Source organism: Astatotilapia calliptera, chromosome 19 (genome assembly GCF_900246225.1).
Source record: "Astatotilapia calliptera chromosome 19, fAstCal1.2, whole genome shotgun sequence".
NCBI classification, from domain to species: Eukaryota; Metazoa; Chordata; class Actinopteri; order Cichliformes; family Cichlidae; genus Astatotilapia; species Astatotilapia calliptera.
Window position 1 is genome coordinate 19,292,613 of NC_039320.1, and position 52,020 is coordinate 19,344,632.

The window sequence follows — 52,020 nt, forward strand, 5'->3', positions numbered from 1 at the left end:
TAGAAAAAAAAGGCTTACCACACATACAGAAATATTTCTCTCTCTCTCCCACCCTTCTCTCTCTCTCTCTCTCTAACTCTCACGCACACAGAAATTCGTGCGCCTGCCTCCGCGCATACACACTGCGCCGTGCGCGCAGGCGTGCACGCCCGCAGACAGTCAGCTGTGTCCTTCCCACAGCTAGTAGCACGAAAACAGAACACACTGCCTGTCCCTGCCTTACACACATATACACACACAGACCCATGTGCACACACAAACTCTGAAACAGCCCTCTACACACTCTTAAAGGGACATGACACAAACTAACGCATTATATATCAAGCGCCAGCCCCGTACCTGGATAATCAATTATTTTTTATTAGTATTAATATTATATTAAATTGAAACGAAGCTTGTGTGTCTACAAGCATAAAACAAATATAACTTGGAGCTAGTGAACAGTGATAATTCCTTAATGCTCTCATCCCTGTGTCTTCATAAGATGGTCACTTTTTAATTATTTTATTTTTACTGTATAAACTATAAGCATGTTGATACAAGATCACAGAGATGATCACATTTTACAGTGTGTAAAAAATGTTGCATTAGTGAAATAGTAAGAGTCCTTTGAAATTGAGACAACACGTGTTGCCCCAAATATTCTTTGAATATATAAGAAACTTTTTTGGCCTTATGATAAGGTTTGTGAATAAAGAGAGATAAAACTGGAAAAAGACTAAACAGATTAGGATAATTTTATCATCTGTATATACAGTGGGTGTATTTGTCTGCTAGTGACGCTAAAACTACTTCTTTATCTTCCAGAACGCATAAAATTGATAATATTTTATACCTCGGGACACTTTAGACACACAATGAGTGAATTATGTGCTTTAAGCAGCTGACCGTACTGATTGCACAACAAAACAAAATTAAAAAGATTAAATTATAGCAGAATAAGAGTTTTCTTCAATTACTTGTGTTCCTACTCCTCCTCCTTTAAGGGCCGTTGAGGTCAGAGAACACTAGTTTGGGAGGCAATAGAGAAGTATTGCATGGAAAATAAAATACAATAAAATAAAAACACTAAAGGCTTCTGATTTGCACTTATATGTCAGCATGATAGCATCTATGAGTGGTGTACGCCGACTGTCCGAAGGCTCAGCAGTCAAAGGTAATAACAGACATCTTTTTCTGTGCGCACAGGACTGGGGTGTCTGGTTGCCCTATACGGTGTCACTGCATGACTGGTGCTATGACTGGCCACAGGGGTAATTTAGAGGTACACAGGTCAACAAGGGTGGGTATTTGGGACTATCAAGCCCCCATCTGCTGTGGCAAAATGAAGCCCTGAATCTTTAGCAGGATACATATTGACATATAATTGCTTAGAAAATGTTTCAAAACACCAAAAGCATTCAATCTGAATAATCTTGTGCTGTATATGAACTCACATGTAATGTAAGGCCTGAATTTGAAGGCCATCAAAAAGAACTTGAACTTCAGCGAAGTCGACAAAAACTGAGTCACTGCGCCTTTAAGAAGCCCCCACCGTCTCGCAACAGGGGGGGCGTGAGCTGAATCCAGGAACAGCGATTGAAAAAAAAAAAAAAACGCTCCACCAGCGGACTGTTTCAAGTTCCCCCCGGCTGAAACCCTGCCTGATTTGTGGGCAATGTTGGGGATGTAGAAAAAAAGGAAACCGGAGCAAAGAGAGCGCAAGGGAGAGATAGGGAGACAACACTAACTAGGTAGCTATGGAGATAGTAGGTTTTCCTGGTAGCTTTCTTTGACAGGTGTCGAGTGGGATAAAATAAAGTATCAGAACAGCCTCCAAGATGTACGGCAAAGGAAAAGGAGCTGTTGTCCCCTCCGATAGCCAAGCAAGAGAAAAGTAAGTACAATATTGCACTGTCACAACTGAAATCCAGCAAAGAAGTGTGCTAAGGTGGCTCAACTTGCTAACTGATGTGGAGCAGTTCAGTCACTCCAGCGGAGTCACGCATGTTACTGGAGCTCTTTTCTAAAATTTACCGGCTACTTCAAGTGAAAGCTGTGCTACTTTATTCTTCGTGTTTGCCACTTTGTTTGTACTCGTGCCTCTACCTTTCTTCTTATGCATCCTCCCAACTACAGGCATGGCTGCTAAGTTAGCCCAAGTGGCTAGCTGCACTGCCAATTTCACTCTTGTCTTTCTTGTTTTCTCTCAAGTACAAAAAAAGGAAAAAGAGAGAGAAGCGGCAGTTTGAGCAACTAAAGTTGCTCCACTTTTACCTGCAGGGAGTGTTTTCTGCGCGTGCTTCCAGCGATAATGTCTGAACGTGCACTCGGGAGCATTGATGGGGATCCCACGTCCATCTCTTTGCCCCTCGCCCCACAGTGTGAGGAACAATGCATTTGGAGCGACGCCGTGCATTGTAGCTAGCATGCTTTGTGTCGCCTCGCTGAAGCAGCAGGTATAAATAGAATACAGCTGTTTGGGGCTTTGTTAAAAACTAGCAGCGGAACGTGCTCGAGAATTGTTCCAGAAACCCAGACTGGTTACATTGTAGCGATGCCCGTGTTCGGCCAGCGAACAGCCGCTTGCGGTCTCCGCGTAAAGGGGAGCTGCGCCTCCTCTTTAACTTTTGTGGCCCGTGGAGATTTTCTGCAGTCATCCCGAGTTGTGCGAAGCGCCGGCGGGGACAAAGTGCTCACAAAAATGCCGCCGCTTTTTTTTTTTTTTTTTTTAAACCGTAGGAGTTCCACATGGGCCTTTTATAGTGGTTGGTTTTTGTTTTGTTGGGAAACTTAGATGGCGTTAGCTGTAGCCCTCCAATCCCTTTGTCTGTGTGCCTCTGTCTCGGTGCCTTGTTGTTCGCTCTGAAGATACGTGCCGCACGTTTAGCAACACTCCTGTGAGTTTCGGAGCTTTCACGTTAGTCTCAAAAAGATTTGTAAAAACCCCATGTGCACTGGTTCCGAAATAGAAGACACGCTTCTCTGCAGTGTACTTCCTTTCCTAAAAGTCACAGCTAGCAAAGCGCATTGGGACATTTATTAAGATTCGTTAAACTTTGGTTAGATTTAACAGTTTGGGAGTGTTGTGCTTTGCAAATGGTCCACAGTGGGGTCGGATTCTCTACGGTTAAATATCCTGCTGAAGAAAAAGGAAGAGGGAAGAGCTTTCACACAGGTCAATGCTTATCGATTCGTCCTCAGAGCGGATGAGTTGGACACATCAGCTCTGACTTGCCGGACCGGTCTGAGCTGAAGTGGGACCAAATTGTGAGACTCGTGTGCATGTTTGCATGAAGATCAGCAGGCGCCACGTTACCCCACACCTTCTATTCTGTCATTTGTGAAGCCATCTGCTTTATTCTTTTCCTCTGTGCGTGGCTTTTACACCTCTTTTCTCCATCTGCCTCCCAACTCTCACTTCCCCATCCACTGCTGCTCCTCAGTCTCTTCATCCCTCACTTCAGTGTTGAATTATTGAGACAGACTGAAGCAGCTGCTCTCAGCTTTGCGTCAGAGTTGAGAGAGACAGAAGAGAAAGAAGGAGACAGAAGAGAGGGAGATATGGTGGGCAGGCTCATCCATGTTTAAAGAGGGGGTTTTGTCGGGAGCCTCAGGCAGGATGTCAGGTGTGCCGACCGTGTACATCAGGGAGATTTCTCTCTCTGTGGAAGTGAGTTTATGCACGCGCAGATGTCCCATCTTTAAATGTATAAGAGCGTAGTGGGCAGGGAGGTCAAAGGGCACCTCACATGAAGTGGAAGAAGGAAGAAAATTTTTCTTAAAGCAGGAGAGAGAATACCAACCAAGTAGCGTACGAGTCAAGCTATGTGGAGGCCACACAACCTTAACAATTGGCAGAAAAAGGGTTGCTTCAGTTTTTTAACCTCCCCTGATGAATATAATATCACACACTGCTACTTGACTGCTTCTCTAATCTCCTGTACCACCTGCTGTTCCCTCCACTGTAATACTGGGCATGTTCCCGTTTTTGTTCCAGTCAAAGCCATTTTTTCGTCTCTCCCTTCACTCCACCAACCGCTAGTGGCTCCTCACCTTAAACTTCTCTTTCTTTTTCTATGTCCAAGCTTCTGAGCTTTAATAATGCAGTAGGCCAGGTGCACACACAAGCTGCCCCTTCTTGCAGCCCACATACAAAAAACCCCACACACATACACACCACACATAAAAAATTCATTGAAGGCCTCTTGGGGGGCATCTGCATCGTGAACCTCCCATCCCCAGATGTAACACCAAGTCCTTACCCGTTTCCTTCCAGTCAAAACTCCTGTGTAAGGATGCACATGTATTGAGGAAGCCTGTAAGCCTGCAGTGTGCAGGGACATGCAGACAGTATCAATATTTGAAGCACTTGCTGTATCCTAAAGCTTCCTGTGAGCTTTTGCCAGGCATTTCAAAAATATTTAAAACTGGTTTTAAATCCAAGGAATCTGCGGGTGTTGAGGTGCAGAGGTAGAAAGCTCTATGATGCATAGCATGTGTGTGTGCGTTGTAGGTCCTTGTGTGTGGCTCAATGCTAGACTGACCTGCAAGTGGCAGTGACTTACACTCTACACCAGCGGTCACAGAGAGCTCTGTGACCTACAAATTGCTAGGAGCCTCAGAAAGTGGTCAGATTCCCCTGGCTAAAGTGGTCAAGTGTTCGCGTGTGTTTGTTTCAGCAGAAGTGCAGCCTTTAGCCTCATAAGAGCATTGGTTATTTGTACAACAACTAATCTGCCACGCTGTCTGTTTTGAATTAAGTGGTTGCACTCGGGATGGTTTCTTCCTTTTGAAATATCAGTGCACTATGAGAGATTTATTTATCATGGAATATAATAAAAAATATGAATTCTTCTGCGAAGAAGTCAAGGCCAGTTGTGCTTTGTTTGTTTGTTCATCGATATGTCTGCCTGTTCATTTATGTGCTCTTATCTCTGTGACTATCTGCAACAGGGAAACACCCTCGGTTATTTATTACCTTCCAAGCAGGTCAGCCCACTGTACATACGCAGAGAAAGCAGCACTTTGAAACTGTTATCTCTTTCCGCATGAAGTGCAGGACTACTAATGATACATGTTCAACCTGGACTGACCCATTGATAGTTTAGCCTTATGTAACACATGTGTCATTATTGTTGACTGAAAACCGTGTCTGCAGCTGGGATGTGTGTTTACAAAGAAACTTTCAGTTTCTGTTCTCTCTTGGTCTCGCACTCTTAACTTTTAAGACAAGTTGGGTAGTTGCAAAATGTTTCTTTTATTGAAATTCCCGCCTAGACAGATCACTTAAATCTATTCAAAGTAGCAACCAATAGGAATGTACCAGTTTATTGTCGGCTAATGTTACTGCCATTGGTTAGACTCCATTTATAGTTTTCTGTATCTGGGATCCAGGTTTATTAGTTACAAACACAATTTGAGCTCATTCAAAATCGGTTGACAACTTTATGATTAATACGCAGATCTTTGCTTACCTGACACAAAGGGTACAGTGGAAAATTACAAAAACAAATCGGTTTCCACTACTGTCTAAATTATTTCAATCATTAGTTCTGGCCCAGAATTTCCAACTTGTTGCAGCGCTAGTATACAGTGCATATTATATTATTAAGCTCAGGTCAAGAGGACAGAAGGTTGTGCACCTCATGTCGACCCACTTGAATGCCAACGACGCATAGCGGCATGCAGGACTCTAAGGTGGCTTACAGTCTCTATAGGCTTATACATACATTGTGTGAGCAGTCTTGGAAGTTTGCAGGTTTTGAGTCCAACAATGTTGGTGAACGGGTGTATTGATGGTTATATACATGTGTATATATGTATGAAATATATGAATGACACTCAGAGCTGGTCATGGATGATGATGAATTTGCCACCTTCAGTTTGATATCTTGTGTTAAATCATACACATAATGTGTTCTGCTTAACTTTTAAGAAACATGCATTAAAATCCGCTCACTAGCCCCGTAAATGTCTTCTGCCTGTTTTCTCTCGTGAAGGACAAGGTTTGAACATGTAGGGACTAACATCACTGCTGTTACTGTCTATTTGCCTATTCATATCTTTCACAGACTACATTTGCATACTAACAATGCATATTTTAAACATTTGCATACCATTTGTAGTAAGTACAGGTCAGTCACAGATCATATCTCTTAACGTAACCCATGGCAGTTTTTTTTTTTCCATTTCTGTTATTAAGCCTTGAACCTCACAGAGAATTTGTTCATTGCTTTACTATCTGGATGTTTATTTTAAGCGCATTTATTTAATTTTTTTTCCTTCAGTACAGGTTATTAGTTTAAAGAACAATGCTCTACATGATTGTGTTTATAGCCTGGGATGATTTGCAAAACATACTCCTAAAAGAGACAAGAATAAGGAAACAAGTGCAGTTTAACATCCCCATAGCTAACACTGGATAATTCTGAATACTAGCACAATGGCAGTTGAACCAACTTCATACTTTTATTGAGCTTCTAAACATTTTTTTGAAATCAAGTTGGATGATTTTGATATTTAGAATGGAAAAACTAAATGTAAACAGGGTTGTAAAAACCTACAGTTTTCCGAGGGATGTCCACGAGGGCAGTCGCATGCCCTGGAACGGGACTGGGGTGAGGCCCTCTGTCATCTCCAGACACAAGCAGCTGGAGGCAACTGCTAGTGATCCTTCCACAGGTTCACCTAAGGAAGTCTTGTTACAGCAAGTAATTCTTTTACTTTTAAGTAAGAACAGTAATCTGGGGGTTTGACAAAACATGTACTGGAGCTCAAGCTAGTTGCTTCAAGCTATTTCTAGAAGTCCTTGCTTAAACCTTTTTTGCATGTCTGTCTGCAGCGTCAGAAAGCAGGTGAGACACTTGCACACATTTAGACATGAAGTACAGGCAGCTGTGCTACATGTAAATGTATAGTAAATAGTTGGACAGGATCAGTTAGCAAATATTTGTTACTTCACTTAAAACAGGTGAGCTGTCACATAAAATTGACCTTTATCCCAATGACAGAAATTTGGAGTTAATTGTTATACTTGTTTTGACTGTTAATCTAAAGATTTCAGATTGACTTCAATTAAAAAAACAAACACATTTCATAAAAATAATATTATGTTGATGGAGTGAAGTTTAAAACAAGCCAGCACTTGACTAATGTACAGCATGCACTCATCAGCTTTATTGATTGGTTAATAGAAAATCAGAAAACTGTGATATAAACCCACCATAACTATCCCCAAATCACAGGGTCGCGCCATCAGGCGTCCTGATTAGTCAGAATAAATTTTACATTTACCAAATTGTGACCAAGAGATGACGCGTCAAGCCTAAACATTTGAGAACATTTGACAAATGATTTCTGAGCCTCCAGTCGATGGTCCTAATAATAGTGGTGGATTAATTTTCTTTTTATAGACACACCCCAAGGTTTAATCTTAGTCCATATGCACTTCAGGACCACAGCTATGCACAAACCTAAGGGTAATTTGAGTATTTGCAACCTCGGCGGTTATTAAACTGTCTTTATCCATTTTATTTTCATTGAATGCTGATAGAACTTCCTCTTTAGCATCTTCTTAAGAGACTTAAATGCATTAAATATGTTTTAATAGATATTTCATCTTATGAAGAAGTAACTTTGGAAACGAAGACAGAATTGGGGGGGAAAAAAAGCTGTCAGTGGTTGAAAACAAACTGAACAACATCCTAATTATCTCAAAATCATGTGTCATTGATCAGTTCATCGACTAATGATAGGGACTATGACACTAAGCTACTGTCCTTCTCATTAGGACCTTATTGGGCTGTCAGAGGACTGTCTGCTCTGGGCATACGGGGCACTGTCATATCCACACTGCTGGTCGATTGATGGTCCATTAACAGCCTATTAAACATGACTAAGTGAAGGAGTTAGGAGTACAATGTTGGGCCAATGGGGGTTTCCCACTCCACAGCATGGATGTCTGTCTGTTAATAGACCCTGGTGGATTGCCATTTTCAAATGTTGCTGGCCTGTTATAATAGCAGCGATTTTGAAAAGTTTGACAAGAGCTTTTAAAATATGGTTGGAACGATTGGGAATGCCTGTCATGTGCAGCTATTTCTGCTGGTATGTGGTGCTTTGAATAGAAGCGTATTCTTCAAAGAGTCTGACTGTCTTTAGGTTTTGTTGTGATTAAAGGAGTTTGGATAATTAGGCTTAATAAAATGCACAGAAGCAGTAAAGTATAGCAAACTATACAGACCACCTGGAGTCCCAGAATGTTTAAGTGAGATTTATGGTCTAGGAGAACAGAGGCGCTGTAGAGCTTCAGTCACAGGAGCTTTTGTTTTTCTTCAGTGACTTTACAGCCATCCCGAAATAAAGTGAAGATAACAATACGGAGGAGCTCCAAGTCTCCGGAACTTTGAGCTCAAGGAACTAATGTCCAGGAAGTGTTTAAGGAACTGAAGGTTCATTTTGCCCCTTTTGTTTTTACTGTAGTGTAAAGACCCATAAAGACGAATCAAATTAATCACCAAGTGAGGAGGTGATGAGGTTATGACAAAATGTCCAGATGCTTTAGCAAGGCCATATGCATTACTTTAAAAAAATCACTACTATAAGTTTTTATTATTTATTTAATAATTAAAAAAAATCCAAATAGAAGAGTCAAATCCACCTAAGTTAAATTGTAAATGTACAGCAGTGTTATGAGTATGCATGTATGCATAGTATGGAGTGTAATACTGGGATATTTACTTGTATTAATAGAACTATTCACTGTAATGAAAAGAACTATAATAACACAAGCAAAATCTTAGGTTGGTCATTGTAAGTCCAGTCTTCTGTTGCTGCATGATGTTATAGGTTAGCCTGATGGCTGAACGTTTGAACCTTTGTCTGAACTTTCAGAAAGTACTTCCTGTTTAACCCTAACAATATCTGACTGACATTTAGTTAACCCAACTTCTCTGTTGATTGAGGAAAGTTCTAAATGACTTCACCCTCCCTGACTTTTTTTATTTTTCCCACTCTTGCCACTTCCTGATAATAGTTTGTTCCTTCTTCACAGTTGAACAGTCGTTGATCTGTTGATACATAATCTTCATTCTTTTTGTCTAATTTGTTAAAAATGCAAGACAAAGACAGAGGAGTTTGACATTAATGTTGAAAAATATCACTAATTTTTCTTTTTCTTTTACATTTCAGGTTGGCGTTATATGTGTACGAATACCTGCTACATGTGGGAGCACAGAAATCAGCACAGACCTTCCTGTCTGAGGTAAGACGGCAGCCATGACATCGACTTTTTTATGCTGTACCGAGCCCGGTCGGTTTAGAAATGCCTTCGTTCTTTGCATCTTTCCTGAAAATCACCCTTATAGTTTAACCTTACCAACTCCTGTTCAAGTACATGTTACCAGAAACATTGGCCTTGGTTACTAATGAATGGAAAACGGCTTCCTGCATTACCAAGCTTTACACGATAGATCCCTCCTGTAGCTCGTGTTATAGCAGCTTGTACCCTCTCAGGCATACATCGTCAGTGCAAACATGCTAAACATGATTACAGGGTGCAAGGTGTTGCATAAATTTTTCATAAGGAAATCCTATAACGTTACACCGGATCATGCTCACTGTCCAACCAGGGGATCTTAGTGAACCGGTGAAGTAATGTTATTTCTAGCCGTTTATAGGCAGTGTATTGTAAACTGCATTGTCTCAAGTCTGCTGACAGCCCATTTGGGTGTAAGGAAGTAAATTAATAAGCTATACTCTAGATGATGATTGTACTTTACATTAAAAAGAGGAACAGTAGAGGGCTAATAGAAGAAAGATAGTCGGGAAGAGGGTGATGCACAGAGCCAGAAGGATGCCGATCTTCACATTCGATACCAGTGACAGTTTGAGACTAACTGATTATGTGTTCTTAACCTCGGACCTGCAGACATAATCCTCCCTCTCTAGTGGCCATAAGTGACCTCTTTTCTTCTGGCTTCCTTTTCCTTTCCCTTTTTCTTTTCCTTCTCTCAGATTCGATGGGAGAAGAATATTACATTAGGCGAGCCCCCCGGATTCCTCCATTCATGGTGGTGGTAAGCGATCTATTCAGTTGTTCTACTATTAGCAGAGCCTTTTTGCTTTTTATTCTTGTTTATTTCGAGTGAGTATGTGGATTTTTACTTGCGTAAACACATTTTACAGTGTGCATCTTAAACTGTGTATCCCCCCTCCAATAAATCACTACTGTTATGTGAACAAACAGCTGTAATCCAGGTTTGAGAATAATAAACTCAACACATAAATCAGTACATGCAACCATTCAAAAGTTAAGGTGCTTGGGAAATGCCACTTTTTAATTTAATTAAGGGTACTTGCCCATATTCATGATTTAAAGTGACTCTCAGAGGTGGGAGGTCTGACAGAGTCTCACCCTTGGGGTTGACCAGACTCACCGAGGGCGTGACCCCCTCCCTTCCTGTCTTCTCGCCTCTCCCCTCCTCCAGCTCTCCAACCTTCACCCCCGATTCTGAAACAATAGATCCAGATGGTTAGGGAATGGACCCCCCCCCCCCCCCCTCCCTTCCCCCTCCTCACCCTCTCGTCAACCTTTGTAGCCCCCCCACCTCCCACTTTTTTCCCCTTTGTTCACATGGGAGAGGGATTCTTGGTAGATTAACCCTTTGCATTCCAGCTTCCTTTGTGTACAGCCTCCCCCAACCCCTACCTCCCCCCCCCAATCATTTCTCCCCAGGGCTAAGATTTAACCTTTAGGGTCAATACCTTACGAACTGATCAGCAGTTTCACTTGTTTTGAGGGATTGCCCTCATCCTGTGGTTCACATTTACGGGTAGAACCATGTTTGTTTTACTGTAAAACCCACATTTAACAGCATTTTTTTTTCTTTCTTTCTACCACATATTTAAACTTGGATGGAAATATTTAAGCCTGTTATTGGTATGTGGGTTTCCTGTGGATGCAGAGTCCCCTCCATTGTGTCCGTTTGTAGTTAAGACTACTGAGAATTGAGGCTACACTTAAACAGATCTTAAGCTTATGTAGCTAAAAAGAAACTGAGCAAAAGCTAAATCGTTGAAAATCTAAACTAAAAATTAAGCTGCTGAATTGTCTTAATACACTGAAACAGTAGCAGACAAGGAGTATTTTATTTTTCTAAAAGTCAGCACACCTAATGACCAAAACCACAGAAGAATACAATTTATTTTCATTTTTTTCATACTTCTTCACATTCTTGGCATATGAAACCATTTAGCTTTCACTTAAGACTTTGAAATCTGTTCAGTATAAGCTTTTAAATGATTCCTGGAAATGACTGGAGAATAGTTAAAATCATGCGTTTTAATGGGGATTTAAAATATGAGAGGAGTTGGCAGGTGTTTGGAGGAGTACTGACTAGTACCTGAATCACGTCTTTTAACGGGAAGATGTTATTTTCTTACCTCCTCTTACCGGTAATAAAAGTTTAACATAGAGAGTGAACAACAGTGTTATAAGAGTGAGTTATTGAGCACTGATGCTATTGAACCAGCTGTAAAAACAGCACACACACAGCTGAGTAGCTGATGCTTGGTTTGGACAGAACCACACCAAGAAGTTGATAAAAATGATGAGCAGTACCTGGTGATGTCACCACTGAGGAAGCTCTTGTATTGAGTTCACAGGTGGCCAAAAGTTTATTTGGATGAATGGGAAGTTTTATCGTCTCCTTGTGTTTAACAAGGAGAATTCATAGTAGAGATGGACCGATCCGATATTACGTATCGGTATCGGTCCGATACTGACCTAAATTACTGGATCGGATATCGGAGAAAAATAAAAAATGTAATCCGATCCATTAAATATCACGAAAGCACCTCACAAAACTTGCAACACGCCGTAACTCACCTCAGAACGTTAGCACGTCGGAGCAGTATGCATCACGTGATAGAGCGGCTGTGGCATGCGGGACCTGTAGGTGGTCTGGATAGCATTTGGAGCTTCGCTAGCAACCCGGCATTTCATCTCCGACAAAGTTATCCCGAGAGAAGTAAAGCAAGTGTGTAAGTCCATCTCTGAATGTTTGTAAAGCATTCCTGCGTTAAGCTTAACAAACGATATATGGAGCGACTGCCTCTTCTTGCTGCTACTTCAATCATGAAACTGCTTAATGATCAGCTGATCGGCTTTTCTGTCGCGAGTCCGTGTCTCTTGTTTGCTTTTGGCCCACTTTGCACCAGAAAGAGGAAACCAGCGGCTGAACAACAGCAGCACGTTTAAGCTTGATCAGCTGTTGTTCGAATGTATTTAATATTACTTTCTACTCGAGGATCTTTTTCTACGTAGCTGACGCTGGTAACTGTGCAGGGGCGGATCTAGCAAAGTTTAGCCAGGGGGGCCGATAGGGCATTAACAGGGAAAAGGGGGCACAAAGACATACTTTTCTTTCTTATTCTCATTTAAAATGTCGAGCTTTTAATAAATAATTATCTGACACCGAAAGTTTTAATTTGATGTAAAATGAATAGAAGTCAATTACTGTATATAGTGACTATTAAGTCTAATATACCCTAGTAAGCTATAGTACCTTTTCCTTTGGGAAGGTACCATCTGTGCAGTCTGCAATTTTGTTGAAGAAAGATGTTGAATCTATTTAATATTTCTTGAAAAATAATTGATTTCTGTGCATTTCTTTTCACACTGCATCAAATTAAGGTTGATTACGTCGATTAAGCATCATGAGGTGGAGCGTGAGGGGTGGTTCCCTATTTTTTATTTATTTATTTTTGTTGTTGCTGGGAGTTGGAACCCTATTAGTTAGGTTGCTTAATATTTACGCTAAGTACTCTTTAAAATACCAGAATAGGGAGGATGGTGTAGGTTTAAGTCTATTAGATTGATCAGTATTGCTGAACTATGAAATATTTTTTTTTGCATACAGGTATAACAGAATAGCTTTAGTGTAGTTGTTGTTTTAAACTTGAGTATGAACTTATACAAAATGCAGCAAGATATTTAAAAAAAAAACAGTTTTGTTGATTAAAAATCACTATATCGGATTCATATCGGTATCGGCAGATATCCAAATTTATGATATCGGTATCGGACATAAAAAAAGTGGTATCGTGCCATCTCTAATTCATAGCTGTGGACAGTTCATCCTCATCAAAGGAGGAATTTCAACAATTGATCACGGTCACCAGAACAGCTAGCAGTGTCATCCGACATCATGACGACTGTTTACACTCAGTGGTTGTTGTGAGATACAACAAAAATAAATCAGAATATGTGTTCAAAGTGACAAACCCCCTATACCCCCCAGGGTGTAGTTTACATATGAAAATGTTGACAATTGTGAACATCCCGAACATTTAAAAAGAAAAACAATATTCAGTGCAGGGCCACACAAAGAACAAAGCAACATATTAAAAAAATTCTGAAAATGTCAAAGTACAGCATTTGCCAACCTTTCATACAAAGGCGACTCTGCTCCGTGAATCTTTGTAGAGCCTATGATGTAACCTACGTGGCCAACGCCATTGCCAGCATTCATGCTTTTGCGCAGTGTTAATTGTGTTGTGTCCCAGCATTTTATGTGGTGCCAGCCACGATACAAACAAATAAAATCCTGAGGCTTTTCCCCTCCTGCCTACCCGGGCTTTGGTGTGGTCAGTTTTTGTTGTCGTTGGTTTTGTTTGGGTTTTTTCAGAAGCAAACATATTTGCCCCTCAGATTTTTCCACTTCTTTGTACATTCCCTCATGTTCGTTCCGATAGATTCAGCAAGCTCCCTGCCGCAATTTGCTGACTTCTGTGAGTCCTCAAATTGAGGCTATGGTTATGATTCCCCATATTTAGGTGATAATTGTTATTCTCTCACTGATGCATTCAAAAACTGGTACTGATCAGGCCAATCACAATAGCTGCAGACTGCATTTATGTGCCATGTAGTTACATTTCCAGGTGCACATCAGGTTACAGGAGACGTTTGTGGCGCCGTCAACAATAAGAGTCCAAGGACATGTTGTAATAAAAAGCAAATGAAAGTAGAGAATAATAATTTGAAAGCATGCAAGGCAGTATGAATCTAAAAAAAAGTTAGATTTGTTATTTAGTTAAAAACTTTGTTTCAGAAGGTTCTGAAAGGTGTAATAAAATAAGCATGATGCTGTGTTATGTAAACATTCAAGAAGTGCATCTTCTTGAGATCAATTTTTTTTTTTTTTTTTAAGTTTTATTGCACACTTGAGCTTTCAACTTTGGTCATTAGTGCTGTTAGGTGCATTTTTTCCCCAACTTTTACCGGCACTTGCTTCTTCCAGAGTTTGCTGATACAGGTATTGCAATGCCCACAAAAACCCGCCTCCTCTCAGTCAGACTCATGCACTGCAGCTGAATAATACAGGCTTATTTTTATTTTTTAATACAAATCAGACATCTTATGCCCTCAGTGTTGCGGCGACTTGTCCGCCCCTGGTATTGAAAATAATGTGGAATTATATTTTCTAAGGCATTCAAAGTTATGAATTCCAGTGTAATGGAAGGAATTTCCCCACTTTTGGGATTATTAGAGTATATCTTAAACAAATCAGGGGTTGTTTTTTATATATATATATATATATATATATATATATAAGAAGAATGTCTCTCTCCTCTGAGTTCATCTTGTCATTGTTTAAGCTGTTAGTAAAATAATCAGAGCAAATGAAAAAACATATGTGCTGCTTTGTAGCTTATGTGATCATTCTGACCTTCTAAAGATAGGCCACTAAGTTAGGATAAGCCAGCTTTTGGGATCAACATAATCTACTCCATTCTACTCATTTTGCTCAAATACAGGAGCTCATTATTGAACTATCCGAAACCTTCATAAATGTCTCATATGAAGGCAAGACTGTATGAAACGCACAAAAAAAATCCGCTTGGAAGTCTTAGTTTAGTCTTAGATGGGTAGCACACAGGCTGTTTGCATTCCCTGTTCTACTTATCATGCCAAACACACTGACAAAGAAACTTTATGAATAGTTGGGTCCACTCTTGGTACGAGTCAGTGGAACAGTTACAGTGTAGGGACAGGAAATGGATGGAGGTAAAGAGGTCTGCACAAGTATGGTAATGCAAGTGTGTGCGTATGTGTGTATTCTGAGTGAGTGAGAGGTTGATTGAGGAGGCGACACTGGCATTGTGTCCCTCTTCCAATGATGCTCAAGTGTGTAAGAGGTGGTTTAAGAGCGCCAGGGAGATAGTGAGAGTGTGTGAATGGGTTATGAATAGCTGTTACACATTGGCTTGTATTGCTGTGTTTGCTAACCTTTGAACTGCACCCCCCCCCCCCCCCCCTCCCTCTTTCATTTCAGCGTATTCTGGGATTTGTATTGTGCAGCTCCAGACCGAAGAGAGACGTGTGAACACTCCAGTGAGGCAAAGGCCTTCCACGACTATGTAAGTGACAGACTGGCTTTTCTAACACTTAAAAGGAAACAATTAACAATTACTGTTAATCCTTTTTTTTTTTTTTTTTTTTTGCCTGTTCTTTTATGTATGTCTGCCAAGACAAACACTATATTTCAGTCACAAGTTCAAGTGTGTGTGTGTGTATATATGTGTATATATATGTGTGTGTGTGTGTGTGTGTGTGTGTATGTATGTGTATATATATATATATATATATATATATATATATATATATATATATATATATATATATATATATATATATATATATATAAAAATAAATAAAAATGTCTTTTTTAAGATTAATTGGACTGAAAATATAATTAAGTATAATGAAAATGTTTCTCGAACAACAGCAAATACTGGCTGACTGGATTAAAAAGAAGAAAAAAACGTGGTCCATATGAGACACTTCTGCTAACCAGAAGTAAAGTTCTAACTAACGGTCGTTTAACAATTCATTGATACATTCTTTTCTTGATTAGTTGATGTTTGGCCTATAAAGTACAAGGACATGGGGAATGTCTGTCCTTATGTTTAAGGTGGAAATCCTCAAATTCCTTTTGTCTGATCTAACACACAAACATTCTGATCATTTCAAAGGCTGAAACTTTTCGATATTTGTCCTTTGGCTTCAAGAACAACTTAAAGATCCACTCACACAAATTGTAAAAAAGTTTAATTGAAAATGCTTTTCCCCCCTATGTTCTGTCTTGTGTCTGTGTATGTATACCGTTACAGTGCTAGATACTCATTTAAAGTATTTCAGAGACTTCTTCAAACTTCAAAATTGTTCTTGACTAGTTTCATATGTCGGTTACAGTTGATGTTCTTAAAATGGTCATGTCAACAACCCCAACCATGTGCTGTGTAGACCTGTTTACAAGAGGCAGGCATTTTAGACTAAAGTTAGCTGAAAGCAAGAAGGAAAGGTAGCTGCAAAAAGGCACCAGTGTAAGACAAAGGTTATTTTAAACTGAATCATACAAACCAATTTCAGTAGAGCTCAAGAATAAAACCGTGGAGCCAGAAATAAGTTTATAGGTCTCCTTTTAACTGCTTAAAGCCATGTAATTAAAATAAAACGAATAAAAAAAATGCAGTGTTCAACTCAGAAGTCGTCAAGAAGATCAATTTATGTGCACCAGGCTTCTTGAGTTTTGCTGTCACACATGCTGAATGGCATGCATGGACATGTGTTAGACCCAAGTATGATTGAGCAGGGAACATTTCCATACCAAAACCTATGGTTCCTCATTTCTTAAGGTGCATCAATAATTGACAGAAAAGGAAGAAACTTCAGAGGAGCAGAAAAATAAAAACAATTTGAGAAACAGCAAGAGGAAAAAACTGAGGGAATATTATGGAAATCCAAAGGGTCTCATTCTGTGGTGTTGCTGATTGAACGATGAAACTGAAAATGACATTATGTAGGTAGATTGCAAGTCGGTGTTTCTCTTTGTTACAATGTATAATGTTGTTACAATGCACCACTTGAAACGACACCACACAGTGTAATATCCTTGCAGTGCCATGAAAACCCTGCTTCTAAAAGTGTGTTCTTGTTACCAACTTATATTAATCATGTCTTTAGCTTTACTTAACATAGAATCGCAATTCAGCAACACACTTTTTTTTTTTTTTAATTGTTTTTCTGAACTTCATAGGTGAGAATGGCTTAAATTCTTTTCAAAGGTCGGGGTCAGCTGTGGTTTCCATAGTTTGTAAGGATTCAGTGTCTCATTTGAAATCAGTTCATTTGGATGGCCTCCTAATTGTTATTCCTGATTTTCCATCTTGCTGAGGAATTCCTCAAACAACAACTCCAGATTTCTGCAGCAATAATGCAAAGTGTTGTTTTTATTCCAGCATGAGGAGAAACTGTAACTCTGTTGTCATGTCTGTAAAAGTCATCTGCTCTGATTGACACTGTGTCTGTCTTCGGCGTGTCCGCTTTGGCCAAGACAGTGTGGCATTGTGTGTGCGTGTTTTTGTGTGTGTGTGTGTGTGTGTGTGTGTGCATGCGCTGTATAGTGTGAGGAGATAATGGAATAGAGTTCTAATCCGGTAATCCCAGCACTGGGCCGAGGCTAAGCCAGGGATTTGTGTGTGTGTATATGTGTGAGTGTGTATGTGTGTGTTTGGATGGGTGGGGGGCATCTTTGGCAGCCAGCCCATAATAGGAGGGTGGATGGGCTCATACCCTCCTTCCAGTTAACCCTGTGTATAAATGTAGATGGGTGAACTGCATGTCTGCTCCTAGCAGCGATAAAGCAAAGGAGATGGGACTGGTTTAATTTTGGCTCTTGTCCCCCGAGGCTGGTCTCTGAGCACAGGTCCTTTTCTACTGGTTTCAAAAGAACGAGCCAGTTAGAGGCACTGAAGAAAAAGGCATTTCACCTTACGTTAAAACAGTTTCTTACTCTTTTGAGGATTGCAGGAGTGCACGCCAGCGTTTAAGGAACATTATTACAGTTCTGTCCGCTGGGTGCAGAGACACAAATGAGGTCTGGCTAGTTTTTGGATGCGGGTTATAAAAGTACTACAGGGGTTATAATATAGTTGATTTGTTTGTGTATTTTTTTTTTCAATAGAAAATTACCTGTAATATTCATAGATCTCTTTGTATAGGTTTTTAATTCATGCTTAAATAGCTTTATAAATTTCAAACACATCTTTAAAGTGATGTGTTTAATGTGGCAATATTTAGCTGAAGTGCAGTAAACATGAGAAAAACAGAAGCCAAGGCAAACACCATGTATATGTATGTATAATTTAATCAGGGCTTGTCAATAAGACCAAGACCAGGGATTCTTGTCATGGGCTGTGTTGTATTACTTGGTAATCTTCTATTAAGTGAATTTTTGTCATTCAGCTTTCAGCAACATCTTTTTGCAAGTATTTGCTTACTGGGTAATTTAGCACTGCTAGCTTGATCACTTATGTTAATGAGTGATAGTATAAAGTGTTTCATAAATGAGTATTTCTGCTAAATTATTGTGTGTTGTTTTTTTATTTTTTAATTTTTATTTTTTTAATGGATTTATTTGAATTTATGTTTTGAATGAGCTTGGGGATGTATTCATCTGGGACGAGGGGTCACGAGTGCTCATTGCTCGGCTATAGAGGCCCTTGAGTTTTATTTATTTAATTTTTCTGCTTTTAAAGCTTCTTCAGGAAGCTCTTCTGCCATTTTCTGTTACCTTCTCAAACTCCTTCCCCGTCTTCTTCTCATACACTCTGCAGCTCTGTCCTATTCACGTCATATTTTTGCAGCGTTGAGTACCTCTGTAACACCCCCACATCCGCATCTGTCTTCTGTCCCCATTCATTCCAAAAACTTTTTTTAACCTCTCTTCCTTGTTAACTCTACCTCTTACTCTTTCTTAGATCTAACAAACCAGCCCACCCCCTCTCCTCTCACTTCGCTTATCACTCGCTCTGTCTGAGTCTCCTTCTCTTGTTGCACCCACCACCCCCACCCCTACAACCCCTTTTCTCAAGACAAGATTGATTGGCTAATCTAGCTGTTTACCCACAATGCCTACTAGCACTGAAGAGAAGAGGGCAGTGTTGATAGTATAAAGACACAACCAAGAGACAATTGAGGTATTTGAAAATGGAGTTCAGTGAACATACCAAATGGATAGAGAAGGAAATTATAGATAGCTGCTTTTGTTATTATTTTAAATAGAGCAACTGTAATTTCCAACTATGTGTAAATCAATAACACTATTAAAAAAAAAACTACAGGAAATTTGAAAACAGCATGTATTTAAAGTTATAGTATATCTGTACTGGTGTGTGTTTTGGTGCTTTTCAGCACTTTCTGATGCCTTGGAGGACAGTAGCAGCGTAATAATATTTGTACCATTTCCTTTAATGCCATAAAGTGTTTAAACCTAATGAAGCATTAGTGACAGAAAGCAGCTCTTTGTTATACAGCAATTTCTCCTGAAAAAAATCCATTAAAACCAGCTGACATTATGCAGCATATTAAACAACCTGCAATATGTTTTCACTGTGAATAGTTTAAGGAGAAAGCCTCTTAGATGCAATTGAATAAAAAACCCAAACTATTCTGCCAAATTGCTGCCTGCTGTGTAACTGCTGCTTTCTTCCTCTTTTGACCACATTAAACAGAAATCTCTCTAAATTCCTGAAATTTCATATAAGTCGCATTACCACAGTGATTTTTTAAAAAAAAATGTCTATAATCCTGTTAAAACAGTATTTGTATGTATGTACAAATTCCTCTATTAAAAGCAAAGAGACATAAAACACAAGCATGTTTTATTTCAATCTATATTTTTGTCACTGGCTGACTCCAGATCAGCTAAATGGAGAACTTTATGCTTTTTGCATTGCAGAATAAAGTATGTAAGAGGGAAAGAAGTGTGTTTTTATATATATATATTAGTTATTTATTACTGTATTACTTAGAATACTAGTAATAATACTAAAACATCCATAATAATTTCAGTTCTTCCTTCTCCTTGATTTGAATCTATACTGTTATTCACTGCTGTTCTCATTCCACCCATAGTCTTGTCTTTTGGACGCTCTGCCATCTCTCTGGAGCGTTGGCTAAGTGGATGTTGTGTCTGCAGCATGTATTAGTGCTGTCATCCGGTGTGTGCGCACAAGTCCGCCTGTCTGGTTCAGTACTGCTACCTTGGCAGCAGCGTTTGGGGAAGTGCGTGTGTGTTTAGCGTGCACGTTGTGCCAGTTTTGAGGACCAGCTGGGTTTTCAGAGACTGTGTGTGTGCACGCGTGTTTGTCAGACGTGACGGTGAGAGGAGCAGCCATATCCTGTTGCTCCAGAGTGAAACATACTGTTTGGTCTGGGCAAATTAGCCAGATCACCACAGTCAGCTATTTTTTTCCCCCCCTCCCATCTCCATATACTCTGTCTCGCATCCTCACTCCTTTGCCTTTCTACCCCCCCCCCCCCCCCCCTTCTCTCCCTTACTCTGTTCGCTAAGGACAGCAGGTCAAGGAGACAGTGATGAGGTACATATCAGTGTGAACCAGAATGTAGATTAGTACCTCTCCAGGCAGGGACACACATAAATACAGACACAAGCACACACATACAGGTGCATCTGCTGTCTCTTCCTACCTCACGCCCTTCTTTCCATCCAGTGTTTATATCTCTGTCTTTATCCCTGTGAAAGGTATCAGGCGGAGGTCAATAATGTGTTGAGCACTATTGATCTGTCCGGTAGGTCCTATGGGTGAGAGTGGGGAGAGGGAAATGGAGAGGGAAGGATCAATGCTATTTTGTATAGGCTATCTACATACTGTACTATACGAGCCAATCAGAATCATTAGTGTCTTGTTCTTTGATAGATTATTCATCAACACTATGAGTTTGTGCTGAAAAGGAAAAGCAGTCTCAACTCTGGATTAAGGTGTCAGAGCTTGAAATATTTTGCCACCCTGGTAGCGAGGCAGAGGGTGGAATACGTCTGAGTTCATCCTGATTTCCACAGGCTAAACTACTTAAACTCATCTCACTCCAACCAGGAGGAAACTGCTTCAATAAAGTGAGGTCATTGAAGAGTTTGGTACAGTCAGCTTACTGAAAGCTGCCTCAAGTGTAAAATTATTTTCATGGAACGAACAAATGCACGTCAAAGGTTTTACAGAGCCCAAGAGACCGTCTTCACTCTTTGCTTGGTAACTAATGACTTCATATGTTAGAAAATTGAATCAATAGGATTGAATGAATATTATTATTGTTGCTGGTATGTGAGTGGGAGGTATTTTTGCCTCACTGGATAGTGTATAATCCAGAAATAACAGGAAAAGATGAAGGGTGACTTGTCACAGAAATCATCATCCAGGCTCAAATCAGAAAAGGTGTGATAAGAGTACAAACATCAGTCTATTAAGAAGACTTTTTTTGGCCTTTTGTCCAAGTGTGCAATAGAGAGAAACAGGAAGCATGGGAAGACAGTCGGATGATATGAACCAAGGCTCTCTGACTGTCAGTGTACCCAATTAATGCTTCGTTTGAGGTGTCTGTCAGAGTCTTAATAAACTGTGGATGTACTCATCAGAGAGTGGGCTACAGGCGGGCCCACTCTCTGAATGATTCAAATTTATCTTCAGTATATTTTGCTAGCTGTAAATATATTTAGTGCGAATAATGGAGATTTGAATTTCTGAGTAGAATATCATGAATAGAATGGAAACACCTGTGTGGCAATCATAGCCTGTACAGGTTAGGGTGATAAATGTTACTGAAGCCTTTCTTGTTTAATAGTTAAAGAAAGATCAACACTATGTAACTATGTAAGTCCAGAGGTCGCTACGCTCTCCTGCCAAGTTGTGAACGAGTATGGAGTGGCTGAGAAATGAAAACCCTAAAAAGGTAAAGATGTTGGTGGAAGGAAAGAATACATAATGTAAGTTTAACGCTAATAATTGAATACTTTTCATTAGGAAAGTGTAAATCCATTATTTTTCAATGTTGATACTTGTGCTGTTGTTTCAGCTGCGACCCTTTGTCAGCTCAGTATGTTGTAAACATAAAACCCAATTGAATTGAATGGATGAGCTCCATAAGCCATAGTCCACCTGTTGTCACCAAAATCGTACACACAAAATCATAATTCATGAAGGTGCACCCAGTTGAATTTGAGTTTTTAAAAGATAATGTTGTGTTTTGTTTTTTTTCTTTATATAGCTCAGGTACAGATCAGGTCTCTGGCCCAGATTCCGTGTTGTTGATAGCCAGGTAACATAAAAAAACTCACCTGATATTGTTTTTGAGCAGATGCTGCACCAGGATGCTTTGACACAGTGTTTGTGCAGCGCTGCCGCGGAAGGCCATTAAAATATAGTTTACAGTTTAAACAGTGTAAATATTCCCAGGCATTTGAAAATGCGTCCCGTGGGTTTTGTTGAACTTTTCTGCCGGCTTCTATAAAAGAGACACATTCTTCTTTCTGCTGCATGTCAGACATTAAAGAGTTTGTGTTGCCACCAGGTGCTTCTTTCATGCACTCCTTATTTTGTAGACTTTTCCATGCTTCTGCCTGGAAATGAATAATTCAACTCAACTCCACGTTGCTATTATATCAGCTAATTAGTGCAGTACTAATATCTGCTGTGGATTATTATGTCTTCTTGAACTTGCTTCTTTTCATAAGTTTACACACTTGTCGCCCCTGTACACACATGTTCTTTGTGAATTAGCATTTAACGTTTACCTTCACAAATGTCAACCCATTCCTGGAGATCTGATTTGTTGTAAATCACGTTATTGTGATAAAATGCAATGGGGGCAGGATTTTCTGACTGTCTTCCACTTCAGAGGTAGAAATGGAGAGGTGGATATAAACACTACTGTACGTGCCACTACAAACACACAGGAAAAAAGGCACTGCTGGATTCTTTTGTATTTCCCCAGGCCAGTTGATTTTAATAAAGTCCAACTGCATATTAAATCTACCTTCATTTTTGCTCGTGGCAACCGCGCTCAGTCTACACGCTTTCAGTCTGCATTCATTTTCAATCAGCAAATTAGGGAATGTGTGAGGAGATAACTGGCCATTAATAGTCCATAAAAATAATGTGACTGAGTGATTGATTGTGAGCAGAAACCATTTTTGGTGCATGTTCTTTGTTTTTCTCCCTTCGTGTTTTGTTTTTTTTCTTTCTTCTTTTTATCTCCTTCTGTCTCACTCTTGTATCTTCTAACTCACTCTCCAATCTCACTCTCCTGCATCTTCTTATTCTCTCTCTCTCTCTCTCTCTCTCTGTCTCCGTGCTCCTGGAGCGGGGGATGCCAGGGGGACAGAGTGCAGATAGGACCTGTCTCCATAGCAACAGCTTCTGCAAGCTGCTGACACCCTACTGGGGGGACTGAGGGGAGGAGAGGTTGTGGATGGGGAGGGATAGTACAAGGGTTGGGGCACAGGGATATGTGTGTGCCGTATGTGTGTTTGTGCATGTGTGTGCACCAGTGCCAAGACAAATGAGTGTGGGGGTCACGAATAGGAGGAAAGATAGCGAGAAAAGTGTTCGGAAGAAAAAGAGGAAGGATGGAGAAGGAGAGAAAGAGGCAGCCTACCCTGCTTCTTCCCCAGGGACTCGGTGGCCTGCTCATGTTCACTAGCAGAATTAGCATAAAGATGGGGGGAGGTGTGTGTGCGTGCGTTTGTGATATTTCAGTTTGTGTGCTTTGGTTTCAGATGGGAGAAGGAGGACGGCAAGCGTGTTTGTGTACATCTGTGTAACTGGTGGTATGTGTTGTCCATGCATGCAGCGTGTGTCATATGGATATAGTGTGTTTGTCAGTTGTGCGTGCTGGAGGATCTGTAGATGTGCAAAAGTGTGTGTCTGTGTATTTGTTAGAGCAACTCCCTCCCCTGGGTCTTAAACCCCCTCTCTGTTCTGTCCTGTAGCCTGCGGTTCTCCCCTGTCTGCTTTTCTGTACTGAAGGGCTGCACTTTATGAGGCTGTGATGCAAGCCTTTGTGTGTCTGTGCGATTCCGCGTTCATGTGGTTGCGTGCACATGTGTTTGTTCCGGCTTGCTTATGTAAGCACTCTGAACATGCGTCTCCTTCTATGTGTGTTGACAAGAATACAGTTATATCATATTTAACTCCCGGGCTGAATCATTCTGCCCCCCTTTTCCTATTCTAGATTCTAATTTTATTCTCCCATATTGTTTGACTGACGTAAAGGGGACTGGAGACAGTACTGGTGTTACATCTGATTTGTTTTAGTTGAGTGGTATGCTTTCTGTGTTTGTCCTTAAGATAACAATAACATAATTGCTCACTGATTTTATAAATTTCTATTAAGCGAGAAATGTAGCATTTGTAATTAAACATCCTTAGATTTGTAGAGTAAATGGAGTACTATTAAAGACACTGTGTTTGTCCTATAGGGAATGTTAGCCCAAAAATCTAATGGACAATTGCTTTGGAGTTAAATGTTATTCAGAAAAACTGAAGAAGAGAAAAAAAAAAGATTCAGTGGCCTTCTAACAAAACAGTCTTTAAGTGTCTCAAATATCTTGATTGCTTCATTTTCTAAAAATTAGCAAGAACTCTGTAAGATCAACCTATTTGCAGAAGACTTGTTACTATATTTAACCTCTGTCAGTACTCATTAGGTACTTATGAAAGCTTGTAATGAAGATAAGTTTTGAGTAATTTAATTGTTTACAATAAATTAATGTAAGTTGGTTTGGTGCTGAACTGTATTTCATAACCATTTTTTTTTTATATGTAGCTCATGAAACATGAGATGACACTTGTCTCTGTTGTGATCTGACCAGGAAGTAATCACTATACTTCAAATCGATCAAAATGTTTCTTAAGACATGAAATATGAAGATTTTTCCTGAATTCATTAAAATTAGTTGAATTTTGAAATAAATTAAATGTAACAAATTGTGTCGTTTGTGTCAGATTCTTAAACTGGATCCAAATATGCCATTGCTGACACTTGGCTTCTTTGTAATGAGAAAGGACCTGTGGAATAGTCGTTGAGAACTTCAAAAAACAAATTGGCAAAATTTTTCAACTTTACTAGCTGACCTATGGAGCATCTGTTAGGATGTTGAAATGCAGTTTCAGGGTGATTAGTTCCATATGAGTACATTCAAGCTACAAACTCCTACATATGCGGTGTTCCTAGATCGCTTTGCAAATCAGCTGCACGTTATTATAGAGTCAGTGTTGTTTTCATTTATCTCCAAGAAATGAAAAGGAAGGAGTTTACTAATATTAGCCGTTATATTTCTGTTGTTTGTGACAGAGAAAAGCTTTTTAATGAAAGAAGCATAAAAGTATGTACTCATTATCACCGGTGCAAATAAATAACTGCTGTGTTGGTCAGGACATTATTCCTGGGTGTATGATAGAATAGATCAGAGTACAGGCACAGGTCTCTTTACAGCTTTGTGTCACTGACATTTTATGATTGTTCCTCTTCTGAAGTGTTTGAATATTTTTGCAATGTTTCTCCCTGAAGTCTTTCTTTTCATTGCTGGCCTTGCCTAAAGAAAGAGATGGGGGGGTTAATACATCTCTCTTCTATCTAACATTTAAACTTTAAATTGAGGTTGTTTTTTTTTGGGGGGGGGGGCAAATGCAGGTGCAGCCACTGCTCCCTGTTGTCGTTTGTTGGCCAATGCGGCATCATGCACATATACATTAGGGTAGAGCAGTGAAGGATGCATGTACACGTTGAACACCATATCGAATTCATCTGTTTGTGTTTTCCAGAGCGCAGCGGCAGCGCCGAGCCCAGTGATGGGCAACATGCCACCCAATGATGCCATGCCAGGTGGTCCCATGCCCCCAGGCTTCTTCCAGGTATGACCCCACTCTTGTGTCATCACCAAACCCACTTCTCATTTTACCCCATCTGCCATTCATTCATTTCTGACTTCCCCAAAACAAATAATCTATATTTAGTCTACTCTTTGACTTCCTTGTCCGATGTTCACTTATTTCTGTAGAGCAATAAACTAGCAATTTCTTATTTTATTGTTAGCACATTTTATAGTAGTTGCACTAAACATGGACATTTCCCAGTTGAGAAATTATTCAGGTTTCTTTTTAAATTTTCATTCATGTTATTATTCTGACAGTAATTACAGTCTTCTCTGTACAGAAGCTGACTTTTATTTTATGAAAACTTTTTTTAAGTAGCAAATAAAAGCAGCCTTGTTTGCACCTTAATTACTGAGCAATATTTGATTAGCCCAGTTGGTGGTTTATTTACACAAGAAGACAGGAACATTTTCTTAACCTAAAGTTTATCTAAAGAAAAAGGCATGGCTTTGCTGCTAATTGAAAATATCTGTTATATTTATAGACGGTAAAAGGAGGGTTTTCCTCAGTTATTAGACTTCTTAAGATACTGATCAGATACCCGTTTTTTTGTTTTGTTTTTTAAGCCTTTAATTTGACTTCCGATATCAGTCAGGTTCTACTAATTAAGACTTTCACAGTAAAATCTATATGGAGTTTAATCAGATGACAGCATAGTTGCAGTTTGGGTAGCAGGGTTTTTTTTTTTGGTGTTTTTTTTTTTCCCTCCACATTTTTCCAAATACTGTTTATTCCACTCTAGATATTTACACCCACCAGAGCCTCTGAAGCTCATACTGTTCATTCATCTGTGGCTCTGCGCTCGCTGGGCTGCTGTTCAGCCGATTTGTGATTCAGCCATCCCGTATTCATCCTCTCTCCACTCCTCCATCTCCATCTCGTCTGTCTCTGACCTGTCCCGGGTCTGTGAAGGGAAAGGTTTTAGTGTGGGAGATGGCTGTCTGAAGAGTGACGAGAACGAGACATGCAAACGCGCACACAGTATACAAACACGTGCAAGCATGCGAGCACACATTCACAAACAAAAACACTGTGAGGCAGTGGTGTGATGGACAGCACTGGCATTTGGCAGGAGGCACGATAAGGTGATGGCGAAGAGTAGGAGCGAAAAAGCGAGTGACACATTAAGGGAGAGGGAAGGATGGAGAGGAAGAGGGGTGAGTGGAGGAGTAAGAAGAGAGGGAAATGTGAAAGATCAGTGCCACCAGGATTGTGGCCCACTGTTTGTTTCTGTGGCTACGTCCCACCCTATTGTTTGCTGGCTGAGAGTGAGGGTGGTGGTGCTGATGGTGGTGGGGGGGGCTAGTGAGAGTATGACTGTGAATAAGCAAGGGAAAGGGTAGGGGGGAGAGGGGGTGACGAGACATGCATGGAAGTGCTATTTATAACATTGGTGGAGGAGTAAGATTGGACGATGGCTTGTGTGTCTGTGTTTGTGTGCACATTGTGTTCAAGCGACCTTACTGTAACAGAAAGCTTCGGTTGTTCACTGCAAATGTGGCTCACGCAGGCAGAGTGTTGTTTGAAATCCTGTTAAGAACGTCAGGCTCGACACCTAAACAATACCTCCTCTGATATTTGACTTTTAAAAAATGCTAAACTCTTGCTTTCACCATATCTTTTTTTTTTTTTTTTCCAGCTAAAGCAGTCACAAATTTAAATGCTCTTAACATACAACACAAGCAGCTATGCAGAAATCTGTCAAGGACATACGAGATCCAAGCAGCGGCTGCTGATGACTTTCATAACCAGTCGATATGTTTTTCTTGTTTTTGAGTTGTTATTTTGTCTACAGTATGTCAGATAAGACATGACAGCTTCAAGATATGACTTAAGTTTACGAGCAAGAGTTCAAAATAAAAGCAAACAGTTCAATTTTCCATCATTCTGCAAAAAGACAGCAAATCTTCGCAGCTGAGACGTTTGACATTTTTGTGTTTAAAAATAATTCGCTAATAGATTATAATAGTTGTTGGTTGTTCAAATTTTCTTCTGAGATGCTGACCTCATATTAATTGGGTCAAGTGGTTTCTTTTCTTTTTTTATTACAAAGTTTCAAGGTTTTTTTCTCTCTCCATGAATTGCATTCATTAAGAGCTTTTTATCAAGGCCGCCCTTCTGACAGATCTGCTGCCCCAGACAGATATTGGTCCGTACAATAAAGTAGACCCCATCTAATCTTGTTGTTGTTTGTTGTTAATTAGTACACCTATTTCTTACTCAAGCAAGCAGTTGGTCTGTTGTCTGTCCAGCAAACACAAGCAGTTGTATGGAATTGATGTCTGTCTCTATGCATTTGAAGAAAAAAAGAAGCGACTTTTGGTAGTCAGTTGTACAAAGCGATTGGCTCAGATTCTGTTGGTCAGCTGATTTCTTCATTTCATCTGAAAAATTATAATATTGAACTGACTGTTTAGCACTTATGGACATTTTTTAAATTTAACCGTTACATTTTAAAGCACTAGAAGTAGTTAGGACGCACGCAGGTGCGCCCCCCCCCCCCCCCCCCCCCCCCCCGCTTGATTAAGTAAGGTCTGGAGTTGAATGTGCATTTGGTAGCTGCTCACTGGGACTTTCAGCATGAGGTCCAAAGAGATTTCGATGCAAAAAAACATAACAAAGATGGTGGAAACTTTAGGAGTGGTCTAATCAACAATATGGTGCATTCTTAAAAAGAAGGAATGCGCTGGAGAGCTTAGCAACATCAAAAGGCCTGTAAGCCCACACCACATCTAACTTCTGCTAAAATGATGGGAAGCATATGGAGAAGAAAAGGAAACTCTTACGATCTTAAGCATGCCACATCATCCGTCAAACATGGTCGAGGCAATGGTATGGACATATATGGCTGCCAGTGGAACGAGGTCACTTGTGTTTATTGCTGATGTGATTGCTGATAGCAGTAGCAGGATGAGTTGTGAAGTGTACATGGCTATAGCCCCTGCACCGAGGCAGCCTGCTGCTAAACTGGCCAGATGGCTCTTCACAGTGGGACTCTAAAATGACCCAAAATGTACAACGGAAGTAACACAAGAGCTTCCTAATCAAAGAAATGTAATGTTGCTAAATGGTTGGGTCAGTCACCGGACATCAACCCAACCCAGCATGTTTCTCATTTAGTGACGACAACTGAAGGCAGACTGACCCACAAACAAGCAGCGACTTAATGAGGCTGCAGTAAAAGGCTGGCAAAGCATTTCATGGGTGGAAACCCAACCTTTGGTCATGTCAATGCATTTGAGACTTTCGGCAGTCATTGACTGCAAGAGTTTTGTGTATCAGGTATTTAAAATCGTGCCGTTTGGTATGAATTTTTTTTTGTTTTGTTTTGTTTTTTTTTTTTTTTGAGAGTTTGTGTAGTTACTTTTGAGCTTAACTACTGTTTGGGGTTTTTTTTTTGGTTTTTTTTTTTTAAACAATTGCAACAATTTATTTCGACCGTAGTATTTTTGCTGAACTCCCTAGGATTATGCCAAAAGTCTACACTGAATTGCTTTGTTTTAGATCTATTATTGGGTGTGTGCAGAGATAAATTCACAAAAAATGTTGTCACTGTCCAAATACTACCAGACTCACTGAGGTAATCGGTGTGCTGTCTTTGTGTGTGTCCGGATGCCTAGGAGGGATACATGGAAAATTCCATTTACCATTAAATCAGCCAGCTTTTGTTTTCTTCGGACAACTGGAAAAGGAAAAAAACCAAAGCACTGAAAGCACTAACAGTGATGGAGCAGAAACAAGACTGTTGCATAATGACTTCTTTATTAGAGGCCGTTAACCGCGTGTCTCTGGGTGAGAAGTGGGCAATAACAATGCAGTGTTTTAGACCAGCAGAGGGGTCCCTCACAGGATCACGCGTTTTACTTTGAAGTAGGCTGACGATAAGCAGGGAAAAACTTCCAACCTGTTCTTGTTTTTGCCAGTATCATCTTTCTGGTTTGAAGTTACCTCTTGTGCCTGTCCTGCTGCTGCCTGTCCTGTTGCAGTGAGCCTTGGGCAATACTGCCCCCATGTGGATTTAGCGAATACATTTAATCCTCCAACAAGAAGGACCAAAGTATCAGAGAGATGGTTATGCTTTAAGATTTCTGTCAGCTTGTTTGAACTCAAACTCACATTGAAACTATTCCTCTATGACTTTTCATTTTATGGGTTTTTAAGGAGTAACTCTTAACTCCACGTTAAGATGCAGCTTTTCCCACTTTTGTGCTTCCTTCTACCTCAAATTAAAGACTCCCCACTGACCCCCCCCCCCCCCCTCCCAACCCTCCCCATCATCTTCCTCTCATAACTTTGATTGGGTAATTCCTCCAGGTGTAAACCCACATTTTGCCCCTCCCCTTTCTGATATCGCTCTTCTTTCTTAAAGGGACCACCCGGCTCTCAGCAGTCCCCCCATGCACAGCCCCCCCCACACAACCCCAGCAACCCCATGATGGGACCCCATGGCCAGGTAAGAAGCAAATGCTTTCTCTCAAGCACCCCTCTTTTTTTCCATTCCCTCTAAATCTCCCCTCTACCCCTCACCCACACACTACCTCTTTCTTCCCATTCACTGCTCACACACCTTCTTCTTCTTCTCCCACCCTTGAGCCCTGTGAGCTCCAGTTTTGTTCAGGGTAACTCCCCGTAGATGTCGGGCCCCCTTTTTATGAAAGCCGAGCTTCCAGAGGCAGCAACGCAAGCTCCTCTTCAAGGCCCAGAATCAGCTGTCCCCGTGTGGGATGAATAATTCACTCCTTGCCCCTCCCCTGGAGCAGCTTGTGGGGGGTTGCACACTTATCTTCTCCGTCACTCTTAGCACACACACATGCTCATACCTCTCCCCTCCCCCCTGCTTACTTGTTTTAACACCTTATAAATAAAACAGGGGACAGGCATTATAAACGTCACATATACGTACAAAACACATGGGTATGCTGATGCACGTAGAACAACCAGAGGCTTGGGTTGCTACAGCCTGCCAGTTGACAAACACATATCCAGTCTTTAAAAACTTCAATCCTCAGTCATTCAGCAGTTATCCAGAACAGTAGCTACAGATGCCACTCTGGAGGTAAAGCTAGCCTTTGCCCATTAACTGCGGCAGCTCAGCTCTTCATTCTTGTGGTTTCTGGTTTCCGTCTTATGTGCGAGAGAGTGTGGACACGCTTCCGCTAAGGTTTTGAACGGTGTTGTTGGCCTGAGGTGTCTCTAACTACGCCAGGCAGACCACAGGCCGAATCAGCTTACACCACAGTGAGAGCACGCGGGCTGTGCAGGGAGCTGTGTAAGCGCTGCCGTTAAGCACACACAAATGTGCATGCTGTTAGTATAAGCGGGAGATTTGAAAAATCAGAAAATAGGCTCTTATTCCAGTGTATTTTGTTGGTTTCCAAGTTATTAAGTTGATGAATCTGCACTTTTTTCACTGCCATCTCTCATTCTCCAACACCACTGCGTTCATCTGTGTCCTCACCATCACCCCTGTTTGAGTGCGTTTGAATCTATCAATAATAGAAACTGTGTTTTCTCTGTGTCCTCCTTTGCCCTATAATTTCCACCCTCCTTTCCCTCTGTTTTTCTTTCTTCCCCTGTTCCTTACTGCAGCCTTTCATGTCACCGCGGTATCCAGGTGGACCGCGCCCCTCACTCCGAATGCCAAATCAGGTACTGAGCAGCATTTTGAATTGTGTTTATCTATTTTTTTATTTTTTTTATTTTTTAAACACCACTGAGAATCTGTGATGCCAACATATGCCAGTGTGTTGATCAATTTTCTCTTTTCTCAGCCTCCTGGTGGTATCCCAGGATCTCAGCCTCTCCTGCCAAACAGTTTGGACCCAACAAGACCGCAAGGTAAGGCCGGTCGTAGTTACAGGTCAGAGCAGATGATGGGTCTGTAACTGAAGTTTTAGTTTGGATTTTCTTGAATCTACTTTAAAAGTGGTGATATTTTAAAATACCTTAAAAGATTTGGTCGGTAATCAAGAAGTTAAAAAAACAAACAAAACTCTGCATTGTCTTCATACTAGGGCTTTGGGGGATTTTGTATACATTCAGATTGTGTGACTATTTCTTCCTGAATAGATTGAATATGTGGGGGTGTGTCTGGCTCAGGAACGGGTCTGTGCTGATTTTAACTGCAGATTATAGCTTCAGAGGCCCGAGTGTTGCTACCAGAGGGCTTAGAAGGAACCATTCTAAGTGGCTATGGCATTTCTTAATTCCTGTGTTGCTTTCAGTGTGTGACTCTGGGGGTCTTTTCTTGCAGGTCATCCTAACATGGGTGGACCAATGAGAATGAACCCTCCCAGAGGAATGGCCATGGGCCCACAGGTATGACAAATCGGCTGCGCAGAGGGCACGAAACTCTGATGGGAGTTAGTTTCTACATCTAGTAATTGCAATAGTGAATGAGACAGCTGTGCACTTAGGCTTGCTTTTAATGGTTATATAACTGTATGGAAGCGCCTCTTACAGGGTGAAATGTAACTTTTCTTGAATTTGTTGCTATAATTGTCATTACTCACTTATGGTGAAGACTTTTGTCTTTTGTTATCTGCCTTTGACAGTCCAGTCATGTTTTGTGTATGATGTGTGAATATAAAACAAAACACTGAAACCTGTGCACTCAACAAAATCAAATCTTTTTAAAGTTCTTGTAACTTTGCTTCGAAGCTCTAACTGTGTGTTGGATTTTTTTTTTTAAACATCTTGTCTCTTAGAATTATGGAGGTATGAGGCCTCCTCCCAACTCAATGGGTGGTCCAATGCCAGGAATGAACATGTAAGTCCCATTTGCTTCATCTTCAACATACTGCTGTTCATTTGCAAGTAGTTTTAGTAGCAAGCAGAATCCAAAAAAAGGACATCAGTTAAATGTTCTTCATTAATTCCGAGGAGCTGTTGGAAAAAGGTGTCCAGAGTTTATCCTTGGATCTAGTAAACTTATATAACTCTCATATTTCCTTTATATTCCCAGTTCCCTTTATTGTTGGTTTGCTTTCTAAACTTTTCTTTTTTTTCCCCCTCAGGGGTCCCGGAGGAAGAGGGCCTTGGCCAGGTCCTAATGCTAACTCTGTGAGTTTGAAGCCCTCTGCACATACACAATAGGTGGCAGGCAGACTTATAGCAACAAGAATAACAATAACTTGGCAATATTCAAACTCAATGCATTGTATAATAACTTGATAATGAACTCGTCTAGTTTTCCTAAACAGATTTTAATTGTTTAACATGTTTAAACAATGTTGGAGATCATTTTGAACACGGCTAATGTGGTGCATCAGTCAGTGCTGGCAAGTTTGTCCCCTAAAACCAGGTTCATCAAGTACATTTGGAGATGACTAAAGTTTAAGCAACACCAATTAAACCTCTGAGAAGAATGTGCTTTCTCATTGTTGTTCTGTGATGCTAAACCAAAGTCATGCATCTCCTTTGTTAAATACCCAAAGATAATAAACGGGTAGCTCTTGCACAAAAATCGAGGAAATTTCTGACAAAGCATTTTCACCAGCTGAAGAAAATCTCCCTGACAGACTTGCCGTTTACTGCAGGATTGTTGTATTAGTTTTAATTTTCTTGTCTAGATGAACATCTCTATCTTTCAACCTTCAGATCTGACTCTTTATTTCTTCCTCCCCCTTGCAGATAGCCTACTCCTCCTCATCTCCAGGAAACTATGTGGTGAGTTCTTATATAAAAGCATGTCTGCTGACTAGGATGCAGTGTAGGCTTTTTTTTTTTTCTTTTTTTTTTTTGTATTAAAGAATGCTTCATTTATGCTCCAATGAGTATAATTTCACAGTTGTCTTTTTTCCTTCCTCAGGGTCCTCCAGGCGGAGGAGGTCCACCTGGAACTCCCATCATGCCAAGCCCAGGTGGTGCGTCACCTAACTATGTCCCCAGCACTAACACTTGTGCATTAGAAATAGAAGTGTCTCCCATTTTCCCCTTCATCTAAAAAAAAAAAAAAAAAAAAAAAAAAAAGCATGAGTGTGTCCACTCACAGAGTGCTGTCAGTCTGAGTGCTCTCATTATTTCATGTCCGCTTTCCTGTTTTCATATTTGATTCAGAGATTTTATATCAACCTCCTGATATCCCAAAACTGAACATTTTGTTCTCTTTTTTTCTTAGATTCAACTAATTCCAGTGAAAACATCTATACGATGATGAATCCCATTGGACCTGGAGGCAACAGACCCAATGTGAGTCTCCTATAACTTTTCTTTTTTAACAGTAATACTATACTGTTCTCTTAGAAGTTTAACTTTGCAGCCTTGCTTAATTTTTCAGATATTGCACATTGATTCTTGGCTAAAATAATGGATGCTATTGTAATGATTAAAATTACAGCCTTAACCTCAAAATATAATCCAGTTCTAATAGGGCTTATAACCACATCACTGGGCACCAGTACAATCCAGCTTTAGAAAAACCAAATGCTGCCACAGTGAGCTCAATAAGAATTGACTGGGAATGAAGTGGGGAGAATAAATTAAACAATCTCAACTTCACCTCGGGCTGAAAACATCACAATTATATCAGAGAGGTCACGGATGGAGAATCGTGTTAGTGGTTACTCATTAGATTTGTTCCACACCTTTTCACCAGTTCCCTATGGGACCTGGGCCTGATGGGCCAATGGGAGCTATGGGAGCCATGGAGCCACACCACATGAATGGATCACTAGGTGGGTTTGAACACTGATGGTTTGGTATGTATACAAACAGAAACTGCTTACAAAAACAATTGACCTGTTTATCTCCTTTTACTTCCTCAGGGTCTGGGGATATGGATGGGTTGCCAAAGGTATGTCGACATGAGATTTTCTATAAACGCTTCTTATTTGGGTATTTTTGTGAACTAAAGCACTTTTTTAGAATCTCTGCCTTCTGCACTTCAACTGTGTTGCCAATAAGAAACAATTTTTCAGTTTAACATTGATTTTTACCCCCCGTTTCTGCCTCTAGAGTTCTCCCAATAACATGGGGGGCATGAACAACCCTCCAGGGACGCCGAGAGATGACGGCGAAATGGGCGGCAACTTTTTGAACCCATTCCAAAGCGAAAGTGTGAGTAGAGCGAATGAATGACATCTCATGACCCCTTAACAGTTCTCCTTGACATCTTGACATGAACCAGTGGAAGAATGCAAGCAGAGGGTGCACCTGGTTTTTTAGAATTAATCTCAGACTGTTGAAAATGTTTTGGTAATATTTATGAAATTTGGTCCCACTTCAGTTTATTAATTCACTTTAGCTGATAGGGGTGCAACGATACACAAAATTCACGGTTCGGTTCGATACTTTGGTGTCACGGTTCGATATTTTTTCGATACAAAAAAAATGTTCATGCCTTTTTAATTTGTCATTTATTAAAATTATAAATATATATTTTAACTCAAAAGTACAGTTTTTAAATTTAACCCTAACCCTTGTGCGTGTTTTTTATTTTGACAGCGAATGCGCACCTGCGGACCACTTATGTGCAGCCCTGGTTATTTAGCTCGTCATATTGCAGCCACAGAAATTCTTTTGTCCATGAAACCATAAAGCTGCACTTTCTTTTTGCCTTATAGTCTGATTTGTCATAACTTCTCCGTTTTGTGGTAAGCTTTTCTTTGGCTGTCACTTCTTCACCCTGACCTGTCTTATTTGGCTCAGCAGAACTAAAATATATATCTGTCTGTGAAGGTTCTCAGTCATCCAGGTCATCGTAGTCAAATATAAATCCTGCTGCTTTTACACACGCACTCACATAAGCTCAGCGATTCTCTGCGCGATCAACCTCTCACATGTTTAAGCTGCGGGAGATTTCACTTGTCATGTTTGCATAGTAAGCTAACAATTAATAAGACGATGTCAGAGGAATTGGTGCACAAATTATCATCACTCACAGATCAGTGCTGTCGCTCTCTATACACAGTTCGCACGATTGCAAAGTGAAAGCAAAGAACAAGCGCAAATTCAAACGCGATTTCAATATGTCACATATTGACAGTGGCTCACCGATGCCAATGACATAATTACCCAGCTACATTTCTGAAAGAATGCAAAAGCATTGACATATATTTTTCCTTTCTACAAAAGCCCGACGGGCAGGGCAGAGATAGATTTTGGTAGCCCGACTGAAAAAATCGCTAGCTCCGGGACGTCGGGCTAGCGATATTGCGAGCCCTGTATCTGATTGAGGACTCACTCATCTTTGGAAAAGAGAGTTTATTACAGAGAAATGTCTCTTTCCAAAATAAAAGCTATACTATCTGCTTCTTCTGGGCTATATTCTCAGCAGCATATTAAACAGCTGTCTAAATGACTCGGCTAAAGTTAGTAGCATGCTTGCTTGTTTTTTTTCTGCTTCCACTTGTCTTTGCACTAGGATGATGTCGGCGTAAATGTGCAGTCATATTCGTTGTGTTCCCACTAGTGCTTTCAGGTTAATCTCGTTGAAATGACCTTAACGCCACAACATGGCAAATCTCCGTTAACGAGCTACCGCCGATCGCCCCGTGCATGGGGCTAGACGGCCAACACGTTAACGAGCTAACTGCGCTAACACACTAGTTCCCACCCATGTAATTGAGCATTGCATGGCACATCCAACATACTGTTTTACTTTAGTCCATGACTCGCTTACCTTCAGGGTCATACATCACATGAAAACCAAAATAATTCCAAACGCCAGATCTGAATGAGGGTGGGGGAGGTGCCCTGCGCTCTTCCTTCTGACGATGCTGTCTGTGTTGAGCGCTCAGTGGATCTGCGCTCGACAGTGCAGCCTAGGCGGAGTAGTTGAACGCAGATTCACTGAGCGCTCAACACAGACAGCATTGTCAGAAGGAAAGTTGATAAAATAAATTACAAATGTTGTATTGTTCGATACATATGCGTACCGAACCGAAAGCACTGTATCGAACGGTTCAATATCGATACGAATATCGTTGCACCCCTAATATATATATATATATATATATTTTAGTGGATTAATAACTTGTGTTCTGCTTGCATTGTAGCCGCTTACTAATCACATACAGTTCCCTCTGTATCAGTGATGTGATTGCAGTTGATTGACATAAATGTTTGCTGCGCTTGAGTATATGATAAATACCTGCATTTTATTTCATTTTAAAAATGTACTATATGACTAGAAGTGGCAGTATCTGTAAGCCTTGTGTTGCATAAACAACTGTAATGCTCTCTTACCTTTGGCCTGAAGAGCCACCGGGTGCACAGACTAGAACTCGAGCCAAGCCTTAATCACTCGATTCAGCTAATCAGTAGCGGGGCTGGGTATCATCTGAGTTAAACAGCTGCTGGATAAATGATCATTAAAACTCCTAAATATCTGTTTGAAAGCTAGGATTCATTTCAGTCCATACAAATCATATATGTACTATTCCCAGCCCTTATTAGACATACAGCAGAAAGTTCTGATTGCCTGAGTTAAAGCTTGGCTTCAACCATAGTCTGAGCTTCCTCTAGCTTTGCAGGGCGGGGTTTGAGCGCCCTCTGGTGTTTAAATGTTGTCAGTGACATATCCACTCATCTGTGCCCTCCTCCCCCTTCCCTCTCTCTCTTTTCAGTATTCACCCAACATGACGATGAGTGTGTGATTTTATTTTCCTTTTTTTTGTATTTTCATTTATTTCTTTCCCCCTCTTTATTTTTTGTAACCTACACCTGATTTTTTTTTTTTTTCTTCTTCAACTGAATCCTTACTTCACCTTGGACTGGATCACTTCCCTTCCTCCGCCCACACACACCCTCTGTCCCCTCCTCAAACGGGGACCCACTACTACCCAACCCACCACCCCGTTTTTGTTTTTTTAATTTTCCCCTCTTCTCACTCGGGAACTCTACGGCCACAGCCTTCTGGGACAGCCCTTGAGCATGCTGGGACTCTAATTAAGACGGGCCCTCCCGGCGCATGTAAGCTGGCTGCGGGTGTGAATAGGAAGCAGTCACAGAGCAACAGGAAGAGCCTCCTCTCTGACTCCGGCCCCAGCCTCCCTGGCTTCCTGTCAGGGTCTAGACAATGAGCGAGGGAAGGAGGACAAATGGAGAGAAAGGGGGAGAAAGGAGACTTGAAACACAGCCCTCCCCCTAATGACACAGTGTCAGGTCTCTCAGCAGCTGCCTGGAAGCGTCTCAACCACGACTTTGGATTTTTTCGTTTTGTTTTTTTAATCATCGTCTTTTGATTTGTTGCTGTTCCTGATGGGGTTATCGGTGGGTCGGGAAGAACCGACCTTCGTGCCCCCCACATTGTTCTCCTTGTGTGTACATTTGTAACAGAGGTGTTGTGATGATCAGTGAACAGGATTTTCCTTTTTTGTGTATGTATTGTATCATTGCTATTTTTATTATTGTTATTAATGATTATTGGTATGATCATTTTAAGATTAGGTTCTAATTTTCTGTTGTTTGTAAGGGCACATTTATTATGATGAAGACAGTATACGTGCACACAAATCGGTAATTATTTGCTGTGTAACATGAGGCTCCGTGTGAGCACACTGCCCCCTGCAGGTAAGATTTTATTCCTCACGGTACTAATTGGTTCTTTGTTTTTGTTTTGTTTTTTGGAAGGTTGGCAACTTCCTTTTATAAGATCTAAAATTTTAACTTGTTGCTCAGTAACTCACACCCGAAGAAGAGTCTCCTAGGTTCCCTGCAGTAAAATGCACAGCTCTATTTATTTATGTACTTTTAATTTGTCTTATGAATCATTGTTCCTTTTTTTTAAGTGTTATCCCTGTTTTTTTTATTATTATTATTTCTTTCTCAACTGCAGAACTAGTAGCAACTGTGTAAATATGCAGATCCACTCAGCAGCATCTTCTTATCTCCATCATTAGACCCCCCCCTCCATCCATCCCGAAAGGTGCTGACGTTATCACGAGTCCAGTTTGACCACACTCACACCGCTCCCACTAATGCTTCCCACTGTTCACTCTGTCATGTACATACGTAACATGTTAGTCTGTCTGCTGACCTGTAGTGAACACTTGGATCGTTTTCATTTGCCGATGAGGTCCCCCACACACTGTGATGTCCGTCTGCACTTTGCGGGCGCTTGCTTTCACACACCGCTCATTTTAGCTTGCAGGTGTTTTCGTTCGAATATGTGCTGTCCTTCCTCTTTTTTTACAGTTGCTTGTGGTGAAATGGCTTCTGGCCATCTGCTGATCGGATCAACGGTGTTTTTTCTTTATTTTGGAGAATGGCAGGTTAGGAAGCAGCAATGGCATTGTTCTGTTGACTGTAGCGAGTGGCCTCCCTTCCATTTGCTTCCCTATTCTCACCTCTCTAATAGGCCAGCATTGATACACAAGACACTCAGTCACACACCACCCCTCTGATTTTTTTTTTTTTTTTTTTTTGGTACAACTCCATGTTTTAATTTTAATTTTTTTTGTAAATACTGTAAAATGCATTTTGATATCATTGACATGTTTTGATATTTCAAATCACGACTTTAACAGTTGATCAGAAACGAGCTGATTTGGGCAACTGTGTATTTGTTCAGAGAAGGCCTGTCTTTTACTCAGAAATAATATGAATGACGAGAGAAACGGAAACTGGAGCTGCTAAAGACTATTATGCTATTTCACCTCATCACAGACAAACGTGGGGCTTTTACTGTGCATCGACGCTGTTGTGTCAAGCGGTCCAGCGGGACAAGGGAGGAAAAACCTTTTGTAGTCGAGCTAATTCACTGTCACACACATGTACCTGAAAAATTCAGCTTCAGATGAGATATGTCTTCTTCCTCTGCCTCTTTTATTGGAAATTTATTGGGGGCGAACAACCTACCTCTGTTTTTGCAAATTCATGGTCAAAAACAGAGGTAGGTTGTTTCCCCCCCCCAATAAATTGGGACATTTTTATAATTAAACTTGTGGTCTCTTGACACAACTGAATCGCAAAGGAGGGGTACAAAGGACACTGGCTCTCAATCCAAAGCACCAGGGACCAGAGTTCGTGCTTTACTATGAAGGAATTTTTTTAATCTATTTAAAAATGAGGCAAGAGAAATGTTTGAGAAAAGTAAAAATGGGGAAAAACAATAACACGTGGGACAGATTTGTTGCTAAGAAGCGGTGCAGGAAGAGGCGTTTTCCTCCCCTGTACTTTGAAATGCTGTTGTATAAAATGCAGTCCGACTTCTTTCTGTCCTGTAAGTAAAGCCGTCACAACGTTGATCATTTCTGTATTTCTATTGTGCTGATGTATAATACTGTAACATTCAGGGGTGGGGAGGGTTAAGAGAGGACTTTTGGGGGGGGGGGTGGGGAGTAAAGATTTTTTTGTTTGTTTGTTTTTTGTTTTTGTTTTTTCCTGTTCAGTTCCTCATTTTTCCTCTTGATGACAAAGCAGTATTGAATATGAGGCAGTCTGTCCTTGGGGAGTTGCTTTGTATCTCATGTTAGGGTAGTTTCAGATCCTAAATGTCTTGTGTAGTAAAATAAGAGGTTCCTTCGTATGTTTCTTTATATTGTAAAGTTTCTTTAGACGAAAAAAAATATTACTTATTGGAAAAAAGGTGGGAATCTGCATTGATAATGTATTTTTTTTTTTGTTTGTTTTGTTTAATTTTCATCAAGTTGTCAGTCGTTTTTTGCCTGTGTCCCCCTTGTTGTAGATACATATTAAAAATAAATAAAATGACTTCACTCCTTTTGCCATGAATATAAATTTTTGCCTCCAACATAAATGCAAAAGTTGATTAACAGTAGTCAGTTTTCAAAAGGTTTGTGAGTTTTTTTCTTTCTAAATATTTGTTTCATACAATTTATATCTCCATTGTGTTCAATACAGAATCAACAAGAGAGCTGCAGCCAGGGATTAATTTATAATTCATTATTTACAGTTTTGCAGAAATTAAAAGCAGAAACCTTAAGTAACTTAATTCTAAGAATAATCCACTTTCCCATTGTTAGTGTGTTTGAGTTATTTGTTGACTGACTATTCTTATATCTTTTTCATTGCATTTCTTTATGTTCTGCTGGTTCACGTTGTACTTCTCTGACAAAACACTAGTGTTTGAACCCAGATATTTGTGAATGGTTTCCACAGCAAGCTTTGAGTTGATTGCTTGCTCATGTTGAATGAGAATTTAAGCAGGTATCCTCTAAAGTTAAATTAGTTAATAAACCGTACTCCATCTCAGAATCACAAGTCTGAGTATACAGTAAGGGTCTAACAAAAGTGTTTCATTAATTGTTTAGGGATTTTTCAGAGGCTGTGTCTGTATCTAACTGAAAGTTTTGAGGGGAGGTGGAGCCTGTCCCAGCTGTCATACACCCTGGACAGTTTGTTAAAGGCTTAACACAGAGACCAAACCACTATTCATGCTAACATTCACACCTACAACATACATTTAGAGTCACCACTAGACAACATGCATATCTGGATTGTGGGGTGGAAGCTGGAGTATCTGAAGAAAATTAAAGCACTTAAAACATGTTTTATTGGGTTACGATCAGGTAACTGAGTTGGCGATTGAAGAATATCCCATTTACTTTCATTATCCAAGTGTTGTAGCCCTGCACACTTCAGAATTTATCCTGTGACTTCTATCAAAAGTCACACCATCAATAAAAACTCCTTGTTCCACTGGCAGACATATGTGTCTATACCATTGCCTTGACCATGTTTGATGGATGATGTGCGGTGCTTAAGATAGATCGTAAGTATTTCCTTTTCTTATCATCATGCAGTATGCTTCAAATCCTCTGTTCTGTTTATTTATTTATTTATTTATTTAGGACAGTGCATGTTAATGAACATAAATGTAAAAAAAAAAATTACATGAATGTAAACATACCAGATTATAGCCAAGGGCTAATTTCCATCTGTTGTCCTTAAGCATAAAAATAGACATAATAATTCATAAAAATTCATCATTCATTCATAATAAAAACTCCATCACCAAACTTACACATACACACCATTCTGTTCCCAAATAAAACATTAAAACTATACAACTTATACATGATCACACACTTGATTTGTCCATAACCAGTTTTTAACCTTTGCCTTAAACAAACTGAGTGTAGAGCATTCTCTAATGGGTTGAGGAAGACTGTTCCACAGATGGCCACCCTGGACAGAAAGGACGTTCTGCCCAAATGCTGTCCGTCTGTGGGGTATAAACAAGTCTCCTCGGATTGTAGCTCGAGTGGTCCTGTCTGAGCTTTCTTTATGCCTAATGAACTGCTTTAGTGGTGGTGGAGCAAGGGAGTGTAAGACTTTATATATTAAACTCACTCTTTTAAGTTTCACTAAGTTATTGAAGTTCAGTAATTTATGTTTTTTTAACACATGACAGTGGTGGTGGGAAGTCGGTTTTTTGTCAAGTAGTTTTAAACTTCTTTTATAAATGTTTTCAATAGTTTTAAGTGTTGTTGGACAAGCAAGTGACCAGGACGTCAAACAATAGTCCATATGAGAGATGATCATTGAGTAAAAATAAGTTTTTACAACATTCATATTTAAATTATTACGTATATGATTAAAATTTCGATTATTAAATTTAAGTACCTGGGACACTTTATTTATGTGACTCTTGAAGGATAATGTTGGGTCTAGAATGACCCCAAGCTATTTAAATTCTGGAGCTAATTCAAGCTCTACTCCATCCAGGAATATGTTTGACTGCTTCAAGTTTAAGGGGCGTTTTGAAAAATACATACCGACAGTTTTTGAGGTGTTCAACATTAGGCATGAGTCCTCCAGCCAGCTATGTATTAATGCTAAAGCAGCTGTAAGATCTTTTTCCACCTGCTGGACACTATTTGCTTGCGTATATATAACTGCATCATCTGCATACATTTGAGTAAATATATTTGGACAGACTTCAGGTAAGTTATTGATAAAAAGAGAGAACAATAAGGGCCCAAGAACAGATCCTTGAGGAACCCCTGTATCACAGTCTAAATATGGAGATTTAACCCCATCCAACACCACACACTGTTTCCTGTGTGAGAGATATGAGGCAAACCACTGAAGAGCCTGACTGGAGATATTAAACCGAGTCAATCTGGATAACAATATCTGATGGTTTACAGAGTCGAAAGCCTTCCTCAGATCTAAAAATACAGCTCCAACACAGGGACTCTTGTCCAGCAAGCTCTTCAAGTTCTCCACTAACATACACAGGGCAGTATCTGTGGAGTGGTGTGCCCGAAAGCCAAACTGCAATGGATGTAATGAGGGTTGGGTGTTTTCTAGGTGAGCAGTGAGGAGTTTAACCACCCACTTCTCAGCTATTTTAGATACGACCGGGAGTATGCTTATGGGGCGATAATTAGCCATGCCAGTCTTCACACCTGCTTTGAAAATTGGTGTAACTGCAGCAATTTTCCAATCTGTTGGGACAATGGAGTGTTTGAAAGACATATTCAAAACATGAGTTGTTGGACGTACAAGAAAATCCATATGTTCCTTTAGGAAGTTTGTGTTAATACCATATACATCAAGTGCTTTTGATTGTTTTAAACCTGTAATTAGTTTAGCAACTTCAGTGTCTGAAATATGAGTGATGGTGAACAAATTTTGACCAACATCATTCACATTATCAGAGCATATGACTGAGTCAAAGCTCTGACTGATCTCCTTAACAGATGAAATAAAGAAAGTGTTTAAGTTACTGGCAATAGATAGAGGCTCTCTAACAATAGAGTTATTTACATAAAGTTCAATTGTGTTTTTACTTTTGTTTGAATGACGGCCAAGTAATTTATTTAAGTGTTGCCAGATAATTTTACCATTACCTTTGGCTCTTTCAATTATATTTATAGCATTTTTTGCTTTGGCCTGTCTCAAACTTCTTGTTTGAGACAGTTCCTTCTCCAAACTTTTCTCTTCCCATGATTATACAGTAGAGGCTAAAACTAGTCCAAGTACTGGTGAACCTAACTTGTAAAAATGACGCTGGGACCATTATCCTTCAAATATAATATGGTCTCACATGTCTAAATAGTTCATCCGTGTTCCTCCTTTTAGCTGTTCAAGCTGCACCGAGTGACGACGCAGTGACCTCCTGTTTCTCTCGTTGTAGCAGGAGGCAGAAGGAGGAACCAGTGAGGTGACGGAGGAAGCTGAGGGCAGTGGAGGGAGTAGAGCTGGCCTCACTGATGCTCTAGAGGGAGGAGAGGAGCTGGGTGGGTGAGGCAGAAACACCATGGTTCTGCTTTTGGCTGGTGAAACCTGGGTTGGAACCTGGAGGTGAGATGTGGATTGGCTTCCCAAAGGAGGGAGGTCAAGTAGAGGAGGGTCGACTGTGACAGAGGGGAGGGTATTCCTGCGGAGCTGGGAGTGAGGGGGCAGGCCGGTGGGGAGCTTTTTGTCTGAGAGTGACCCTGCAGGAGTGACACATCGTTTGAGGACCACGCTGCCGGGCGTTGCATGAGTCGAGCTCATCTCAGTGAGCGGGACGACAAAATGAGAAGTCTTCAAAGAGAAATCCTCATGGCTGCGGCTGTAATCCTCTCCTCCATATCCGTTATCTCTCCTTTGAACCTTGCCTCTTCTCCTCTCTTCCACTCTGGACTGATCAAAATGGGACTCCTTTTCTTCTTCCTCCTTTTCCTCACCCTTACTCCTTCCTCTCTCCCCTCTCAAATCCTCTCTGTCTCTCTCCTCCTGTGGGCTCCTCTCCCTCCTGCCCTCCTCATAAGCTCTGTTCAGACAGGCCAGGTTGTGAATCGCTAGCCAGGGTTCAGATGATATTCTCTGTCTGAGAGGGGGAGAGCTGCACCGGCTCAGTGGTTCACAGGAGGGACGTCTGCTGCTAATGCTGCTGCTACTTCCTCGTTGGCCTGGAGGAAGAAAAGAAGTCAGTTTTAGGGGTTAAAATCATAGATGTAGAAGCTGTTGAGAAGAGGCATCCTTTCTCTGTTGCTGTAATGTTTCTTCATATTTGTCATAAAGCTGGCTCCCTGTTGGATACATATAAGGCTTTTAATCTACCAATATAGTGTCTTAAAAAAGGTGAACATCTATGATAAAAGTCACTGATAATGTCTTGTTTAGAAGATATAAGCTGCAGCAGTCGTCACATTGTGATATCTCTGTCCCTGTGATTTACATCTGCCCACTTTGAACACCTCTCACAGTGCCACGCAGGAAGCCATGGCAATCCATCCTATTTCAGTCCAGAATAAAGCGAGGCAAAGCTACACATTCATATAAATATGTTGTGCATAGCGTGTGCTATAAATTCTAAAAATATTCAGCCAGGTTTTCCCCAGTTCATCACTTACCCTCACATGACACATCTTTCCCATAACAACCATCTGTCTTTATTCACTCTGCTTCTATGGCACAAATCGAGTTCATAGACGGGACCTGTAGCTTCCTTCATTACAAGCTTCACTCACCCTGGCAACACATGTTCATTTTCTCTCCTCGGGAATGAGCGTGCAGCTAATGATTTCAACCACAAGGCATTTATTCTCATCTGTCTAGACTTGTTTTTGTTCAGTGCTGATCTGCTATTATCCAGGAGAGGCAAGTGTCTGCATATAGAGATTGCAGTATTGATCTGTTTTAAGGCGGTATAGCCAGACAACTCTGATAATATTATTCAGAGCCGGTTAGGGAATCCGTTATGCTGTGGGGGGAGTGTTTTGTTGACATGGATCGGGTCCTCTAATCCTTTAAAGAGAAGCGTCTCTGAAAATCAGAACTCGTCCTGTGATGAAATGTTTCTGTTCAGATGGAAAATGCCGTGAGGGCTGCAGTAGCAGTTCTGACTGGTTTGGTGTGGTCAGAAGTGCAGCTTTGTTGGAACTTTAACTAAAACCAACAGTCGTGTCAGTGCCTTTAAATACAGTTGTGGTCAGAAGTTTACATGGAGTCATCACGGGCATGGCTGTCAAGATCATTTTCGGCTTTTAATGATTTCCTTTGAATTCTGCTTTTTCCAGGGTGGAATGATTATACAGCAGACATCTTTATTGACTTTAAAAAACAAGAATTGGATGCACAAGTTTTTTTCAAGTATACAAGGAACTCACTGAAGATCTAAGAAATAGAACTGAAGATTCAAACAAACTGGTAATGTCTCTCTGAGCCATTTCTAAACAACTGCATATTCCAATATCATCAGTTCAAACGGTTGTATGTAAGTACAAGTTATTCAGATATGTCTTAATAACTTGGGGATTAGAGAAATTCCAAAATAAATTCAAATGTATGCACCCAGTTCTTTTTATTTAAGACATTGAAGGTGTACAGCCATTTCAGTGTACAGCCTGCTGGTGTGGGATACACCATAATTCAATTAAACCAAGGCATTTTCCTGTAAACAAAGCTCATTACTCACTTGTTGCTCTGAAGTTGAAGATGTTTTCGCCCTCGGGTGAGTTTGGCGAGCCTGTCTTCAGGACTATGTCAGATGGGGACATGCAGGACACCGGTGAGGTGTTTGGGGATGGGAGAACATTCAGATAGCGTCTGGTCACAGGGCCTCCATGCACACCCACCTCCGTGGCAATGATGATGATGTCACGACCTCTGACCTGACATGCATCCATCAATACCTGAAGTACAAGAATGCTGGTAAAGTAACTTTACAGGTCTTGTGGAGGTGTTGAAATCTCCTTCTTTTGGAGTTCTATTACATCCTGGTAGTTTTAATGATAATCATTTAAAATGAACTAAATTATATCAATTAATTGAAATGAACTCCATCTTAGGATGGTATAGGGTTAAAACCCTAACTTATAAACAATGCAAAACCTCATAATATCCTCTTCCATCCTTTAAATGTATTGATTCACACTTCATTTCATTTTTTCTTTGCTCCTTACTAACCTTCAGAGTAGGCTGATGCTGCGCGTTGATGGCGTAGACCAAAGCTGAGGCTCCAGAGTAATCCTCCATGCTTGGGTCGGCTCCTGCAGCAAGGAGTGTGGCTGCGACCTGAGCTCCCGCACGCTCCATACAGGCGTACATCAGCGCAGTACGCCCCGCCCAGTCTTGTGCATTAGGATCTGCCTGATCAGTGCAAAAGATCCAATTGAGTGATTAATTCAGTGATAAATGGTTATCCCAGAAGGGACATGGTCCGGTGTTAGGAGTCACTCGGAAAGCTCAAGTGTATATTTTATAGAAACCAAATTTAGCAGAACTCTGTGCAATTTGGCTAATGCTCTCTTAATTAGAACTGATCTGGCACTGTTGCTTTTGTGTTGTGGCTCTCAACTGTGACTCACAGTGTGTTATATTCTGTTCTCCGGTGCCAGCATGTTCAGGAACACCCTTTTAGTTGGATGGGGTACACAAGCAGAGCTGGATAGAGCACAAGCCTGTTTACTATGCATTAAAAGTTCTCCTCTCTTAGAGCAAGTACAGTTTTTTATGCATTAAAAATACACCTAAGTCAATAAACTGCTGAACTTGTATGCACATGTTTACATTCAAGTGTCTGTATTTAATGGTGACTATTTGTCACTGAGGACTGACCTTGTTCTGGAGGAGGTATGTGAGGAGCTTAATTGTCTCAGACCCAGCAGGCTCCCCTCTCAGGGCCTTGCAGGCAGCCAGCAGAGCTGTCTCTCCTTTAGGGTTGCGCCCATTTACCTCTGCTCCACCGTCTACCAGCAGACGGACCAGACGGAGCTTCCCAGAGGATGCTGCACTGATGAGCGGGCTACAGTCTGACAGAGGGTCCAACATCGCCGCTGTAGGGCATTCAGTCATTTATCATTCTGATACTAATAATATCATATCATATATATAGATGCAGAAATGCCTCAATCCTGTAATCAGAGCACTAATTGGATTACTATGACATGCACATGCACTATATTGCCAAAAGTATTCACTCATAAATCCAAATAATTGAATTCAGGTGTTCCAATAACTTCCATGGCCACAGGTGTTTAAAATTAAGTCCTCAACTTTCTGCAGAGTCAATCTCTACAGACCTGCAAACTTCATATGTTCACCTGATTAGTTCAAGAAGCATGCATAGAGAATGTTTTTCTAGTGATGACCCCTTCCTGTTCCCACATGTCTGTGCACCAGTGCACTAACCAGGTAACATAAAGACACGGATGAGCGAGTTTGGTGTGGAAGAACTAGACTGGCCTGCACAGAGTCCTGACTTCAACCAGACAGAACACATTTGAGATAAATTAGAGCAGAGACTGCGAGCCAGGCCTTCTCATCCAACATCAGTGTCTGACCTCACAAATATGCTTCTGCAAGAATTATCACAAATTCCCATAAACACTCCTAAACCTTGTGGAAAGCCTACCCAGAAGAGTTGAAGCTACTTTAGCTACAAAGTGGGCCGACATCATATTAAATCCTTGGATAAGGATGGGCTGTCATATGTGCATGAAGGCAGATGAGTGAATGCTTTTGGCTATTTAGTGTCTGTGTCAGCAGTCGTCCTCTCATGCACCTGTCGCTCATTCAGATGTGCAGAAATTCTACATCAGAGGTGTGCAAGCAACAGAGATACTTATAAAAAGTAAATTTAAAGAAGACTGGGGAAAGATTTTCGATTTTCTTCCTTATGTCATTTTAAAATTTTCTTCTAATATCAGTGAAATTTTTAATGGATGAGCAGAGTATCTACAAAGTACCTACATTCAACATCATTCTTACCTTAATTTTTCTGTTCAGTCTGTCTTCTTCAACAAAACACAAAGACAGCAGTCATCTTCAAGTTATCTAGATACGATGCAAAAAAAAAACCCTACTACCCTGCTCCGAATTTTATCCTGATTCTTTACTAGCTTGGTTTTCTGCATGAAGCGTCCTCGTGTCGCTGGCCTGCAGCAATCAGCCGAACATGAAGTGATAGGATACTAACTTTCATGTACTCCCTCGGTCTCTGTCTCCCTCCGTCCTGATCTGTCCTCTCCTTACCTTCTGGGTCAAAGGGAGGTTCAGCCCACGGCTACTGTTCAAAGTCATAAATGGTTTTAAGCCCAAAATGTCACCTGTTGCAAACACTACACTTCAAAAGAGCCAGAGGGCCTTTGATATGAGTCAGCTTTGAACAGTTCTCATCTGCTTTGAGACCATCTGTGTTCAAACACTGGCAGGGAGACATAGATGAGAAACCGAACTAAGGCTAAGCAGGCTCACACATTAAACTCATGGCAGCTCATTTGTATCTGAACATTTTTGACGCACTTCTGTTGTTTGTATTTTAATCTTTTGTTCTTTCAGAGCACTAAGCGGCTGTTAATATACAGTTATGGTAAAAAGAAGTACACCTATACAGTTCTTATCAGGATAAATTGGGTAAATATGACCTCAAAAGAACAACACATTAGAATATAATGTGACATTATTCAGACCTACTACAATGACCATTAAGTAGGTCATTGACCTACTTGAACAATTAAGTGAATCATCCTGGTGGAGGACCGTTTTTCAAACCTAAGCCGTGCTGCCATGTTCTTTTTTACAGAAAAGAGGCTTTCGCTTCTTCTAAACAAATCATACCTTTTCAGTCTTTTTTCTAACTGTGCTGTCGTGAACTTCAATATTTAAGATGCTAACTGAGGCCTGTAGAGTCTGAGATGTAGTTCTTTGTATTTTTGCAGTTTCTTTGAGTATTACACAATCTGTCCTCAAGGTCAATTCGGTCAGGTCGGGACATTCCCTCTCAGGGTGATACAGTTATCTTGAATATTTTGTGAATAATCTTTCAAATTGAAAACTTTGTAACCTTTCCCAGACTGACAGGCAGCAACAACTGCTTCTTCAAAGCAATGACTTCTGCTTTTTTTTATAGAGACGCTCACAACCTACCCTCTTAATTCCCGTAGAAGCAGTAAAGTTGTACTATATTTTTATATTTTACATGTAAAATAAAATGTAATTTGTTGTTCATACGAGATTGTATTTAGCTAATTTTAAGATATGTTGATATATAAAACCTCAAATATGAAGGAGAGTGTATGAAAATGCAGATGAGTGTAATACTGCTTCCAATACTGAACTTTTGATTGAAATACAAATGAATTCAGTTAATCAAACTGTGTCAAATAAAACTGGTGAGAGCTAAGACTATAAATCAGAAAGAATCTGGATATAATAGAGGTGCTCACACTTACTGATGATTGGATAATCGAGTGCATTTGATTAGCAGCACCTGGCTGGTGTTTACATTTAGTTTTTGTATACTGCTCCTGCAAAGTGGCTGAATTTTTGTTAAATATATAATTACTTGTTGTGTTATGTAGTTGATCCGACCTGCCGAAGGTAAAATTGTATTTTTATGTCCCGACACATAAAATGTTATGAATGAAAGTGTGTGTACTTTCATTTTTGTGTACATACTTTTGATTTGAATGAGAGAAAGAAGGAGGAAGAGACAGTAGATAAACATTTCAGAAAATTGCACACCGGTTGTGTACTTGGGCCAAACCGCAATTAGGTCAAGCAAACAGATTTAGCCCGGAGCAAAAGCAGCATGTATAACATGTTTATAAGGCAGTGTGAAACAAGCAGCACTGTGTCTTATGGTATTTACATTATTTTTAGTATTGAGGGCTAAAAGCTTTACTACACAGTAGAGCCTCAAAAAGCAGCAATCATCTCCCTTTTTGAAAAGGTTATCTCAGCATGCAAAATCCTTAAAGATCTTGTCTTCTATCTACAGAGATGTAATAGAGCAACAGGCTGGTTTTGAACTGTATGCAAACGTATTATCTGTCAAAGTTTTTTGGGGTGCTATCTATAGTAAATGTCAGCTGGCTCACTTTCCCAAAGGTGCATATGTTAAATGAAAACTTCATCTGTGTGTGTGACAAGCTGTGTGCAAAACAATGTGAAATATCAGCTTGAGCATTTAATATCCATTTAGATACATATATATGGATTGCAGTCCAAAATGCAGTGTTATTGAGTCATTGCATCGCCTGACACACCCCATTCCTCCTGCTGGGAATGACTTCAACACTCACTCATGCTGCAGCATTCTGAAGAGGCACATTTTGAATGAGTACCTAGTAACATCATTTTGTCATGGTTACACCAATGTGAAATGACAACCACCTCCTAAATAAGCCCTTCAAGGGAAATTCCAGTGATACATGTCCACCACATCTAACTAAAATAGGCAAAATTAAATCATTAAGATTGTAATTATTAACACCTAAAAATACAACATTATCTTGTTAAAATTTGCTGGGAAGCATTTGGTTTCTGGAATTGTTTCACTGGGTCTCTCACAGCTGGAAAAAGACAAACACAGAAGACTAAATTATCTCTATATGTGTGACTCAGCAGCGACAAAATCCACCAAGAAAAGCTGAGAATGTAGATTCCCTCAGAGCCACTCTGCATTATATTTCAGCACGTGTTGAACTGTCACATGGTGCCACATTTATATCTTGATGTTACTAGTCAAAAAATTTAAATGCATCACTTAGAGTTGTAATTGTGAGCATTGTAGCGGTGATTCAGCCCAAAAAAATTGCACAAATTCTGTTTTGCAACAGGCGGCTAGAGACAAGTGTCTAAAGATATAATGTAAAATTGGTTCTTTGCTAAGATGTCTGTTACGTGTCGTCACAACAGCAGTCCGTCCCTTGAGTTAGGTGCCTTTTTTTATACTTGAATGATTCGAAGGTCAGTGTTAAGCAGCTTAACAAACAAGAACAAACATAAACATTCATCAGAAAATGATCAGGTGCAAGGAATGGACTGAAAATCAGTGAAAAAGCAGCCAATGTCTGATGAAAACATTTAAAAGACCTACAGAGAGCCTGATGAAATATTGCTCAAGCCAATTTTTTTTTTTAAATTACAAGAAAGTCTGGCTCCTTGGACGCAGACTATTAAGAAATGAGAGATGTCTCAACACTTGTACTGCTGTCGCCACTAACCTGAGTATACATCACAGATCTCTTAGTCTGTCTGATTCCACAGGTGGATGTAGATTTAAGATTAACTTTTACATGCACAACACAGGCAAAGCACACGTTTTGTTAATGGTCGCCATAAACACATGATATTTTTAATGTTGTCATATATTAGGAATATCATGTAATGGCTTGTGACCATTTTGCATCCCATTTTTGTTTAATCTAAGCTGAGAGTTGTGGTTAGATTTGTTTTAATATACTGGAACTTTAATGTGTAGTCCGCTTTTACAACAGAGTAGTTGTCAGTTAGTCAAATTGTACTCAAATTGTAATGTAGTTTAAAAGAAAAGGTGGTTAGAGAAAACCTACTTCCTCTCTATAGCTGTGCACAAACGTGCTAACCAGACATCCTAAC

The 52,020-nt window shown here is 40.3% G+C and overlaps 2 protein-coding genes across 4 annotated transcripts; one reads left to right on the top strand and one right to left on the bottom strand.

Moving 5' to 3' along the window:
• The first annotated feature begins 1,585 nt into the window (after positions 1–1,585).
• Positions 1,586–38,131, top strand: LOC113011928 (single-stranded DNA-binding protein 3). 3 transcript variants are annotated; one of them, XM_026151794.1, is made up of 18 exons: positions 1,586–1,876; positions 9,172–9,244; positions 9,997–10,058; positions 15,318–15,402; positions 25,666–25,755; positions 30,146–30,229; positions 31,366–31,425; positions 31,548–31,614; positions 32,030–32,094; positions 32,484–32,545; positions 32,793–32,838; positions 33,409–33,444; positions 33,587–33,641; positions 33,896–33,966; positions 34,373–34,451; positions 34,542–34,570; positions 34,732–34,833; positions 37,629–38,131. In XM_026151794.1, the coding sequence occupies exons 1-18, from the start codon at positions 1,821–1,823 to the stop codon at positions 37,797–37,799; spliced, it is 1,293 nt and encodes a 430-aa protein (XP_026007579.1). In that variant the 5' UTR covers positions 1,586–1,820; the 3' UTR covers positions 37,800–38,131. The 3 variants fall into 3 exon arrangements, with proteins under 3 accessions (XP_026007579.1, XP_026007580.1, XP_026007581.1); XM_026151795.1 differs by having other exon boundaries at positions 33,587–33,638; XM_026151796.1 differs by lacking the exon at positions 37,629–38,131 and adding an exon at positions 37,344–37,417 and having other exon boundaries at positions 1,587–1,876.
• Positions 38,132–42,110: 3,979 nt separating this feature from the next.
• LOC113012276 (ankyrin repeat domain-containing protein 34B) lies at positions 42,111–47,472 on the bottom strand. The gene is made up of 4 exons (XM_026152378.1): positions 47,236–47,472; positions 46,585–46,767; positions 46,094–46,310; positions 42,111–44,585 (listed from the first exon to the last, which is right to left on the bottom strand). The coding sequence occupies exons 1-4, from the start codon at positions 47,470–47,472 to the stop codon at positions 43,732–43,734; spliced, it is 1,491 nt and encodes a 496-aa protein (XP_026008163.1). The 3' UTR covers positions 42,111–43,731.
• Between the last annotated feature and the right edge of the window lie 4,548 nt (positions 47,473–52,020).

What these genes read in the sequence shown, in the direction of transcription:
- LOC113012276 (XM_026152378.1), bottom strand. Translation starts at nt 47,472, where the DNA reads ATGACTGAATGCCCTACAGCGGCGATGTTGGACCCTCTGTCAGACTGT. An exon ending in CATACCTCCTCCAGAACAAG is followed by an intron (nt 46,768 to 47,235) that starts GTCAGTCCTCAG and finishes TGCACTGATCAG; the next exon opens with GCAGATCCTAATGCACAAGA. An exon ending in AGCATCAGCCTACTCTGAAG is followed by an intron (nt 46,311 to 46,584) that starts GTTAGTAAGGAG and finishes CTTGTACTTCAG; the next exon opens with GTATTGATGGATGCATGTCA.
- LOC113011928 (XM_026151794.1), top strand. Translation starts at nt 1,821, where the DNA reads ATGTACGGCAAAGGAAAAGGAGCTGTTGTCCCCTCCGATAGCCAAGCA. An exon ending in TTCCTCCATTCATGGTGGTG is followed by an intron (nt 10,059 to 15,317) that starts GTAAGCGATCTA and finishes CTTTCATTTCAG; the next exon opens with CGTATTCTGGGATTTGTATT. An exon ending in CATCTCCAGGAAACTATGTG is followed by an intron (nt 33,445 to 33,586) that starts GTGAGTTCTTAT and finishes TTCCTTCCTCAG; the next exon opens with GGTCCTCCAGGCGGAGGAGG.